Source organism: Anabrus simplex, chromosome 9, assembly GCF_040414725.1.
Source record: "Anabrus simplex isolate iqAnaSimp1 chromosome 9, ASM4041472v1, whole genome shotgun sequence".
In the NCBI taxonomy this organism is placed as follows: Eukaryota; Metazoa; Arthropoda; class Insecta; order Orthoptera; family Tettigoniidae; genus Anabrus; species Anabrus simplex.
In genome coordinates, this window is record NC_090273.1 from 105,118,823 (window position 1) to 105,190,911 (window position 72,089).

A 72,089-nucleotide genomic window follows, 5' to 3' on the forward strand; every position below is an offset into this window, starting at 1 on the left:
TCTGTGAGCTTTCATTCAGGAGACAGTGGGTTTGAATTTCACCGTCAGCAGTCCTGAAGACAGATTTTGTACCTTAATTATTAAGACCATGGCCGCTACCTTCCCAATCCTGGCCCTTTCCCATCCTCATGTCGCCGAAAATCTTCGATATGCTAGTGTGACGTTAAACCACAAGTTTAGCTAAATAATAATAATAAATCCACAGCCTGTTTCCTGTCATTCGATAGGATCAGGAATGGAACGAATGGAGCCCCATCTAGCGGCAAGGATAGGAATCGTGCCGGCTGCCAAAGCCTGTCGCACTCCCCTGGGGCAATGATTAATGAATGACAGATGAAATTAAATGATATTAGAGAGTGTTGCTGGAATAAAATATGACAGGGAAAACCGGAGTACCCGGAGAAAAACCTGTCCCGCCTCCGCTTTGTCCAGCACAAATCTCACATGGAGTGACCGGGATATGAACCACGGAACCCAGCGGTGAGAGACCGACGCGCTGCCGCCTGAGCCACGGATGCTCAAAAATAATAATAATAATAATAATAATAATAATAATAATAATAATAATAATAATAATAATAATAATAAAAATAATGGAGATAAAGAAGATGTTGAGGTAAATTGCCTAGCATTTGCAAATGATTTCGCTATACTTTCGGAAAACCTAGCAAATGCAGTAATGCAAATCAATCTTTTGGAAGAAATATCTAATAAAGGACGTTTGAGAATATCTGTAGAGAAAACCGAATTTGTTGCCAACATAAAAAAATATTCCAAGTTTTTTAATGGCACATATTTGCCGAATCGAGAAAGATGAGGAATTCAGATATCTGGGGGACATAATTCAAGAAAATGATTTAGAAAATTATTGTATAGAAAAAATGGTTACGCGAGAATGAAAGGGCATATGGTATTACTAAATTTTTTACATTTAAAAATGCTTGTCTGAAAGTCTTAAAATAAGGCATTATAAAACAGTAGTGAAACCGGAATGTCCTTAGGCGAGGCGACTGTCTGGAATAAATTATGCCAGTAAATCTACTGACACAAGACTGGCGTATTTAAGCACCTTCAAATACCACCAGACTGAGTCAGATTCGAACCTGCCAAGTTAGGGTCAGAAGGCCAACGCCTCAAACAATTTGAGCAACTCAGCCTGCCTGTCTTTGAAAATTCTCTTTCAGTACACTCCTGCATTTCCTTTGCAGTCAGTTGAAAATCATTTATCATACTATAAACTGTGTTGAAAAGCAAAATATGACAATTATTGAAGAATGGAATGAACACACTAATATAGATTAGATAAGCTTGAAATATTAGAAGGAAGAATCATTAGAAAGATCCTGCGTCTAATAATAACTATTAAAAATTTCATGTGGCTATTTCTAATTAGGGTGGGCGGCATTTGCCATGTGTAGGTAACTGCGTGTTATTGTGGTGGAGGATGGTGTTGTGTGTGGTGTGTGAGTTACAGTGATGTTGGGGACAGCTCAAACCCCCAGTCCCCGAGCCAAGGGAATTAACCATTTAAGGTTAAAATCTCCCACCCGGCCGGGAATCGAACCCGAGCCGCCGAGGACGGCAGCTAATAACACTAACCCTTACTCTACGGAGGCGGACCTGCGTCTAGTGAAAAGTACAGAATAGTGAAAATTGAGAAGAAATAACGAAAGCTATCACAACAAAGAAAACAACGGAATCAATCAGAAAAAGACTGATATTTTTGGCCAATCTTTAGTATGGATGAAAATAGAATTTTTAAAGCAGATATTCAAATGCCTTTGAGAGAAGAAGTCAACAACAACCTGGATTCAAGCGGTCAAGAAAGATTTGGAACGAAAAAATATAAGAGAAGACCAATTCAAAGAGGGATATCTTTTTAGGAATAAAGTGTTAAATATGGAAGGATTCCAAGGTACAAAAGAGGTACATAGTGGCCCGAGGATAGCAAGAACGAACACAGTGAAAGGGCGAAGGTGTATTGAAAAGAAAAGAAAGGAAGAGGAAACATCAAAGGCTGAGCAATTGAAATTTGTACGTGGTTCCTAGTAGACGGAAAGAGAGTAAACGGAAAGAGAAGAGAAGAGAAGAGAAGAGAAGAGAAGAGAAGAGAAGAGAAGAGAAGATACGTATATTTCTTTTTTCAGTTGGCTTTACATCGCTTTACATAGTCTTATGGCGGCGATGGGATAGAAAAGTGTTGGGTGTTGGAAGGAAGTGGACGTGGCCTTAATTAAATAACAGCCGGGCTGAATGGCTCAGACGGTTAAGGCGCTGGCCTTCTGACCCCAACTTGGCAGGTTCGATCCTGGCTCAGTCCGGTGGTATTTGAAGGTGCTCAAATACGTCAGCCTCGTGTCGGTAGATTTACTGGCACGTAAAAGAACTCCTGCGGGACTAAATTCCGGCACCTCGGCGTCTCCGAAAACCGTAAAAGAGTAGTTAGTGGGACGTAAAACAAATAACATTATTATTAATTAAATAAGAGCTCCAGCATTTGCCTGGTATGAAAATGAAAAATCCCGGAAAATCATCCTCAGGGCTGCCGACATTGGGGTTCGAACCCACTACCTCCCGAATGGAAGCTCACAGCTGCGCGCCTCTAACCGCATGACCAACTCGCTCGGTGGGAGAGAAGAGAATAATAACAATAATAATGTTATTGGCTTTATGTCCCACTAACTACGTTTACGATTTTTGGAGACGCCAAGGTGCCGGAATTTAGTCCCGCAGGAGTTCTTTCACGTGCCACTAAATCTACGGACATGAGACTGACGTATTTGAGCCCCTTCAAATAACACCGGACTGAGCCAAGATCGAACCTGCCAAGTTGGGGTCAGAAGGCCAGCGCCTCAACCGTCTGAGCCATTGAGCACAGCAAGACGAGAAGAGAATAATAATACTGATATGTCCTCGGTTATCGTGTGCAGACATTTTTGCCTGAAGCCATGTACGCTGCCTTCAATTCATTTTCTACGTTAGATTTCACTCTACCAGATAGCAGAAAAATGGATCTCTGTTGCTTGATGTATGGCTAAGTTGTAAGCAATTTTGTAGGGTAACCAGCGATCTTTGACATCCCTACATCGTACGACATGGAGTTATGAATGGACTTCTTCCGTCCTTTAAAAATATGACTACATCTCCCGGGTTTGAACCCGAAATTCTGGGAGCAGGAGACAAGCCCTCTACCAGTAATACACAGAGGAAACACTATACATCAAACGCGCAAATACGCTACACATAGATCCCTAGCAAGGTTGTCTGCTGTGCGTTGACAGCGTCATCCGACAGCTGACGACATTAATACACGTAAACAATCTCGACTTTGTAAATCAGTTACCTTCTAGAACAAGTCATTATACCCGATCTTGTATTATCAAACCTGTGTTCAAAGTTCGCCAGACATGCTCACTATAAAAAGGAGGAGAATGTTTCAAGTACTGAGGTACCTGTTTGGTAATACTAGCTGAATGCACGATGCTCTCCTCTACAAAGTTAGAAGAAACCCAGCCGATGAAAGGGAAATCCAGCCAGTTCCCGCAGTATCTGGCAACCATCATAGGTAACATAATAATTGTGACTGTGTAATCCTTCGTAAAACAACAGCTTGTGGTGATAATGATACGTCATTCTCTTAAAAGCAATTTCTTCAGTGTTGTGTACTGTTTTCCGCATCGAGGAAGTGTAAAATCTTAAATGTGTGATCTTTCAAGCTAATGGTTTAACGTCCCGCTAACATACTCACGGTTTTCGCAGACGTAAGGATGGGATAGGGTTAGGATTAGGAACGGAGGTGGTGGTGGTGGTGATTATTGTTTTAAAAGGAAGTACAACTAGGCAACCATCCTCTATATAACACTAACCGGAGAGAAAAAATGGAAGGGGTCCGGCACTTCGAAAAATGAAGGTATCGGCCAAAGGAAGACAAGGGCCACGAAGGGCGTGAAAATGAAAGACTCCCTAGTCCTCGCAAACCTAATAGCATCAGGGTCGGAAAAGAACAAGAGTTGACCAAGGAAGGTCGGATAGGATAGATGAAAGTGAGGAGCCAGACACAAGTAAATGGACGCAATGCCAGGACTCAGCTAAAGGCCCCGTGGTCGCCAGCCCACGCTCCAAAGTTTAGAGGCCCTGGGGCCCCATTTAGTCGCCCCTTACGACAGGCAGGGGATACCGTAGGTGTTATTCCACCGCCCCCACCCACAGGGGGTAGGAACGGAGGGCCGTGGCCTTAAATCACTCATCCTGGAGAAAACCCGGATAGGCCTAAGTCATTTTTTCCGTTTTAAAAATTTGTCCAGTAACCTACCAAGGTCAATACTCTCTACGTTTTGATACTAGCAAGATACGTCATTTCGTCATAATACTGAAGAAATAGTCGAATTTTGCTTCCAGATTATTCAAGAATACAAAACAGTCACCGGTAAGAACTAGATAAATTGAGTTATCTTGTTTATATTCAGAATATTGTTAATAAAAGTGGCTCCAAACAGTTAAGTCAGTTTGTCTTGGATGTAGTATATTTTGTGTTGGTGTAAGAACGTGGGCATTATTGTCTTGTAAATGAATTATTTAATGGCAGTGAATTCACACAGCTGACTTCGTTAAAGCAACTTTCATTCCAGATCTGTCCGACTCGCTGGCTGGATGGTCAGCGTACTGACCTTCGGTTCGGAGGGTCCTGGGTTCGATTCCCGGCCGGGTCGGGGATTTTAACCTTCATTGGTTAATTCCAATGGCCCGGGGGCTGGATGTTTGTGCTGTCCACAACATCCCTGCAACTCACACACCACACATAACACTATCCTCCGCCACAATAACACGCAGTTACCTAGACATGGCAGATGCCGCCCACCCTCATCGGAGGGTCTGCCTTACAAGGGCTGCACTCGGCTAGAAATAGCCACACGAAATTATTATTATTCAAGATCTAAAGCAGATACATCATTACTACTTTGAATTAAACAAATCAAACTAAAATTATGATTTAAAAATCTATTTCATATAACGCTGAATGGTTTGACAACATTTGGTGAATCAGTGATTTCGTATTGTTTAAAAACAAATAATGTTTCCCCTGAGAACTTTACCTTTCTTGACTTATCTTGTTATTCTCTAGGATGAGTGAATTACGGATTTACCTCGTGCGAAAATTTAAAACCTCGGAAAACTAAGTTATCTTCAGTGCTGCCGACGGTGAAATTCGAACCTACATTCTCTGAAAATAAGTTCATAGTTACACGACTCAAAACTGCGCATCCAATTCACTTAGTAAATGTGTGATGTGATTTACTTTTTGGTTGAAGTTACTATTCATGTAAGGGACTTCTGACATCTTGATCACAGCGTCTTGTAGTTAGTTAGGGTTTGAAATATTTTAATAATAATAATAATAATAATAATAATAATAATAATAATAATAATAATAATAATAATAATAATAATGTCCGCCTCTGTGGTTCAGTGGTTAGTGTGATTAGCTGCCACCCCCGGAGGGCCGAGTTCGATTCCCGGCTCTGCCACAACATTTGAAAAGTGGTACGAGGGCTGAAACGGGGTCCACTCAGCCCCGGGAGGTCAACTGAGTAGAGGTGCGTTAGATTCCCACCTCAGCCATCTTGGAAGTGGTTTTCCGTGGTTTCCCACTTCTCCTCCAGGCAAATGCCGGGATGGTACCTAACTTAAGGCCACGGTCGCTTCCTTCCCTCTTCCTTGTCTATCCCTTCCAATCTTCCCATCCCCCCCCCCACAAAGCCCCTGTTCAGCATAGAAGGTGAGACCGCCTGGGCTAGGTACTGGTCATCCTCCCCAGTTGTATCATCCGACCCTATGTCTCACGCTCCAGGACACTGCCCTTGTGGTGGTAAAGGTGGGATCACTCTTAGAGTCCGAGGGAAAAACCGACCCTGGAGGTTAAGCAGATTAAGAAAGAAAGAGAAAGAAGATAATAATAATAATAATAATAATAATAATAATAATAATAATAATAATAATAATAATAATAATGACGGGCTGAGTGGCTCAGACGGTTGAGGCGCTGGCCTTCTGACCCCAACTTGGCAGGTTCGATCCCGGCTCAGTCCGGTGGTATTTGAAGGTGCTCAAATACATCAGCCTCGTGTCGGTACATTTACTGGCACGTAAAAGAACTCGTGCGGGACTAAATTTCGGCACCTCGCCTTGTCCGAAAACCGTAAAAGCAGTTAGTGGGACGTAAAGCCAATAACATTATTAACAATTACGTATAATATAATCTTGAAGAGAGAAAACACGTTCGGTTTTAATATCTAGAGTAAAGATAACTTTGTTAAGACGGAATATTGGCATGGCGAGGATGGGGGTACGAAAACGTAATCATTAAAGTACACGTTGTTCAAAACATTATATTACAGATAATGTACCGGTAGTAGAAAGATATATTATACCCAAGTGGTCAATTATATGCTGAAGCAAATATATTTAAAGTAAATCAGCTGTTTACACTAGAAATATAGGTCTACAAATACGAGGGTCAAGTCATAATTCATGGCAACTATTTTTTTTCTCGCGAACAGGAGACAACACGAAAAATCTAAGATATGCATTAGAAATATAGGGCATGTACTTATGCATAGTGCCTGAAGACAAATTCTTACTACAGGAGATTCTCGTAGGAAAGTGACAGAACACAGGCCATTGATAAACATTGTTTTATTATGGTATAGACAGCAAATACACAAGACTACGTACAAAGGACAGGTCTCCACTGGTTACAGACCTTTGAAATAATCACCCAAGGTGTCCACTGTGCGTTGCCAGCGGTGGGGGAGGCGCTGAATACCATTCGCTGCATGTGTATAGCTAACGTGTGACACCTCTCTCCAAAATGCTGTTACGATGTCCTCTTTGTTAGCAAACAGTTGTCCACGTAATGGCATCTTGACTTTGGGGATTGGATCATAGTCACATGGGCTCAGATCAGGCGAATAAGGTGGGTGTGAAAGAACCTCCCATCCCCATCGTTGTGACGCTCTCATTCACACACTGAACTTGGGGGCATGCTCAGACCCACACTGTTGTTTACATACACCATCTAGTCGCATCATACGCAAGTACATACCGTACGTTTCCACATGCATACCTTAGATTTTCCGTTCGCGAGAAAAAAAATAGTTGCCATGACTTATGACTCGACCCACGTATATTAACGAACACAAAAATACAACTAGCTGAAGCCCGTCAAGACATGACAGAAAACCATTTTCCCAAAATTATGTTATCACACGTTGGCCCGACTTCTTTGCGAAGAACGAACGTGAGTCTGACTTTCCAACTTTTAAGGGTAAGGGTAAGCGTAATAGTCGGTAGATGCAGAGTGGGTTTCATCCCTTAAGAGGCCACGGCTGGTCCGTGGTCCAACAGCTCTGTACTTTGACCGGCCAACCGAGCAAAGGAGAGGTGGCCACGGCTCTACCGCGACTCTAGGCCGGAAGACGGGACAGTGCTGGACACTACGGCTGGCCCCAACCGTCAGCTGTCCTGAGAATGGTTTTCCGTGGTTTTCCATTCTCCTGCACTAAGGCGAATGCCGGGACAGTTCGTAGTGTAGGCCACGGCCGCCCACCCCCTCACCTTCTCCGCACATCTCCTTCTTCTTCTTTCGGTGCCTATCCGTTTCGGATGTTGGCGATCATGATGGCTATTTTCGTCTTGTTTGTGGCAGAGCGGAACAGTTCAACTGATGACATATTGCACCAGCCTCTAAGATTGTCAAGCCAAGATATTCTTCTTCTTCCAGGACCTGTTTTGCTGTTGATTTTCCCCTGGAGTATTTTTTGGAGTAGGTTGTATGTATCTGTGTTGCGCATTATATGTCCCAGATACTGCAGCTTTCGGCATTTCACTGTCTTGATCAACCGAGGTGTTGTGTTCATCCTTCTCATTACTTCCACGTTTGTAATTCTCTGGGTCCAAGATATTCTCAGGATCCGCCTATAAAGCCATGTTTCAAAGGCCTCCAGCTTCTTCTCTGTGTTTTTATTTAAGGTCCATGTCTCTACACCATATAAAAGAACAAATCTCCCGGCCTGAGAGACGGCATAACCGTCTAGGAGGCCCGCCTTCCCCTTCAGGGGAGGAATGAAAACGTTTAGTAGTATAGTAGTAGTAGTAAGCGTAAGGTCGAAGAAAGTGAATCATCATCTCCTTAGCCATGGAGCAAGGTCCGCTGTTTTGCAAGCCATGTTCCACTTGGTTCTATTAAGGGCTTCATTTGAAAGTGAATACACGGAGGAATTCACACAGTATATGAACGATGTTGCCGATGCTCTGAGTTCTAAACATCCCTCTTCTTCTCTTCCAGCATAAAATTCTGAAAGTGATGCTGCACTCGCTGGACACTTCATGAATTTCGCTTCCGAAAGAACCTTGAAATTTCGAAGGGTCACTCTTCATAATACTCTAGAGTAGAGACTGCAAAATATTTGTGGAGGAAAGGGTACAGTTATATTTTAAAAGTAAAATTTAATTGGGACCAACTGGAACGACACTTCGGAATAATGAAATCACTAACATGTGATGAGCACACGTTCACCATTGACTTTCTCCACTTGCAGTTTACGTTCCAATTAAAAACGCACTTTACTCGAGTGCTAATTGTGAACCTCAGGTTGAACTAGTCCTAATATCATTTTTTTTAATTTTTGCAATTGGTTTTACGTCGCACCGACACAGATAGGTCTTATGGCGACGATGGGATAGGAAAGTGCTAGGAGTGGGAAGGAAGCAGCTGTGGCCTTAATTAAGGTACAGTCCCAGCATTTGCCTGCTGTGAAAATGGGGAAACCACGGAAAAGCACCTTCAGGACTGCCGACAGTGGGGTTCGAACCCGCTATCTCCTGAATACTGGATACTGGCCGCACTTCAACGACTGCAGCTATCGAGCTCGATCTAATATCTTTTGACAGTCAGATGCGGTCGTTAGCCTGAGCCAGGGAGGAAATTAAATAATTGTTTTAAGAGGAAATACAACTGAACACACATCCTCTATTAACACTAATCAGAGGGGAAAACAGAAGGAGTCCGACACTTCTAAAAATAAAGGTGTCGGTCAAAAAAAAAAAGACAAGGGCCACGAACGTGAAAATAAAAAACTCCCTAGGCCTCGCCACCTAACACCGTCAGAGTCGTAAACGAACAAGAATTGATGAAGGGAAGTCGGATAAGATAGATGAAAGTGAGGAGCCTGGCATAAGTAAGTGACTCAGGACTCAGGTAACGACCCGTTGGTCGCCAACCCACGTTCCAAAGTTACCCTGGGGCCCCTTTCAGTCGCCCCTTACGACAGGCAGGGGGTACCGTAGATGCTATTTTACCGCCCCCACCCACAGGGTGAGGAAATTAATGGGGAACGCTCTTAAACCGTACTACAGAAGATACGAGGAAAATTGATATTCAGATATATTCTAACGCCACTGTTCATGACCTGGGAAATGAAACGCCTCCTGCAAACCGTGTGTCTTGCGTATCATTGAGCTGGTTATAGCATGCACAAAGCAAGAAAAGGTACAAATTTCGACTCCTATTTTAGCATACTTGGCAGTGGATCAGTGAATGGTGGTGGTGATTATTGTTTTAAGATGAAGTACAACTAGGCAACCATCCTCTATATAACACTAATCAGAGAGAAAAAATGGAAGGGATACGAAAAATGAAGGTATTGGCCAAAGGAATACAAGGGCCACGAAGGGCGTGAAAATGAAAGCCTCCCTAGGCTTCCATCCCCCTGTGGATGGGGGCGGTAGAATAACACCCACGGTATCCCCTGCCTGTCGTAAGAGGCGACTAAAAGGGGCCCCAGGGGCTCTGAACTTTGGAGCGTAGGTTGGCGACCACGAGGCCCTCAGCTGAGTCCTGGCATTGCTTCCACTTACTTGTGCCAGGCTGCTCACTTTCATCTATCCTATCTGACCTCCCTTGGTCAACTCTTGTTCTTTTCCGACCCTGACGCTATTAGGTTTGCGAGGGCTAGGGAGTCTTTCATTTTCACGCCCTTCGTGGCCCTTGTCTTCCTTTGGCCGATATCTTCATTTTTCGAAGTGTCGGATCCCTTCCATTTTTTCCCTCTGATTAGTGTTATATAGAGGATGGTTGCCTAGTTGTACTTCCTCTTAAAACAATAATCACCACCACCACCCTAGGCTTCCATACGTAACACCGTCGGGGTCGGAAAAGAACAAGAGTTGACTAAGGGAGGTCGGATAGGATAGGTGAAAGTGAGGAGCCTGGCACAAGTAAGTGGAAGTAATGCCAGGACTCAGTTAAGGGTCCCATGGTCACCAACCCACGCTCCAAAGTTCAGAGCTCCTGGGGCCCCTTTTAGTCACCTCTTACGACAGGCAGGGGATACCGTGGGTGTTATTCTACCGCCTCCACCCACAGGGAGTTGGATCCGTGAAGCAGAAATCTGTGGATTATGATGGGCTATAGACAGTCGTACTTCTGAAAGAGTACTGAAAAGTGTCTTCAGGCCGAAATTATTATTTTACATAAATTATCTTCACATAACAGACTGTGTGGGAACATTTTATATGACCGCTGGGAAAGCATCAGTGAAGTGATCATTGAGGTCATGGGTTCAGGGTGCAGTGCTGAACATCCAATCGAAGCCATTCATTACCTTATTTTTCATCATATGAAATATCATTCTTTCGGTTTGAATAAATGAGGAAGAACCTGACATCATCCGAAGCAGCAAAAAGTCTTCGGAAATTGTCCGAGGTAACGAACTGTAATTTCCTATGATGGTCCTGGATCAGAAGGATGGGGAATAGGATAAAATATGATGAAGATCAGTCAATTTTAAAGGCTATCTTCTGGTGAGGATGAGTACCAAGAAAGAACCCACTGTAATTCATTGTGTATACAATCATGTTTTCTGCGCAGTGAGAGTAGAAGTTTGTGTAGTGAAGTGAACAACTCGGAATTTTCCTCAAAACTTTCTCAAGTTTGATTGTAAAAGGTAATTTAGACTTTCAGGAAACGTTTAATCCCATTAAAATTACATGTAATCGCTGTAGAAAAAGGTTTCCTGTTGTGTGAAAACCGGCTTGGGCTTGTTGCCTCGTCCATGAAGACTGTACTTAGCATGTTTTCTCTGTGCCTCGAGCTGAATTTAAAAACTTGGAATATGTTCGTGTGTATATATATTGCACTGGTGAGGAAATTATCTAGCGTTATACATAATAAAGGCCGCTTGTTTGTAAAAAAATTGCTCGCAAACAGTATCGTTTTCGTAGGGTCTTGAATTTCAGAACGCAACATTATGATCTGCTGACATAGGTAGTGCCACTCCGTGAAAGAACCACTTTCTCTTTTATACTCTATGGCAGGGCATCTCAGGGTGTATGCGCGTGGTGCATGCACTGTGCACGGTGCAAAAGACGGCTTGGCTTGGTTGACCAGAGTACAGACCCCCCACTCCTCGATTTGGAGCAATAGCGCTTACTCTCTCTTTCCTCACGTCTGTCTAGCTCGCTCCCCCTGTCTCCCTCTGCCAAAACTTGCGCTGTAGCGCTCCAAATCCGGGCTGAGTTGAGCCGAGTATAGCCGAGTAGAGCCGAGCTTAGCCGAGTAGCCCAGAGACGAAGCGTTGATCCGAGCCATGCCGAGCGGCACCGATGCACAGTGCACGGAGCTCTTGCGCCTCGATCTGCACGCGTGAGAGTTTGGGCGTTTGAGAGGCCCTGCTTTATGGTTTTATTTTAAAGTAGTCTGGGTGACAAACGGGCATATATTGAAAATGTCATATGTTCGAAACAAACATCAAAGTATTTCGATTTGGAAACTCACACAGACGAACCCTGACTACAAATCAAATTCCGAACTCTAGACTGTCATACTTGTATACCAATGTTACCAAGGTAAAAAATGAAATGTACTCTTCAAGTTATTGTCATCACAGCCATCTTTGTTAGGTGGTGTTCCTACTACGAAAGATTCAATATAATAATGTCAAAAATGGGGTAATTACAATATATTATATAAAATTCAGAATGCGCCTGCTAAGTGCGGAAACCCAAAATACTACAGAGTATGTACCTGAAACACCCGGTAATCGCCATGATGTGGATAACTCATTTCTTAAAAACGTAAATTCAAAGGTTATTAAATGTGAAATAATAATCACAACATCTTGAATACTAATCCTGCCACATCCTTGTTTCAGTGAACCTAGGGACCTTCGCCTACGGGACAGTGCTGGGCTGGTCTGCGAATGCTGTTCCCTATTTGCAGTCTGAAGATTCTCCTCTTGAGGGTGGACCCATCTCGGACGACGAAGCTTCCTGGCTAGCTTCGCTGCTATGTCTTGCAGCAATTCCATCAACTCCGTTCTTTTCCTTTATTTGTCAACGATACGGCTGTAAGATCGGAGGTTACCTGGTGGGAGTGCCGCTCGTTGTCAGCTGGATCATCGTAATCTTCGCTAATTCACTCACACTACTGTACGTCTCAAAGGTGATCGCCGGTTTCAGTGCAGCAGGCTCTTTCGTTGTCAGTAACATGTATGTGAGAGACATAGCAGAGGATAATATTCGAGGATCACTTTCCTCACAAATAGTATTGTTCGGCAACTTGGGGCTTCTTGTCGCCTACACTCTTGGTACCGTTTTCTCTTATGAGCTTGTTTCCATTATCAGTGTTCCAATCCCTTGTATATTTCTAGCTGTATTTTATTTTCTACCAGAAACACCCATATATTTACTGAGGAAAGAGAAACAAGCAGAAGTGGAAAAATCATTACGGTGGTTACGAGGTAAAGACGCTGATATGGATCAGGAATTGGAAAAAGTTAAAGGGGTGCTTAAGTCAATGAGTGCTGAGGATTCAAGTTCGGTATCCTTCAAAGAATTATTTGAATCAAGGCGCAATCGTCGTGGTTTTGCGATTGGAATGATTCTGTGCTTGAATCAACAACTGTGTGGGTACTTTGCTATTTTAAATTATACTGTCACAATATTTGAAGAAGCAGGAAGTGATTTATCACCCAATGTATCAACTATCATAGTCGGAGTCATGCTGGTCTGTGGAACTTACATGTCCACTTTGCTTGTGGAGAGGGCAGGTCGTAAGATACTCTTACTAATGTCTGATTTCGTTATGGCAATTTCTATCGGAATTCTGGGACTGTACTTCTATTTTAAAGAGCAAGGGAAAGATCTTAGCAGTTTTAGTTGGTTACCTCTAACATGCTTGTCTTTCTTTGTAGTGTTTTTCTCTATTGGGATATTTCCAATGTCATTTGTAATACTGGCTGAAATATTTTCTCCGAGAATTCGTGAAATGGCAGCATCAATGGGTATAGCTGAAACATGGATCGTTGCTTTTGTGGTTGCCAAGTGTTTCCCATTCCTTGGAGACACTTTAGGTCTGTATGGTTGTTATTGGCTTTTCGCTGGAGTTTGTATTCTGGGAGCTCTTTATATAATATTTCAAGTTCCAGAAACAAAAGACCGTTCATTGGAATCCATTCAAGAGGAATTAGATGGAAAGAAACCCTCTTTGCCTGCAACCGATAAAATAGTGTAGTATTGCATAAAGAGTTTTGAAAAGTTACGCTATTTGACCATTCACTGCTGCAAGCCAGTACGATGGATTACGCAGTTTGTGTAGTCGATGCTATGAACCGCTCTTTACTGCAACAAGAGAGTATAGTGACTCGACTAGAACATGCCTCCAATGCTAAGAGATATTGCGATGGCTTTCGGTCCTTCTTTGCTTTGTCTGTTGTAAACCACAACAATGAATCTCAGTCGTGGCATTTATTGGTGTAAATAATCTGCTGCTTGTACGATATGCCAGGTGATGTCATAGGACTGTCACTTCTTAAATATTCCTTCCTCTTTGTGCTCTTAGTTCTGAGTACATGCCGAGTATACAGAGTGTCCTTAAAAATGTCCCAATATTTACAGAGAAGGCAGCACGCAATAAACGAAGGAGAAACGGTCCTATAAACAAACTGAAAATATTCCGCGTTATGGTTCACTACGACTACCATCAATGATCACCATGTCTTCGATCTATTCTTCACAACATGTGCTCGATTTGACCGCCACCCATTGTAATGCAGCCTTCCACATTACGTCGCATGAAATCATACATTTGTTGGAACACTCCCAGCTGATTCCGGATTGTATCACAGGTATTGAACACGCGTTCTCGTAGTGTATCCACATCATTTAAGGGAAGCGCATATACCATGTCCCCAAAGCCAAATATCCAAAAGGTTAAGATCAGGCGAACGGACAGGCCAAGGTATTCGCCCACCCCGATCAATCCATCGCTCATGGAAGATCCGTGTTAGGTGTATCCTATAATACGACCATAATACAACACGTTAGTAGGTTTACGACCGATGTTTAGGTAGGAACGTACTTCCGTCTTTTGTTGCATCCGACCCTCCGCAAATTGTTGGAACATCGTGATCATTTGTAGTAGTGGTTGTTGTTGTTGTTGTTGTTGAGACTGGTTTGATACAGCTCTCCATGCCACCCTATCCTGTGCTCACCTTTTCATTTCTACATAACAACTACATCGTACATCTGCTCTAATCTACTAGTCATATTCGTATCTTGGTCAACCCCTACCGTTCTTACCGCCTACACTTCCCTGAAAAACCAACTATACAAGTCCTGGGTGTCTTAAGATGTGTCCTATCATTCTATCTCTTCTTCTGGTCAAATTTAGCCAAATCAATCTCCTCTCACCAATTCGATTCAGATCTCTTCCTTCGTGATTCTATCAACCCAGCTCACCTTCAGCATTCTTCTGTAACACCACATTTCAAAAGCTTCTATTCTTATATTCTATTTCCTTCTGACCTACCTATCGTCCATGTTTCACTTCCATACAATGCCAAGACGAAAGTCTTCAAAAACATCTTTCTAATTCCAATATCAATGTTCGAGTTGAACAAATTTATTTTCTTAAGAAAGGCCTTCCTTGCTTGTGCTAGTCTGCATTTTATGTCCTCCTTACTTCTACCATCATTAGTTATTTTACTACCCAAGTAACAATATTCATATACTTCCATTAAGACTTCATTTCCTAATCTAATATTTCCTGACTTTGTTCGACGGCACTCCATTACTTTTTTTTTTTTTTTTTTTACTTTTTTTTTTCATCTTGTATTCCTTCTCCAAGACTCTGTCCATACCATCCAGCAATTTCGCCAGACATTTTGCAGAGCCAGATAACGATATAATCGGCAATTGATTTCCTCTCCTTTCCAAATTCCTTTTTTTTTTTTAAATTTCCTTTATCGCCTGTTTTATGTAAACATTGAAAAGGAGAGGGGGCAAACTGTAGCCTTGCCTCACTCCTTTCTGGATTGCTGCCTCTTTTTCAGAGCCCTCGATTTTTGTCACAACAGACTGAATTTTGTATAGATTGTAGATAATTCTGCTTTCTTGGTACCGTATCTAATCCCGATCGCCTTCAGAATCTCAAACAGCTTGGTCGAATCAATATTATCGAATGTCTTTTTCTAGATCTACGACAGCGGACAATAACTCCAAAGATATTGGGTTTACGACCAATGTTTCTAGGACCTTTTTTCCTTTGTTCATTGCGTGCTGCCTCCTCTATAAATACCGGAACGTTTTTCAAAGGACACCCTGTGCACTGTACATTACTGAACTTGTGAATTTTGATATATGTTGTGTTGCATTGTTTACGAAAGAGTCGACGCGTTTACACTTTGGACATGGTGAAAAATATAATTAACGCCTATTTTGAATATGAAGTAACTTCTGATGGAAACAGTGATGTAGACCACGACATGGATGCCACTTCAACATATAACTCAATAAGTTTCGGAGGGAAGCAATTGAGAGAGGGAGTATTGTAGAGGAATCAGTAAAGACAACAATTGATTTACCTTGACGAACGGATAATTTGATTACCAACGCATTTCCATTTAAGGAAACAAAAGTTCCAATTGTACTGAGTGGCTTTCTCGGTTCCTTCCACTTATTTCATAGACCATTCTTGCTCGCATCTACAAATGCAAGGCTGCATAGAGAAGTATTCATAACATCAGCCATTTTAATCGTTCCTACCTTTGCGCAGGTTAGTTTCCGAGAAAAATAACCAGGCAAAAATGTGATCAATGAAAAGGTTAAGATTTGCCACACGACTTTCATTAGAATTCATGATGATTTGTCATAAATATTCTATTTGCTCGTCTCATTATCCATTTGGATCTCATGAAATAATTGAATGATACTGAATAACAGTTCCGTGAATTGCCAACGTTTTTGGATTTTGTTAAAACACAAAATTCGAAACACACAAACAACAATGTTAAAAATGAAATATTTTACTGTTCAAGTATTAATGAATAACGACCGAATGTATTGTTAAGTAATTGAAAATACGAAGGTAATTCCAAAAATAAGCCCTCCTATATTTGTATAAATACAGAACTCTGTTCGTGTGGCTGTTGGTCAAAATATTGTGAGGAGTGTTTCCCGCGCTCGCTTATAAACATGCACACGCCGCGCTGAGGCACTCAGTCTTAGCTTGGCAGCAATTGAGAATGGAGTTGCGTTGGTTGGTCGGTCGGTCGGTTGGTTGGTTGGCTGGTTTTATCCGAGTCTTAGAGGAAAATAAATTTTGTTCATGCTCCTCTTCCTTCAAAATGTTTCTTGAGTCAATGTTTTAGTACTGTGAGCAGGGTGCGAAATCGGAAAAAAATGGTGGGGGGGGGGAGAAGGATAGTGGGGCTTAACTACTAGTGTTTATTTCAAACAGTATATAGGGGTATATAACTCCCTTCTAAGTAAATTACCCCCTCCCCTTAAAAATGTAAATTTAAAATGTCTTTGTTTGAATTCCGTTATAACAAGAATGATGTTCAATGGGAAATTATTCCCGGTTTTCAGATGGATTTGCCAGAATAAAACATAAAAAATAGGCTGCATGTCCGGAGTTGCCGCCGCTGCATTGTTTTATTGCTCAAGGTCTGGCAGTCGTCCTATTATTTATAACTTATGTGTATTATTGTTGATGTTTTTATGAAAATATGCACAGTAAAAGACATTGATTTCAGTAATATATGTGTTACATTTTCCTCTACTGGGCAATTTTAGTGGGGGGGGGGCCTTTGAGATAAAATCATCGGTGGGGGGGGGGAATCCTCCCTTTGCCCCCCTCCCCCCCCCCCCCGTGATTTCGCACCCTGACTGTGAGACTGAAATTTGGTACAGATATCCAACAATATGCAAATAAGAGACATTGCTATGTAACTAGGTATCAATTTCATATAAGGACAAGTTTTGTTTGGAAGTAGATTTTTATATGTGAAAGGGAAGGGGTAGATATTAACAGTTTATGGCAACATGGCAATAAGGGTGGGATATAATAAATATTGTTGCACAGGAACTTGTAGAAACAAAGTAATTAATTTTATAAAATATTCAAAAACTCAGGAAGTATAAAATACTTTTAATAACATTCTGAGTGTATTCTTATAGAATTGCTAGCAATTAGTGGTAAAACTTCGTAGTGTTAAAATGATTGGTTCCTAACATTAAAATGTTAAGCATAAATGAATTACATTCGCTAGAAACTGCCTTAATCCCTGTTTCACTTTCCTAACAAAATTGACTTCGCATGTTTATCGATAAACTGTTTGCTGGACAAATGTGTATTAATGAGTAAGGAAACAAATATTTATTACGAAAGAATATAAAACTAGACGAGATGCACAATGTTTGAAGCTGGTTCTTTCGTAAAGGAGTCCAGTCAGATTTTTGTATCACAGAATATACAGTCACCTTATGATAACTACTGACAAGTAGGAAGGCAATATTCCAACGTCACTATTACTTGGGTGTGTTATTAATGTGCTAACCTCAGGGTTCATACGGGTGAATTAGACGATCGTCCAGGACTTCAGAATATGAGGATTGCCACTGCATCAAGAGAAATCTTATTATTATTACATTTATTATTGTTCATCATTTATAATGTATTATGTCAATAATATATTCATTTCCACAAATAATTGTTTTCAACAGTGAGTGCCCTGTTTGTAAATATAAACCCAAATTTGATTATTTGTTTTACGTGAACATATATTCCATGACCAGGACTGTACGTTTGTTAGTCCAATTTAAATGTTTTTTCGCTACTTTGCATGTAAAACGTGAAATTTGATTTTAAAATATATTAATAAATATAAAATACAAAAAAAATTGCTGAATGAGTGTTTTCCATTCTCGCCAACAAAGGCATCTTAATTTCTTACCTTACATTAATTCAATCACCTATATACAGAGCCCTTCACGGATGCGGATATCCCCGGATTTATCCGCGGATATCCGCGAAGTTAATATCTTAGCGGATACAAACTGTATGGCAGTGCGGGTAATTTTGCTGATAATTTCTAAATAATGACGTTTATTGATTTTCACTCAGGTATACTCTTATTTTTGCTTGTGATTAGGCGACCTATGACAGTGGTATGGGAGAATAGTAATATATATAAAGAGCCTTGAGACCATAAAGTCGTAAATATGACCTGAGTCTACCTGGCTTCTGTCCGCAATTAATTGGAGAAGGAACAAAGTTGTCGCAAGATAAAATCCCTCATAAACCTGTGACTGTAGCGGTTCTAGTGCCAGGTGTCAGTCCTATTGTATTATGTTAACAGATGTATAATTTTCAATACGTTGAGTGTAAAATACTGTAGTTAAATATTTACAATATCCGCGGATAGCAATTTGCGGATGCGGATAACCATTCGCAGATGAAGGAAGTGCGGATGCGGACCGGATATTATTCTGCATATCCGCGCAGGGCTCTACCTATATAAACACAAGGTATACTATTTCTCCTACGTTCCCACCCACAAGTTCGATTCTTGGAGAGAAAAGCTGTATTGTGTTTGAATCTGAGACACTACAGTATAATCAGGAGGTCACTGAAATGTTATACATTTCCAATAGGATATTTTTTATTTATTTATTTTTTATTCTTTTCGTTTTGTCCATCTCAATACCACGTTAATTCGTATCAGATTATTTTCTTCTGGTCTTTCTCCTTGTTCATTATTCTTTCATTCTACTGCCTTGCAACCTTCTTCGCTCTTCTGTCCATGATGACTTTGTTCTGCATCTAGTTCTGTCCTGAAAACGTGTACAAGCCTGAATTTTTCAATTAAAAATCACTACATATGTTGTATATCTCTGGTTCCTGTATTCCCATTTCTTCCAGATCTCTTTATACCTCTTGAATCCAGCGTACTTTGGTTCTCTTGTTCACAATAAACTGTATTATTTGAGGTATTAACCTCCCTTTGTCCATTCTCAAGTTGTGACCGAAGAACACGTTCCTTCTTTTGTATATGACGTCAGAGATTTTCTCTACCTAGGTATGCAGTTATTAGTTCGCTCGTTTTCTAAACTGACCGTCCTCTGTTCTTCGCGGTCCCAATATCTTCCTGAGAATCTTTCGTACCATCATTTCTAAATCACTTAAATACTCCTCTTCTTACTAGGTTAAGAGTTTCTGCTGCTTATAAGGCTTCAGGACGGATCACTGTCTGGTAATGTCTTAATTTTGAAAATTAATCGAAATATTTTATTTATTTATTTATTTATTTATTTATTTATTTATTTATTTATTTATTTATTTATTTATTTATTTATTTATTTATTTATTTATTTGCTACTGCGTAAATCTGTCTGTCTACTATCTAGAAAGTAATTCGAAATTCTAAATTGACTTTTAATACATCTTATGAATAAAAGTTTCACATTTCAGGTTCGAATCCAGATATTATAACATTTCCTCACAAACCTCGTTGAGTGTATTTGTAGCTTAGAGATGTACTTTGGCATCAATGGATCTACGTACTCGTGAGAAATCTACATGATGCTGTCGAAAACACTGGAGAGGAGAGATGTATCCCAACCTTAAAGTTTGTCCTGGTGACTTATTCATTGTGCCAGAGAATGATAAATTTGGAGAAAATTGTATAAATTTAAGAACGAATGGTATACCTAAATCTATTCTCGGAATAAAACATTTTTTCTAAAACTGAGCCCCTCAGCATTTCTGCATGAACTATATTTTGTCTACTACAACCAATCACGTCCCGTTGCACAAACCAGCCTTTTTTAACTTCATTAGTATATCAAAAACTCGACGGAGTCAATGTTTTTTAAATACAAGGCGCGCAGCTGTGAGCTTGCATCCGGGAGATAATGGGTTCGAACCCCACTGTCGGCAGCCCTGAAGATGGTTTTCCGTGGTGTACCATTTTCACACCAGGCAAATGCTGGGGCTGCACCTTAAATGAGGCTACGCCGCTTCCGTCTCACTCCTAGCCTCTTCCTATCTTATCGTCGTCATAAGACCCATCTGTGTTGGTGTGACGTAAAACAAATTGTAAAATATACGAGTATATACACCTGTCATTTTCAAATTGTCCAGGACAAGGATAGGACTGGTAGAGATCAATGGAAGTAACAAATTAATTCCAGTCCATACCGGAAGACACAGTATACTGTAAACTCTATCAGGGCCTCTCAGAGTGCATGCACCTGGTGCATGCACTGTGCACGGTGCAAAATACGACTTCGCTTGGTTGACCAGTGTGCAGACCCCCACTCCTCGATTTGGAGCAATAGCGCTGTCTCTCTCTTTCCCCCTGTCTCCCTCTTCCTCACTTGCTCCGCAGCGCTCCAAATCCGAACCGAGTTGAGCCGAGTTGAGCCAAGCTTAGCCGAGTAGCCCAGAGACGAAGCGTTGGTCCGAGCCGAGCCGAGCGAGACCGATGCACTGTGCACAGGAATTCTGCGCACCAGTTTGCACGCGTGAGATTTTGGACGTGTGAGAGGCCCTGCTCTAGGTGTTACTAGCAAAGGCAGTGATGGAGTTATTGTAGATTGGACATAGTGTGCTTACAAAACATTCATAACTTTCTGCACTCTCTTATTTCTAACGCCCACGTGACGTGTTCTAATTCTAAAAGACCTGGAGTAGTGGCTTCGATACAACCCCTATACACTTCTAGTGCTGTGTTTAATTTTGTTTTCTTCCTACCCATTGAACACAAGGAGAGCTATAGGAGCGAAAGGAAAAGCGAGCGTGTTACCTGAGACAAAAGAACGAAGAACCAATTGTCTTCCATTTATATTTCTGGTTATCAATCGCACGTTCACATGAGAATTCAAATACAATTGTGAACAACGTATTCTTTGGAGCTAGACAGGTGACACGAGAACTGAAGAAGATGCAAAGGAAATCAGCAGGAATTGATCCAGGTGATTTCCGATAAGGGAGCAGTGTTACGAAAATATTGCAAACTTTGGGTTGAGGAGAGGGGCTGCCTGACCGAGGCGGTAAAGGCGTGTTCGGTTCTCCGGGAAGGATTGGGTTCGAATCACCGTCAGGAAGTCGTAAAATTTAAGAAATGAGACTTCCACTTCAGGAGGTGCATATGGCCCTGAGATTCACACAGCCTACACCAAAAATGAGTACCAGGTTAATTCCTGGGGGCAAAGGCAGCCGGACGTAGAGCTAACCACTCTACCCCATCAGATGCCGAGGTTACGGATAGTGGAAGCCTTACCTTCCGCCGCTCCAAGGGTCTTCATGGCCTGTACGGAGATGACTTTGCTTTTTTGGGTTGAGGAGACTTGGGAATTATGAGACGAGATGCTCGACTAAGTGGTATCTTCGGAGCTTTTTGTTAAGAAGGAAGCCATACTTTTCAACTGTCGACTAAGTTAAATGTAGCCTAACTTAAAAGGTTTTCAGCGTGTTGAATACACATATTCAACATAGGCCTAAATTTTACACTATAACATGTCTGTAAAAAAGCACACTATTACACACGAAATAAAAATAGTGTGCTTTTATGTTAAGTTACAAGTCTCGAACTGTAAGTGGAGAGATGGCATGGAATGACATTTAGATGAATAAGTTTGAGTGGAGCTTTTAAAGTGAGGAAATATCATAACATGAAGACAAAGTTGAAATTCAAGAGGACAAATTTCGTGGAAAATTCATTTATAAGACGAGAAGTAAAGGACTGGAATAATTTATCAAGGGAAATATTCGATAAAACTTTTAAACAAAGGCTGGGCAAATAACTGATAGGGAATCTGCTAGCTGGGCGACATCCCTAAATGCAGATCATTGATGACTGGATGAGCAGCACTCTCCGTCTGATGAAGAACAGTCAGGTTCACAACAAGGTCGTATGATGTACGCAAATTGCGTCGTTTTTCGTCTGACATCGACAGTAAACGAAAGGAATCTGAAACTGGAGCAGTATTACCTTCTAAAAGGATTATCTTATTTGCCTCGGTATACAGTAGTGTCGTGAAACAAGTGTTCAAAGTTCATCAGACTAACTCGCTATAAAAGAGGATGAATGTTTTGTATGTTGAGTACTTATTCAACAAACGGCTATGGATACTCCTTCCATGACACCGGCGAACCAGTCTACGAAGTTAAAATCCAGCTTTCGACAGTACCTGGCAACAATCATAGGTAAAACTATGTTTGCGGGTGGTGGTGGTTTTTTTTTTCTTTTCGCATAGCTATTGAAGTTGAGGCAGGTCCTGGAAGGAAAGTGGGTCGCGTCTGCCGTGTGTGAGAAAGTGCGTATTATTGTACTAGATGATAACGTTCAATACAGTGTGAGTTGCAGGAATACCGAGAAAAGCACAACATCCAATCCCTAGACGAAGCAAAATAACCGCTTGCAATTAAAATCCTATGGCCCAGACGGGAAACGAACCCAGTGCGCCGAGGCCGGAAGGTCAAGACATTGACCACACAGCCATGGAACCAGAAAATGAGTGAGTTTAAAAATTATAGTGTTTTCTTAAGAACATGCACACTTTGTGATTCTAGAGTCTTCTTCACTTGAAGGCAAATTTCTTCAGAGTTATTTTCTGTTCCCATTTCAAAGAAGACGGCTGAGATAGTCGTGGAAGTGTGACGTAAATTACTGTCATTCTTTATCGTTGTTGTTGTTGTTGTAATTGGTTTTGCATATTTTGACAAGAAACCCACGTACTCAGTGTTTGTGACGTCTGATTTATGAATCGGGACAGTGTGGCTATAATGAGTTCATCCTTCTGTGCACTTCTTCAGAAAAACTTGTAGAAGCTCCAATAATTCTGATGTGCCGGACTGAGTGGCTCAGACGACAAAGGCATTGGTCTTCTGACCCCAACTTGGCAGGTTCGATCATGGCTCAATCCGGTGATATCTGACGTCAGCCTCGTGTTGTTAGATTTACTGGCACATAAAAGAACCCCTAAAGGACGAAATTCCGGCTCCTCGGCGACTCCAAAACCGTAAAACATTAGTGGGACGTAAAAAAAAGCAATAATATTAAAATTATTATTAATACAGAAGAGTTTGGAATAAGTTTCTCTTTTGAATGACAGTCTTATAATAATAATAATAATAATAATAATAATAATAATAATAATAATAATAATATCACCGCGTGAGCTGGCCGTGTGTTTAGGGCTGCCCAGGTATTGCATTCAGGAGATACTGGGTTCGAATCCCACTGTCGGCAGTACTGAAAACAGGTATTGCATTCAGGTATTGCATTCAGGAGATACTGGGTTCGAATCCCACTGTCGGCAGTACTGAAAACATGGTTTTCCGTGGTTCCCCATTTCCACACTAAAGAAATGCTGGGACTGTACCTTAATCATTGCAATAAGACCTGTGTTGGTGCGACGTAAAGAAAATTGTAAATAATAATAATAATAATAATAATAATAATAATAATAATAATAATAATAATAATAATAATAATAATAATAATGTTTCTTCTTCTTTTCTTCCCAATATCTCTTCATTTTTTCACTGTGTTCCTTTCTGCGTGTTTCTGTCCAGCGTGTATTTTTTCTTGTTGGTTTCTCTGCAAATTTATGTTTGTTTACTAAGCTTCTAAATTTCATTCTAACTTGAATGGTTTCGTCCTTAATACCCATTACTTGTAGATCTTCATGAATTTCTGCTAACCAGTTGTTGCGGATTTTCAGGGTTAGAGCTAGATTTAGAATTTTCTTTGTCAGCTTGTGCAAAATAAGTTCAAACGCGCTCCACAGTTGGGCACAACGAATCAAAAAAATTAATAATAATAATAATAATAATAATAATAATAATAATAATAATAATATGTATATGGTATTCAGCCCGAAGGCTGGTTTCATCCTTCACAGCTCCACCAACAGCTGTCATACATAGCCTAGGCGTCACTGAAGAGGCACACTAAGGAAAGGAGGAGTGAGGTAGTTTCCCATTGCTTTCTTCACCGAACCAGAAGTTGCTGTTACATATCAGTCTGCCAAGCCCACTGAAATGCACGTACCAACCGACCCTATGAACGATAATTTCACACCATTCATAACAGGGTCTGGCTGCATAAGGAATGTTATTACTAGTATCGCTCATACCTCGGTCACTTTCGTATTGTTAAAGCCAAGGATGAGACTGAGACAGGTCAATGAAAGTAGTAAATTGCTCTATCCCATACTAGAAGACATAGATAATTGTAAACACTACATCTTGCCAGCAAGGTCAAATAATAATAATAATAATAATAATAATAATAATAATAATAATAATAATAATAATAATAATAATAATAATAATACCAAGTGAGTTGGCTACGCGGTTTGGCTCATCTGTATGTGGCCTTGCTTTCGGGATATGTGGGCTCTTACCCCACTATTGGAAGCCCTCAAGATGGTTTTCCTTGGTTTCCTATTTTTTACACTACATGTATGTATGTTGGGTATTCAGCCCGAAGGCTGGTTTGATCTTCCACAGTTCTGCCAACAGCTGTCATAGATAACCTAGCCGTCACTGAAGAAGCTTAATAAGGCCACCTTCCAAATCCTAGCACTTTCCCTTTCTTGCATCGCCGAAAACATGTTATGTGTTGGTTTTAAAATGTGTTTTTAAAACAACAAGAAAATTAAGAAGAAGAAGAAGAAGTCCGCCTCTGTGGTGTAGTGGTGAGTGTGATTAGCTGCCACCCCCGAAAGCCCAGGATTCGATTCCCGGCTCTGCCACGAAATTTGAAAAGCGGTACGAGGGCTGGAACGGGGTCCACTCAGCCTCGGGAGGTCAACTGAGTAGAGGTGGGTTCGATTCCCACCTCAGCCATCCTCGAAGTGGTTTCCCGTGGTTTCCCACTTCTCCAGGCAAATGCCGGGATGGTACCTAACTTAAGGCCACGGCCGCTTCCTTCCCTCTTCCTTGTCTATCCCTTCCAATCTTCCCATCCTCCCGCAAGGCCCCTGTTCAGCATAGCAGGTGAGGCCGCCTGGGCGAGGTACTAGTCATCCTCTCCAGTTGTATCCCCGACCCAGAGTCTGAAACTCCAGGACACTGCCCTTGAGGCGGTAGAGGTGGGATCCCTCGCTGAGTCCGAGGGCAAAACCAACCCTGGAGGGTAAACAGATAAAGAAAGAAAGAAAGAAAGAAAGATAATAATAATAATAATAATAATAATAATAATAATAATAATAATAATAATAATAATAATAATAATAATAATAATAATAATAATAATAATAATAATAATTCAAAGTAATAATCGTATGCCCTAAACTACCGAGTTGCAGATCTTTTGAATTGGCGACATACAGGCCACCTGCCTGTCAGTTTTGACACTCAAATCGTGCTGCTATCTATCGATGAAGGTGGAGTTCTACTTGATGGTTCCTATGACAGAGTTGACTTAATTGTGTGGGGTGACGTTTAATGTCCCATCACCAACGACATAAATGAGGAAATTTATGACCGTCCCTCAAAAATCGAATACCTCAGCCAGGTTAAATACTCGACTATGTCTCTGATACTCTGCCAATAATAATAATAATAATAATAATAATAATAATAATAATAATAATAATAACTATCCTGAGCTACCATGTGCAGGCAGTTTGATTTTACGCCATCATCATCATCTAAAAGTCATTCCCCTCCCTGAAGGGGATTTCAACCACTGGGCTAAGTCCTTTTTCTTTTCTTTTTCTGTTCTTTTTTTTTATATTTTATTTTAACATTAAGGGTTATATACCTGGTACCTATATTAATATACGTTATTATATATTACGTTTTTGAATAACAAGTAATGTTAATTGTTTTTACCTCCCATTAACTATTTTTGACGGTTTTTCGAGTTACATTTTTGATACTTGGCATTGCATACATTATACGTTACAATTCTGTTGATTGGGGTTCGATTCTCCGTCAGGAAGTTGAAAAATGTAAGAAACGAGATTTCTACTTCCGGGTGGTGCACATGGTCCTAAGTTTCACTCATCCTACACCAAAAATGAGTACCAAGTTAATTTCTGGGGGCAAAGGCAGCCGGGCTTACAGCTAACCACGCTACCCCATTAAGTGCCGAGGTTACGGTTAGTGGAAGCCTTCCACCACTCAAGGGGCCTTCATGGCCTGTACGGAGATGACTTCGCTTTTTTGTATGGTATGTGAAATGTTACGAAGAGTAGATGTAAGAAATACACAGATGTTCTATGCCTTTACCAAACAGTTGACCATTACAATACTTTGCAATTACAATATTGTATAATGCTATGTACAATATACAGTGTTTTCTTTTCCTTTTTCTCCCACCGAGCTCGATAGCTGCAGTCGCTTAAGTGTGGCCAGTATCCAGTATTCGAGAGATAGTAGGTTCGAATCCCACTGTCGGCAGCCCTGAAAATGGTTTTCCGTGGTTTCCCATTATATGTAGAGGAGTCTGGATAACGTATAGGGAAGGGGGATGTGGATCACGCAAGTGTTTGTTAAGAAAGGGGTGTTCTCGGCTGAGGGTTCGAAGGAATTTAGGCGTCTGCGATTGTTAATGGTCAACCGCTGCCAGGAGAAGCGAGAAACGGCCATTCCCGCAGTGTTGTGGCCGGAGTGTGTTACAACCGTAGTCCCTCACGTCAGCCACGGCATTCCTTGCTCCACACCCACTACCTCACCTAAATAGTCATTCGACAGGGTCAGAAATTGAATGAAGGAAGCCCGCATGGTCGTCTGAGGAGGGGCGCTGTCTCGTAAAATTACCTAATAATATTAGAACTCATAAAAATAATTATTAGTTAACCAAATTCTGTTTTATAAAGATTTTCACATGACTATTAAAATATCTTCACTCATAATATTAGTTCATTAGTTAGCTGATACAAATGGAGGTTAGAATCGGTCCGTTGCATATGTTCTTGATTTGTGTTTGTTCCTTGCAGCAGGCTAGTGCTTGACTAGAACAGGCTATTGATCCATATGTTCGATATGCTCACTTGATATTTTCGTTGTTGTGACTTTGCTTCGTATGAAAATGGATAAAAGAAATGAAAATAATGTGAGAGAAGAAAGTTTCTTTGGGGAAAATGATTGAGTTAAAGCGTCAACTATTCGCAGCCTTTTGCACACTATAACTCTCCTTGTTCTTTTTACTTTTTTTATTTTATGTAGGCCTACTATTAAATATCTCTGCTGAGATGGACTAGCAAAATCTGTGAGTGGGGGCAGTAGAATGACACCTACGGTATCCGCTCTCTGTCGTAAGAGGCAACTAAATGGGGCCCCATGGGCTCCCAACTTGGCAGCATGGGTTGGTGACCACAGGGCTCTGAGCTGAGTCCTTGCATTGCTTCCACTTACTTATGTCTGGTTCCTCGTTTTCATCTATCCTATCTGACCTCCCTTGTTCAACTCTTGTTTTCTTTTTTTTTTTTTTTTTTTTTTTTGTCTTCTCGACGGTATTAGATTGCGAGGCCTAGGGAGTCTCATTTTCACGCCCTTCGTGGCCCTTATTGTTCTTTGGCCAATACCTCCATTTTCGAAGTGTCGGATCCCTTCCATTTTTCTATATGATTAGTGTTATATAGAGGATGGTAGCCTAGTTGTTCTTCCTCTTAAAACAATGATCATCACCACCATCATATTAGTTTACTGGTGGTATAAGCCAAGATTTTAAAGGATAGCTGGAGTCTCTGAACAGAACTGCACTAGGGAAACACAATGATACTGTATCACCACCAACCCGTGAAGTAAAATGTGAAGCTGCTGTTTTGAGCTTATGCTTCATTCCTTGCAGTGGAACATTCTATTACCAATTCTATCAAGCAAATACTCAAAAGTTCTGTAACCTAACCTAAACTTCTCATTGTATTTATATGTTTGTTACATACCAGTACAGGCTGTTTTTGGCCTACCATTTATTGAACGGTGAATACCTACACTCGTTCCTCATCCCGATTTAAATCACAGTCGACCATTTCACTGATTTTCACGATTTTATGCCAAAATATTAAAATACCACTCATTTTGCTTTCACTGATAATATGGATTATGAGTCAAAATACACTCATGGAAATAATCTCAATAATATGAGTAACTTTTATTAGTTATGTTGTCCGACTCGTTGGCTGAATAGTCAGCGTACTGGCCTTCGGTTCAGAGGGTCCCGGGTTCGATTCCAAAGGCCCGGGTCTGGGTGTTTGTGCTGTCCCCAACATCCCTGCAACTCACACACCACACATAACACTATCCTCCACCACAATAACACGCAGTTACCTACACATGGCAGATGCCGCCCACCCTCATCGGAGGGTCTGCCTTACAAGGGCTGCACTCGGCTAGAAATAGCCACACGAAATTATAATTATTATTATTAATTATGTCTATGGAACAATATACTAATATTATAAGGAATATCTACTAATAATTTTGACTCATAAACTAATTACTAATTTTTTCTATTTGCGTTTCGTCGCACCGACACAGATAGGTCATATGGCGACGATGGGACAGGAAAGGGCTAGAAGTGAGAAGGAAGCGGCAGTGGCCTTAATGAAGGTACAACCCCGGCATTTGTCTGGTGTGAAATTGGAAAACCACGGAAAACCAGCTTCAGGGCTGACGACAATGGGGTTCGAACCCACTATCTCCCGAATGCTGGATACTGGACGCACTTAAGCGACTGCAGCTTTCGAGCTCGGTAAATTAATTACTAATATTATTGGTTTCTTACTAATAAAAATAGTGAAAGATGTTTTATGAAACAGGGGCCAGGGGTGCGGAGGGTAAGCATGGCTGCTGCTTATGCACCAGTCTCAACTCTCAAGGCCTGACAATAATAATTCATCTATTTCAAACAGCGTGCACTGTTTATCACGACTAACGCTTGTTACTCGTGCCGTACCTACAAGCAGCCGCGACTGCTTGTAGCGGTGAGGATAGAATTGTGCCAGGTGCCGAAGCCTGTCACACTCCTCTAAGGCAATGGTTAATGACTGACAGATGAAATAAAATTATACTGGAAAGTGAAGCTGGAATCAAAGATGACAGGGAAACCGGAGTACCCGGAGAAAAAACTGCCCCGCCTTCTCTTTGACCAGCACAAATCTCACATGAGGCGACCAGAATTTCAACAACGGAACATAAAAACCGTGGAACCTCGATATCTGGAATCACCTCGGGAGCTACATTTTATTTCGAGTTATCGAAATTTCGATATATAGAGAATACCGTTTTTGAGCTTGAATAGTACATAATTGAATCATATTATTTTCTCTACGAGCTTATATTGAATCCATTATTTTTAAAGGTATTTAAGGGGGAAGACCCAGCTTAACAAAGGAAAAAATAGGTTAATATTCATTCGATTGTTAAATATGCTACAATTGTTGTTGACAATTGCTGCACATGTCCCAGTATTGGCATGCTTCCTGGCAACCAGAAGCAACTTCAATAATGTCAAAATTTTAATAATTGTAATATTTTAAAATAAAATATTCAAAATTTCCTGCCTTGTTAACAGTATATCACTGTTTTTCTTATAAGTTCCAAGTTTATAAGAATTTTCGTACTTTTCCTTTTTTAAAGCGTGTATCAAAACTCCAGCTACAAAATGAACCTCAATCATTAACATAGACTGTGATTTGGATTTTTGTCGCGTTTTTATTCCGAACACCAGAAAATATTAATAGCTTTTTAAATAAAAATGTTATATAAAATCGAATTTAAATCCTATTGATCTGATTGAGGTATAGATTGTAGTACAACATTATGGGAGGAAACTCTGAAAAAATCATAATTATCCGTGAATCAGTAAGAGAGTTATGAAGGAAACAGTGATATATTGTCAAAAAGGCGGGAAATTTTGAACATTTTATTTTAAAATGTTATAATTAGAATTTTGACATTATTGAAGTTGCTTCTGATTGCTCTTAAGCATGCCAATCCTGGGGTATGTGCAGCATTTGTTAACTATGTTTGTAGCATATATAACAATCGAATGAATATTGGCCTATTTTCCCCGTGTTGAGCTAGGTCTCTCCCCTTAAAAATATATAAACAAACTCTATTCTACATCATCACTTTACTTTTTAGAAGACAGCATACAGTACATACAGTAGTGAAACATGAAACATACCTCGGTTAACACCTTTGAAAAAATCTATTAGTCTCCTTTGTTACTGTTAATCCTTTCTCTCTTTACGTTGAAACTTCCCGTCAATACCACGCAGCCGAGATTCGTAAATGGAGCTTGTCTTCGGGGATTGCTTTTGTTCGTGACCGGTAATTAATTCACACCCGAGAAACAGCGAGGGGTCACTAATTCTCAGGTTAGTAGAAAATTTAGTTTTACGGTTCCCGTCATATTAACTCCCATCTTCATTGTAAACCTTTCATTACTTGTTAAATGTTCCTCACAAACTACAAATGCTGTGTTGCACAAAATTCGAGTTACAGAGTATTGTTCGCTTCAAACGAGGAAATGTTTGCTTCGAGAAATCGAGAAATTACGTGTAACCGAATTTCGAGTAACAGAGAAATAAATACACGTGAAGAATAGGACAAATAACCGGGAAATTTCAGTTACTTCGAGATATTGAAAATTCGAGTAATGGAGGTTCGAGATATCAAGGTTCGACTGTACTTATGAATAATATAACACAATCATAATCTGCACGAAAAGCATCGCAAAGTAGTCGTGACGACGCGCGTTCTCAGTGGTGGTGATTATTGTTTTAAGAGGAAGTACAACTAGGCAACCATCCTCTATATAACACTAATCAGAGGGAAAAAATGGAAGGGGTCCGACACTTCGAAAAATAAAGATATCGGCCAAAGGAACACAAGGGCCACGAAGGGCGTGAAAATGAAAGACTCCCTAGCCCTCGCAAAACCTAATAGCGTCGGGGTCGGAAAAGAACAAGAGTTGACCAAGGGAGGTCAGATAGGATAGATGAAAGTGAGGAGCCTGACACAAGTGGAAGCAATGCCAGGACTCAGCTGAGGGTCCCGTGATCGCCAACCCACGCGCCAAAGTTCAGAGCCGCGCGTTCTCAATGTTGGATGTACGCAACACGGTGTTGTTATCGTTTATGCCGGCACTGTGAGCAAAGTTTCCGTATCAGAGTCCATTTCGCTCATGAGATGCGGTTGTAGAAAATGTGTGTTGTTTAGCCACAGGTGGCCGCCACCAGTCGCGGTGGCTAGTGGTACTATGTGCGCCTGGCCTTATGGTTTTTGAAGACTTCAAACTGACGGAATTTTTCTACTGGTCAAATACCATTGACTGGGATCGAACCCAACTCATCGAGCTCAGAAGGCCAGCGTTCTACCGTCTGATGTTTCAGTGCGTCTTAGATAAATCGATAGGAAAGAAATAATTGAGAAACACGTCTTACTGAATGTGTTTGAAAAACGCGATGACCTGATTCACACGATTATTACTAGCATTGTTGTTATTATTATTACTTTCACATCGTTATGCGCAACTGAGGAGCACGCTTGAACTTACTTAGCTGATGATTTTGCCTTCTTCTCCTCTCAAAATCTCTGCATCCTCTTACTGAAATTCTTCTGTCCAGGTTTTATTAGTTCTAGCTTTTGGCTCCGCGAAACAATGATTATTATCAGTTTTCTGAAAGCAGATCGGTTCTTTACAGTTTCCTGGTTGATGTTGGTTTCCTGAAGATCCAATTCTATTTCCTTTAGCCAGTTGTTGTTGACTTTCAGTGTGAGGGCAAGATTTAGAATTATTTTGGTCAGTCTACCATTGTTCATTCTGAAAATGTGACCACCTCCTTTACCTGATAGTATCTGAGATTGTTTCAGTATGACAATAAATTTTATGAAATTTCCTTTTCATCCATACTCCCTCTGTGCAGACTGGGCCGAACATTTTCCATTTTTCTTTCTTGCTTTTCTATATCTTTTATGAGTGACCTATCACCAATGATTAAGGTTTCCTATGCGTATAATGCTTCAGGTTTTATTACTGTATTACTGTTTTGTTTTCCGAAATAATAATTATTTGTTTATTTATTTAGCGTATGCCCCATACAATGAAGTTGAGTACAGAAATCTATATATATAAAAGCAAGTCGGGCTGGAGCGATGTATATATAAATATTTAAAAATGAAAAAAGGCGTGAATTAATGAGGCACTTCCAGAAATGTCAGAAATTTGAAACTTGGTACGAGGGAAACTGATGACCCCAGGATCCCTAGAAAAATCGGAAATTCTCAAAATTCCCTGAAGGGGGCACGCTGGGGGGGGGCTCAAATTTTTGGCTCAGCATAAGAACACAGTCGTATAGTATATCCAAAACGATAACCTATAGGTTTCGTGGGCTTAATAATTTTCGGGAATTTCCTCATTTTTATCCCCTATCCCCCCAAATCAAGATGGCGGCACAACTTGCCAGACGAGGTAGACAATTGAAATTTGGTGAAATTATAGCTTTTGGTCCCTAACCGACGGGAAAATTCCAAGATGTTAAAATTTTTCACTTTCTACCCCCAAAGATATCGAAATATGGAGGCAATTTTAATGACTGTGCAGACATTCCTTTTGAGCTATTTTTTGGCTAAACGGTAAGTCGTATCACAAAACGGATGGAACAATGTCCCTTCAATTCGGAGTGATCTACAACTTTGGTCCTGTGACATTTTGTCGTATCTCTCTCCCTTATACGTTAAATTTGGCCGTATTTCTGGATTGTTCGTAAATTTGGTGATTTTTACAAGTATATTTCATTGTTTGACACACTTATAAGAATGAGAGGATCATCACGTTGGGTTCGCACATTGGCACGATTAAGGGACATATGTGTACCAAATTTCATAATTCTACCTTATACATAAGTAGGCAAAACTTATAATGTAAAAAATGCACCCAAATTTCACCCTATTCAAAATGTGAACTCAATTTACCCCCTTAATATGGGAGATACGAGGATATGGTTTAGAAATAAACATGTAGAGCGATAAATGAGGCGTCTGATGGCGCAAACCGTTTCTTAATATCATAAACCGTTTAGGAGATATGAATCTCGAAGTGGAAGTCTGCACTTTTCAACGTGCTCATGCTTATCCGTCATCTATATAAATAAAATCGTGACGACCGTGTGTCTGTACATTGATTATTTTGTCGAAATTTCCGTACAGTTTTCCGTTTCAGGTGTAATAATGACCATCTGCATCATTTTTAGCTTTAGTGTCTGTTTGTTTGTTTGTCTGTTTGTCTGTTTGTCTGTCCTTCTATAACTTGAAAACTACTGGATATATTTCCACCAAACTTCATATTTAGAATCCACCTCTCCTTGGGTAGGTTTTAGCGCAAATATCGTTTCTAAATCCCTGAACTAATGGGGGTTTATACGAAACCGAAACCGTGATTTTGCACTCCCTCAAAATACACACAACCAAACTTAATGGAAATCTACCTGCCTTAATGGAAATTAATTTCTAAACCTTTTCTTCTCATGTGCATCATTTCAATCACTTACAGGAAAGATAGTATGATCAAACTCTACACGATCATTGGCCCACCCAGTACCCATATGTGAGCCAAATGCTATGTCACATAATTATCCGAAAAGTAATTCAATGTAAGATATTCTTACACAAATTTCAACCTATTCAACGTTTCTGATTCAATCTGACCCATGAATAGATTAGATGCGAGAAAATATCATAGGACCAGCCATTTATATCGCTAAATACTGCGCCTTACGGTACAATCCTTTGTCGATATGACGTACCGTTTAGCAGCAGTTAATCTGTAAATGAAGGTCTGCAATATTGTAAACATTCATATACTTTCGTATGTCCATCTGTATATATTCATTGATGTCGATTTGTAGCGATCGAGAAAGGATGTGTCTGCTATTGTAATCAGTACTCCCTACACCGACTTTGACTGCTGGCAGTAGGAATGGGGTCCTTCTCCAACTCCTGTGTAACTGGCATTAGTAAGGAGGGCCTACCATTTTAATGAATAATTCACTTTTCGATTTGTCTTGCAGAAGGCAAGGGATCATGCAGTTTTGTTCGAAAGTCCCCTACTCTATTGTGTTTGGCTCTAGGCCAGGGTGCCCGCCATTATAAACAAATGTTCCAATCTAAAATTTGACTAGCATTAGGCATAGTGGCCTGCTATTTTCATGGAAACTCGCTAATTCTGTGTGACTGGCAGTAAGCTGGCTAGCAGCAGTAAAAGGGACTGTCATTATAATGATAACTGCACAACTCAATTTTGACTGGTGGTAGGGAAGTTGCCTGGTATTATAATAAAAACTCCTCAACTGTAACCTGTCTGAAAGTAGGAAATGGGTCTGTCATTGTAACAAAAACTCCCCAAATCGATTGTGACCGCGCAGTAGGCATTGGGGCCTGCAATTATAATGTAAACTTGCCAACTCGATTCTGAATGGCAGTAGGCAAGTGAGCCTGGCGTTATCATCACAACTCCGCAACCCTCACTTTACATTGGAAACAACGTATGTGTATCTCCCCATGCTATTTCTCGGATAAGGCTAAGAGATATGCAATTTTAAAACAATCTCATTTGCTGCACGCACAGTATTTACGTCGATATCCGTATACAATGTAGAATACCGTAGCGAAGCACGGGTACATTTGCTAGTAAAGTATATACATATTTACATACAAGAAAACAATGAACAAGAAAAGACTCCTTACAACTGAATGTCAAGATCATTGATCCACTGCATTGCTTCTGGAGTTGCCATCAGAAAATCCACTTTGCTGCCTCTGTATACCCGCGTTTCACACTCTTTGACAATATGGTGTATGGTCACACGCGGGTGTCGGCAACTTGTTCCATTTAAACAACATGTCTCTGCAACTGCTATGGCCTGTTCTTATTCTGTTCAGAGCAGACCATGTTTTACGTGGTAGCTGGAATCCATTTGGAAGTTTGCCATTCGAGAACAAACTGTGCAGGTGCATCTCCGTTGCTGCTTCCCACCGTCTTTTCCACTCTGTAGTTGGGTTGTGGCCTCTAGCAACCATGTCTAAGGCGTTACGTAAAGTTGCATGGCGTGAACGTAATCTGTTTATATATATATATATAGTTTGTAGATCTTCATGTACAGGCAGACTGGGTTTCCTTAAGATTATATTAAATTCGTTGATGAGAGCGGTGGATCTGCATAAATCAGATGGCATTATTCCAGTTTTAAGCGGGAGCCAATGAGTTGGCGTAGATCGAATTGTGCCAGATATTATGCTCATAGCGGAATTCAATTCAGTATGAATAAGTCTTGTGTGATGACTGTTCATCCATACTGGATAATGAATTTTTGTTATGTGTTCCAAGTGATTAGATATGCTGTCTGTAATTTAGTAATTCTTTCCTTATTTCCTTCACGATTTAATCCAGAAGGTTGAATGATTTCTCCAAGGTATTTGAATTTATTTACTTGAGAAATGTGTCCAAATTTAGTCATCATAGCTTGCTCATCGAGATGCTCCTCCCATGTACTGAATTTTTTCATATGATATTTAAAGTCCTGTTTTGACTGCAATTTCATGTAGGTTTTCGAAGGAGTGGATTGCTTTTTCTTCGCATCATTATTATTATTATTATTATTATTATTATTATTATTATTATTATTATACGAATAAAGATATTAGGACTACGCAAGTACTTAGAGGCGTACATTTGACTTCATTTGTGCCCATATTTCTTTCATTCTTTTACTATGGGCTTCCTTTCTACCTTCAAACCAGTTGTTTCAGTCTTCATCTTTGGTCTTTCCTCTTGCTCAACTTGCCATTTGTGAATTTTGGATCTGAAAATTACCCTGTTTTGGACATCTGCTGGGGTAATTCCTGCCTGTTTCAGATCGGTTTTCATTTCCCCAATCCATTTCATTGTGTCTGTTTTAACACTACACTTGTTTTCATAGAATTCGTCTGTTTATTTTGAAAGTCTGCCTTGTGCATTCTTTTAATCGTGTCCGTAGAATCCTAACCTGCGTTCTCTAATGTCACTGTGAATATTTGTGTATTGCTTGATTTCCTGCCTAGCTCTGAGTCGGTATTTTTCGTCGGCGAGTTTTGGGCCTAGAACTTTTATGGCTTTGCGTTCCTTTTCCTCAATGTTTTCAATATCTTTTTTTGCTAATTGCTTTACGTCGCACCGACATGATAGGTCTTATGGTGACGATAGGAGAGGAAAGGGCTAGGAGTGGGAAGGAAGCGGCCGTGGCGTTAATTAAGGTACATCCCCGGCATTTGCCTGGTGTGAAAATGGGAAACCACGGAAAACCATTTTCAGGGCTGCCGACAGTGGGGTTCGAACCTACTATCTTCCGAATACTGGATACTGGCCGCACTTAAGCGACTGCAGCTATCGAGCTCGGTGTTTTCAATATCTGCTTTCCCGTTCAAAATAAGCGTTTTTATATTTTTCAAAAAGACGTTCTAGTTTATTGACTGTATTGTAACGTCTTTGTTTTGTGTATGGTTGGAGATACATTTTTTTTTTTTGGTAGATATTTTGGGTTACTCAATATGCAGTTTCCTTCTTTTGGCATATAACTGTATCGGCTTTTGTTTCGAGTCCATTTTTCTGAATTGTTTCACCAAGGTATTAAATTGTGATAGGCGTTTAATTTTGCCATATTTTCTCTCCATGTGTTTTGGCGCTTGTCTGTTGCAGGTCGTGTATCTGAAGGCCAACTTCTTCCGCTATTTCTTTCAGAAGTAAATCTGATTTTGTGCTGTTGAAATGACTCGGGTTAAAATTGCTAGGTCGTCTCCAAATGCTAGACAGTATATCGCTAATTTTCCTCTGATTTAACTTATTGGTTGGTAAAATTTTGTGGACTAATTTCTCTTTTCGCCATTCTTGTATCATTTTTTTCAAGGACGCAGTTGAAGAGTTCGGTTCAGAGGGTCCCGCGTTCGATTCCCGGCCGGGTCGGGGATTTTAACCTTCATTGGTTAATTCCAATGGCCCGAAGGCTGGGTGTTTGTGCTGTCCTCACCATCCCTGCAACTCACACACCACACGCAACACAATTCTCTACCACAATAACACGCAATTACCTACACGTTGCAGATGCCGCCCACCCTCATCGGAGGATCTGCCTTACAAGGGCTGCACTCGGCTAGAAATAACCACACGAAATTAAAGTGACTGCTTTATGATTGCAAGTGCTTTCTTGTCCGCCTCTGTGGTGTAGTGGTTAGTGTGATTAGCTGCCACCTCCGGAGGCCCGGGTTCGATTCCCGGCTCTTCCACGAAATTTGAAAAGTTGTACGAGGGCTGGAACGGGGTCCACTCAGCCTCGGGAGGTCACTGAGTAGTGGTGGGTTCGAATCCCACCTCAGCCATCCTGGAAGTGGTTTTCCGTGGTTTCCCACTTCTCTTCCAGGCAAATGCCGAGATGGTACCTAACTTAAGGCCACGGCCGCTTCCTTCCCTCTTCCTTGTCTATCTCTTTCTACCTCCCCATCCCCCTAAAGGCCCCTGATCAGCATAGCAGGTGAGGCCGCCTGGGCGAGGTACTGGTCATCCTCCCCCAGTTGTATCCCCCGACCCAGAGTCTGAATCTCCAGGACACTGCCCTTGAGGCGGTAGAGGTGGGATCCCTCGCAGAGTCCGAGAGAAAAACCAACCCTGGAGGGTAAACAGATTACGATACGATACGAAGTGTTTTCTTGTCTAAACCTTGTTTTTTTTCAATATTTGGAAGAGTGATTCACAACCAACTGAATAATAGGCTTTCTTGAAATCAACAAATGTACCGACTAAGTTTTTGCTACAAATTCGTTAATGCTTTAGAATTAGCTTTAGGTTCAAGATTTGCTCTGGACACGATTAACCTGGTCTGAATCGTGCCTGATATTCTCCGATTATTATTATTATTATTATTATTATTATTATTATTATTATTATTATTATTATTATTATTATTATTATTATTATTATTATTAAAACCGTACTGAGTGCCTCAGACGGTTGAGATGTTGGCCTTCTGACCTCAATTTGACAAGTTAGGTCCTGTCTGAGTCCAGTGCTATTTCAAAATGCTCTAATACGTCAGCCTCGTGTAGGTAGATTTTATGGAACATAAAGAGATCTCCTGTGGAACAAAATTCTGGCACCTCGACGTCTCCGAAAACCGTCAAGAAAGTAGATAGTGGGGGGTAAAAACAATATTATTATTATTATTGTCCGCCTTCTAGGCTGAATTGCAAGCATGCTGGCTTTCGGTTCAGAGGGACTTGCGTTCGATTCCCGGCCGGGCCGATGATTTTAACTGCGTACGGTTAATTCCCCTTGCTCGGGGGAAGTGGGTGTTTGTATTTACCTTTATATACACACAACACACCAAGTTATCAACCGCCAGAGAAACACGCAATAGTGAATAAATCCCTGCGCAAAGAGGAAGAACATTCGACTGTAAAACTAGGCCAAACCCGCACCAAGTCTCCGAGACGTTTATATTTCACTTCCAATTCTAAGTTTTAAAAATGTAATGAATATTGATGAAACATCGATGGCAGCATTAAATGTGGCCTCATCAAATACCTTAAATCCTATTTACGCTAGCTTCAAAATGAAGGCCATGAAAATGAAAAACTCCCTAGGCCTCGAGAATCTAGTACAGTAGGGGTTTTAAAAGAACAAGAGTTGACTCAAGGAGGCTAAATAGGAAAGATGAAGCCGAGGATCTTGAGAAAAATAACAGAAATTAATGCCAGACTCAGCTGGGGGGCCGTTGTCAGCGATCAATGCTCCCAAGATTAAATCCCCTGGGCCCTCTTTTGGTCACCACTTACTACAGGCAGGGTTTACCGTGTGTGTAATCTATCACTCCCACTAGCAGGGAATGTATAATTCTGAAATTAGAACAAATAATATTAAGGTTTGAAGTGGCTACCTTTAATGTTTGCCATCGCTGGAAGCCAGTGTTTCATCATATTGTGAAAACTCAGAATTGTAAGTATTGCTGAGTATTGCTATCTCGAAACGATCAGAGTACTGTATACTATATATTTGAATATGTATTGATTTTAAATATGGTAGTATAGTAAATATGGTAGCATAGTAGTGGGTGGAGAACCAACAAAGACCATAAAATACGCAGATGATGTGGCGGTATTAGCGGAATCAGAAAAAGATCTGCAAGTCACGTTGAAAAATATTAAGAGAGCGGGCAAGGAGTTCGGAATGAAGATCAACATTGGGAAGACTTAAGATGACGAGAATATCAAAGGAGGAGATTTCTGTTCATATAACACTAGAGAGAAATAAATTGGAGCAAGAAAAGTCATTCAGATATTTGGGAAGTTTGTTAACATGGAAGAAATATCTATGGGAAAAGAAGCTTTCGGAAAGGTGAGAGGGCTTTTGACATCTAAAGCAGTCCCTATTGATTTAAGAAAGAGGTTCGCAAAGTGTTTTGTGTGGAATGTAGTGTCATACGGAGCTGAAACATGGACATTAAGAAAGAAAGAGACAATGTATTTGGAAAGTTTTGAAATATGGTTGACCGAGCTCGATAGCTACAGTCGCTTAAGTGCGGCCAGTGTCCAGTATTCGGGAGATATTAGGTTCGAACCCCACTGTCGGCAGCCCTGAAAATGGTTTTCCGTGGTTTCCCACTTTCACACCAGGCAAATGCTGGGGCTGTACCTTAATTAAGGCCACGGCCGCTTCCTTCCCACTCCTAGCCCTTCCCTGTCCCATCGTCGCCATAAGACCTATCTGTGTCGGTGCGACGTAAAGCAATTAGCAAAGTATGGTTGTGGAGAAGAATGGAAAAAATAAAATAGTCAGATGAAGTGAGAAATGACGAAGTGCTAAAAGTGCTAAGAAAAGTAGGAGAGAAGAGACACCTGATGAAAACAATAAAGAAGAGGAAAATATCCTGGTTGGGTCACATACAACATAGAAATTGTCTTCAACAGAGGGTGATGGAGGGAAAACTAGGTGGAAGAAAAGGAAGAGGAAGAAGAAGATTTGGAATGTTAACAGATGTCAAACAAGGGAGAACCTATGAACAACTGAAGCAAGATGCTCAGGACAGAGAATCATGGAGGATGTCCATTTGATACCTGTCTGAAGAGAGATTCACAGAAGAAGTATAGTAAGTGAGAGTGAATTAAGGTGCAAAAAAGTTATACAATGACTCGCACTTGCGGTCAACAGTATTCTATAAGAAAGATTCAGCTCCTCGGCGGAAGTGACTACTATATAAAACCATTTTTTTTAATATTTCAGACGGGAGTGATAGCTGGGTGGACACAGGGTACCCTATTCATAAGTTAGGGCATGAAAGTAGCGAGAATGATCGCCTGTACAAACAGATGAGAACAATTGCAGGAGGGTACTCGCAATGAGGAGATGAAAGCTAAGTTAGGAACGAACTCGATGGATTAAACTGTACGTATAGAACGTCTTCGGTACTGGGTCATGTGAGGCGAATGGAGGAGGATAGGTTACATGGGAGAATAACAGACTCGGTCATGGAGGATAAGAGAAGTAGAGGGAGACCAAGACTCCGATGGTTAGACTTTAAAGAATTGAAAGATAAGCGGTGTGGAATTAAACCGCGCCTCTGAGCTAGTTATAAAAATGCAGTAAATTATCTAGTAGAGACAACGTAGGACGTCATTAACATAAGTTCCAGATTTCAAGGTGCTAAAGTCTTCTTCTTCTTCTTCTTCTTCTTCTTCATCTTCTCAGCCTTTCCCAACATCACGTAGGGTCAGCGTTGCTTTGATGGATTCCATAAATGTCTATCCAATGTTGTTCCCTCTTCCATCCTTTTTCTCTTAGATCCCCTTCTACCTTGTGTTTCCACTCATTTTTCGTCTTCCTCTCTTCCTTGACCTTTCAATTTCCAGGTTTCCAATTATTTTCCCCACGTAGTCCTCCCCTCTTCTCTGCACATGCCCATACCATCTTAGCCAACTTTCTTGAACCTTCTTTCCTATGAGTGCCACTTTCACTGATCCTCTGATGTAATCATTCCTTACTCCATAGTTTCTTGTAACTCCACTCATCCATTTTAACATTCTCATTTCTGCCACTTGCATCTTCCTCTCTCGGGCTTTTGTCATCGGCCAAGTTTCTGCACTATAAAGCATCGCAGATCTCACCACAGATTTATAGAGCTTTCCTTTCATCCTGCAACTGACCTTCTTATCACACACTACTCCACTCAATTTCTTCCAATTCGTCCATCCATTATTTACCCTGTATTGTATTTCAGCCTCCAGACCTCCATCACTTTGTTGCTAGGTATTTAACCCTTAAACGCACAATTTATTTCTTCTTTCAAATATTATGGGCTTTCATTCCAAAAGTAATACGTTATTATAATTAATGTATTTAAAAAAATATTTATGTCAAAAATGTTTTTATTTATTTATTTATTTGGATCAGTCAAAATGTTAAGAGGTTTGAATGTTTTACGCATCGGTATTTATAAAGCTGTATGATTACTGCAGGTACTGCCACACTTCAATCTTAGGGATGTCCTTGCTCACAAATTCTCTTAGGTAAGCAACATTTTAACTGTTTTAACTTAAATATTTAAAGTTTTCACCACTCCCGTTGATCAGCAAGAAAAATCATGAAATAAAATGTTATTTTCTTTTGCAACACTAGCGACACTTAGCGAGTTCATCTGCAAGGTAGAAGTAAATGAACACTTGAAAACTTATAAAGAAGACATAACAAGGAAGTAAATTCTCCTTTGCACATATACAATGCTGTGCATTTAAGGGCTAAACAGAAATATATATTTCTAAATATCTGAGTGGGATTTAACCCGCGAGTGGTCGCTATATGAGATTTTCTCTCACATTATCTTGTATTGTGAGTTTACTTCTCAGTGATGCAAGGGAGGTGACTGTACCCTCCTCTAGCTGAGTTGGTAATTTTTGTAAGGCGATTCACATTTGAAAGGTAATCATCTCCTGCTCTAACCAGAATAAAAGATTCGCATGAGTTCGTGCGCCCTGTGTGAGAGGTTTTCTCATTGCGCTACCAGTGGCGTTGGTGTTACGTTAAAGTCGAGAGGAAAAATGCTGGGTAATAAGCACTGTTACGAACTCCAGCTAACTCAAATGTTAGAGAGAAAACCTATTGCGCTTTATTCTTGCATTTGTATTGGTACTGTTAGGATGTTCTATATTATTATTATTATTATTATTATTATTATTATTATTATTATTATTATTATTATTATTATTATTATTATTATTATTATTATTATTATTATTATTATTATTATTATTGAATATCCAATGCAGTTTGGAACTCTATTTTACATAGTATACTAGGGTTATAGTAAAATACATATTCAATTTTACAATGAAAATGAATTCATGTATCTAATCGGCGGAAAATGAAGTGGATGATGTTAATACAATGTTTGTAACAGCACGGCTTCTTAAACAAACGATACAGAGGTTTTGATAATGCAATGTTGCAATAATTTAAATGTGAGTACAAGTGATGCCTTCTTCTTTCAAATGCAGCACATTCAAACAGTAGGTGATCCACTGTTTGTAAGGATCCACAGACACACATGGAGCCATCAGGACGATTGATTCCAAATCGATGAACATAATAACCAAATTTGCCATGACCAGTCAAAAATTGAGTAATTTCAAAGCTTGACACCAACACGTTACTTTGCAGGCGGTTGAAAATCTCAGGGAAGAATATTTCTCTGGTGACTTGGCCTCTAGTGGAAGAAGTCCAAATGTTGTTCCAGATGTTCTACATTAAAAACAATGTTAGTGGTTTTACGTCCCAATAACTACTATTTACGATTTTCGCTGATGCCGAGGTGCCGGAATTTTGTCTCCCAGGAGTTCTTTAACATGCCAGTAAATCTACGCCTGACGTATCTGAGCACCTTCAAATACCACCGGACTGGGCCAGGATCGAACCTGCCAAATGGTCTCAGAGAGCCAGCGCCTTCACCGTCGGAGCCATTCAGCCCGGCACTCTTGTGAATATTACGTACTAGCATGTGACTGAACTAATGAATCATCCCCATTGAGTAGTAATTTGTTTCTCTAATATACGGATAATTATTTCATTTAAAAAAAATCTAAAATGTATAACGCAGACTTTGCGTCTCATTTCAGTCTTACGCCCCGCACAGTTGTGGAAGATACATTTATTTTAAATGAAGGTTAATGTGAGAGAAAGTCTCACGTGCGTCACTCGTGCTGCAATACGGCTAGCGGCCACTCGTGCTGCAATACGGCTACCGACCACTCGTGCTGCAATACGGCTAGCGACCACTCGTGCTGCAATACGGCTAGCGGCCACTCGCGGTTAATAGAATCTGATGATGCCCTTTCAGGAACGAAACTTGTCATTCAATTTTAATTTTTTTTGATGAGTCTATAACCAATTTTTTTAAAAGTATAATACTGTTACCATATGTTTTCTCTTCCAGGTAGTTTATAATTGTGTTCATTCAAAGTTAATTTCGGCAGAATGAATAATCGAACAGTTATAAATTAATATACTATGACATAGCCAATGAGACTTTTCTGCTTGTTTCAGTGAACCTTGGTACCTTCACCTATGGTTCAGTGGTGGGATGGTCTGCAAATGCTGTTCCATACTTGCAGTCTCAACATTCTCCTCTTCAGAACGGGCCCATCACCAACGAAGAAGCTTCCTGGCTAACATCACTGCTCGGTCTTACAGCAATACCAGCAGTTCCACTCTACTCGTATATCTGTCAACGATACGGCTGTAAGGTCGGCGGTTACCTGGTGGCAATACCGTTCATTGTTGGCTGGATCATCGTCATCTTTGCAGATTCACTTACCACACTCTACATTTCAAAACTCATTGTTGGTTTCAGTTCATCAGGCTGTTTCGTTGTCAGTAGCATTTACGTACGGGATATAGCTGAGGAAAGAATTCGTGGTTCTCTCTGCTCACAAATAGTACTATTCGTCAACACTGGGCTCCTTTTTGCATACATCATCGGTGGCTTTTTCCCCTACCAGATTGTTTCCTTCATTAACATTCCTGTCCCCTGTGTATTCCTTGCTATATTTTACTTTCTTCCAGAAACACCCATATATTTAATGAGAAAAGGAAAACAAACAGAAGCTGCAAAATCATTACAGTGGTTCCGAGGTAAGGATGCTGATATAACTCAAGAAATGGAAAAATTAAAAGAAATTAACAATTCAATCAATTCTGAAGATTCAAATTCGGCATCCTTCAAAGAATTATTTGCATCAAAACGCAATTTCCGTGCTTTTTCAATGGGAATGATACTGTTCTGTAATCAACAGTTATGTGGATATTTCGGAATTTTAAATTACACTGTCACAATATTTCAAGAATCTGGAAGCGACTTATCACCAAATGTGTCATCTATTATCGTTGGAGTCATGCTGGTCTTCGGAACTTTTATATCCACTTTGCTTGTGGAGCGAGCAGGTCGCAAAATATTGTTACTGATGTCTGATATCGTTATGGCAGTTTCTCTCGGAGGTTTGGGACTGTATTTCTATTTGAAAGAGCAAGGACAAGATCTAAGCAGTGTTGGTTGGATACCTGTAACATGTTTGTCTTTCTTCGTTGTGTTTTTCGCCATCGGGATGTGTTCTATACCGTATGTATTACTTACAGAAATATTCTCTCCCAAAATTCGCGAATTGGCATCATCAATAGCTATAACGGAAGTGTGGGTCCTTGCTTTTTTGGTTGCCAAATTTTTTACATTTCTCGGCGAGTCTCTTGGTTTGTATGGATGTTACTGGCTTTTTGCGGTCGTTTGTACTCTGGGAACTGTATACATCATATTTGAAGTTCCAGAAACGAAGGATCGTTCATTAGATTCCATTCAAGAAGAATTAGATGGGAAACGACCTTCTTCACCTGTAGACGAATTCACTTACACCTCCACAACTAAGATTGTATAGTTTAGGTTGACCTTCCTAAACCCAACAAGATAAGACTGATGTGTCCCAATTTGGGCCATATGAAACCAAAGGTATTGAGAAAATTGCATGGCTCTGTGAAGGAAGGAGAGAATGAAAAATAAGACATTACGAAGAGCACAACCAACTGTGCAAATCACCTGACGTTGTGACACCAATTAAAACAACTAGACTAACAGTAATATGTGCAGTGTATGTGTATAGAATGAGCGATGAGGAAATACTTGAATAAAGAAGAAGGGGAAAGAAGAAGGGAAGGCGAGTTGTAGAGGATCTGAACTCCGAATGATTGATGGAGTCTTGGAAGACGTGAAGAGACTTGGAAAGAGGAACTGATGGACAATTGCCAAGGATAGGGAAGCCTGGAGAGAGGTCCAGCGAGATGCCGAGATGGCGATGATGATGGTGATGTTCATTATTATTATTATTACGGTTATTATTACGGTTATTATTACTGTTGTTGTTGTTTTTTGAGTCATCAGTCCATAGACTGAATTTGATACAGCCTCCATGCAATCCCATCCTGTGCTAAACTTTTAATATCTACATAACTGTTGCATCCTACATCTCTTCTAATCTGCCTGCTTGTCATATTCATACCTTGGTCTACCTCTACCGTTATTACCCCCTATACTTCCCTCAAAATACAACTGAACAAGTCTTGGGTGTTTTACGATGTGTCCTATCATTCTATCTCTTCTTCTCGTCAAGTTTAGCCACAACGATCTCCTTCACCAATTCGATTCAGTATCTCTTCATTCGTGATTCGATCTATCCAACTCACCTTCAGCATTCTTCTGTAACACCGCATTTCAAAAGATTATCTTATCTTTCTTTCTGTGCGAGTTATCGTTCATGTTTCACTTCCATACAATGCCACGCTCCATACGAAAGTCTTCAAAAAACATTTTTTTTCTAATTCCTACATCAATATTTGAACTGAGCAAATTTATTTTCCTAAGTAATACCTTCTTTGCTTGTGCTAGCCTGCATTTTATGCCCTCATTACTTCTGCCATCGTTATTTATTTTTCTACCCAGGTAATAATATTCATCCACTTCCCTTAAGACTTCATTTCCTAATCTAATATTTCCTGCATCACCTGACATCGTACGACTGCACTTCGTTACCTTTGTTTGCACTTATTTATTTCAATCTTGTACTCCTCACCCAAGACTACGTCACTACCATTCAGTAACTTCTCCAGATCTACTGCAGTATCAGAAAAAATAACAATATCATCGGAAAATCTCAAGGTTTTGATTTCCTCTCCTTGGATTGTGATTCTCTTTCCAAATTCTTCTTTGATTGCCTTTACTGCCTGTTCTAGATAGACATTGAAAAGAAATGGGGGAAACTTCAACCTTGCCTCACCCCCTTCTGGATTTCTGCTTCTTTTTCAAAGCCCTCGATTCTTATCACCACAGACTGATTTTTATATAGATTGTAGATAATTCTTGGTATCTGATCTCGATCACCTTCAGAATCTCAGATAGCTTGGTCTAATCAACATTATCAAATGCCTTTTCTAGATCTTCGAACGCCATGTATGTGGACTTGCCCTTCTTAATTCGATCCCCTAAGATCGGGCGTAAAGTGAGGATTGCCTCACGTGTTCCCACATTTCTTCTGTAGCCAAATCGATCTTCTCCCAACTCAGTTTTAACTGCTCTTTCCATTCTTGTGCAAGAGAACATGCTAAAATTTTGCAGGCTTTAGATACTAAACTAATGGTGCGGTAGTTTTCACACCTGTCAACACCGGCTTTCTTGGGAATAGGTATAACAATATTCTGCCGAAAATCAGATGGCACTTATCCTGTCTCATACATCTTGCACACTAAATGGAATAACCTCACAGTGCTGGCTTCTCCTAAATCATTCAGTAATTTAGAGAGAATGCTATCAATTCCAGGTGCTTTGCTGCTATTTAGGTATCCTAAAGCTCTGTCGAATTCTGACCTCAAAATTGGTTCTCACAGTTCATCTGCATCAACAGCCTCTTCTTGTTCCAGAATCATATCATCTATGTCCTTACCTGGATACAACTGTTGGATACGTTCCTACCATCTTTCTGCCTTGTCTTCTTTCCATCTGAGCTCTTAATATTCATACACCTAGTTTTCCTTTCTCCAATGATTTCCTTGAATTTCCTGTATGCAGCATCTACTATCAACATCCTTGCACTTCTCCTTCATCCGTTCTTCCTTAACTGTCCTGCACTTCCTATGCACTTCATTCTTTAATCGCCTGAATTCTTTTCTGACCTATTCATTTTTTGCATTCTTATATTTTTGTCGTACATCGATCAGGTCTAATATCTCTAGAGTTATCCATTGATTCTTAGTTGATCTTTCCTTTCTTCCTAATATCTCTTCAGCAGCCCTACTGACCTCATTCTTCATGATTTTTCATTCTTCTTTTACTTCGTTCCTTCAGCCTTTCCATTTAGTACTTGTGCAACATGTTCTTTGAAACAATCCTTTGCACTCTTTTCTATCAACTTATCTAGATCCCATCTCACTTGATTCCTTCCCTTCTTCAATTTCTTCAACTTAAGATGGCATTTCATGACCAACAAGTTGTGATCAGAGTCTACGTCTGCTCCTGGGAAAGTTTTGGAAACCAGCACCTGGTTTCTAAATCTCTGCCTAATCATAATGAAGTCTATTTGATACCTTCTAGATCACGTCCATGTGTACAGCCGTTGTTTTTGGTGTTCGTAACAAGTATTAGCAAGGATTAAATTGTGATTTTTGAAGAATTCAACCAGCCGAGTTCCTCTTTCGTTCCTTTGTCCCAATCCGAATTATCCTACGTCATTTCCTTCTCTTTCTTGACCTACCACTACGTTCCAGTCTACCATCACATTTAGATTCTCGCCACCTTTTACATACTGTATTAAATCTTCTATCTCTTCACATATTCTTTCGATTTCGTCATCATCCGCTGAACTAGTAGGCATATAGACCTGCGTTATTGTAGTGGGCATTGGTTTGGTGTCTGTCTTAACAGAAATAATCCTTTCACTATGCTGGTCGTAGTAGCTTACCGACTGCTCTGTTTTCTTGTTCATTATCAAACCAACTCCTGCAGTTCCCCTGTTTGATTTTGTGTTGATAATTCTGTAGTCGCCCGGCCAAAAATTTTGCTCTTCCCTCCAACGTACTTCACTTATACCAACTACATCTAAGTTTAGTCTATCTATCTCCCTTTTCAGATTCTCTAACCTACCACTACGATCCAAACATCTAACATTTCACGCTCCGAATTATATTATTATTATTATTATTATTATTATTATTATTATTATTATTATTATTATTATTATTATTATTATTATTATTATTATTATTATTATTGTTCACTATTTGTAATACATCTCAGAGTAACATATGTAGCATCCACAAAGTAAACTGAATAAAATAAATATTGAAAGTCCGATCGTTCTAATATTGACTCACGAAGAGTATTACAGTATTACTGTTGAATTTGGTAGTCAAGAAGTCGCATATTGTGACTCTAAATATAAAGTTTATGATATTATACTAGAATGCGCGAGTTTGCTGTTAATTCGTGTTAGAGTCTTGGAATAGTTTTACCGTCAGCACCAACTACATTTAAATATCACATGCAGCAAAATAAACGACATGAATGTTTTTTAATTGCGTTGGTACAGTTTGCGTTCAAAATGAGTACTCTTCACGTGTCACACATTGCTCATAATTAGGCCCGGATTTGTATGCAATATCAAAGCAAATTACGCTACGAAATATGTACATAAAATGTATTAAATATCAGTGAAATGTGTAATATTCATAAAATATGTAATAGTATTAATGAACTACAGTAACGGGAAATAGTTTAGGACCGCATAAAGAAATTACGAAATGTCATCAAGAACCTAAAATTGTGCCACTCGACCTCCGTTTTTTTTTTCTTGGCTCTGACATCTAATAGGTAGGGACCTGTCCTTAACGTTTTATGTTTTGGTGGAAATCGGGGTTATTTTTTAAGAATTTCGCGTTATATTTTAGAATTTTGCGTTATTTTTAATAATTTTATTATCATATTTTGGTATTTTAAAGACATAATACTAGGCGTAACAGAACACGGAGAAGAAATAAGACTTACTGAAAAGCTTCTTAAGCAGAATGAGGTACGCGCATGAGTAGAGTTGAGTTAGTGAGAGAACAAGTTGAGCATATAAGATATTTTTCTTTTTACTCTTGATAAGTCTACAAAAGAATCTTGGAAGTGATACTTGCAACCAATTAGCGTATTTAGTACATAATATTTCCAAACAATTTGAATTGCTTCACGTCGCACCGACACCGATAGGTCTTATAGCGTCGATGGGATAGGAAAGGCCTAGGAATGGAAAGGAAACGGCCGCGGCCTTAATTAAGGTACACCCCAGCATTTTCCTGGTGTGAAACTGGGAAAAACATATTCAGGAATGCCGAAAGTGGGGTTCGGACACACTATCTCCCGGATGCAAGCTCTCAGCTGCGCGCCCCTAACTGCACGGCCAACTTACCCGGTTTGTAAGACTGTGATGGACATGATTCTTCATTCTGGCGGTGGAGAAATCTTTATAAGAAGGCAAACACCGTGCATTCGCATTATTATGCATATAAAATTGATAAAGTTGACATATTCACATTATTGTCTCATTTCGTTTTATTTCGCGAAATAAACCTGTCTAATTTTCGAATTGTTAACAATGTTAAGTATTATATATTATGTGACCTTTAAATAGTTAAAAAATGTATAATTTGTACAATATTTGGCGTGAAAATCAAAATCCACAGCCTGTTTCCAGTCATTCGACCGGGTCAGGAATTGAATGGAATGAAGACACCATCTAGCGGCGAGGATAGGAACTGTGTCGGCTGCCGAAACCTGTCGCACTCTCCTGGGGCAATGATTAATGAATGATAGATGAAATGATATTGTAGAGTGTTGCTGGAATGAAATATGGCAGAGAAAACCGGAGTATGCGGAGAAAATCCTTTCCCGCCTCCGCTTTGTCCAGCACGACAACTCTCACATGGAGTAACCGGGATTTAAACCACAAAACCCAGTGATGAGAGGCCGGCGCGCTGCCGCCTGAGCCACGGAGGCTTCACAATACTTGGAGTAACTCAATGAAATCAGGCGACGTATATCCTATTGGATGCGAGAGCTCAGGAAAACCAATACAGAGGTTTAATAGCACAATTTTAGGTTCTAGATGGCATTTCATGATTTTTTATATGGTCCTAAACTTTTGACCGGTACTGTAAATTTACAAGAATTGTCGTATATTCCTTCTGTTATGACTTATGGTTATGATGTGAAACAACAAAATTGTTTAAATACGTCCACATTTGATGACATAGTCACCGTTGTTGCTTTTATATATTTTACTGTTTTCTAATTTTGACAGTATTAAATAAAGGAATAATCAAAGAGCTTCAAAAGTTTTAAGATAATAATATGCTGTGTAAATCGGGGAGTACAGTATATTGCGCAATACAGGGTGAAGCGAAATTCACGCACTCGGGCGTCGCAGCGCGACTCCTCACATGCCAGCAATAAAAAAATGTCTCTCACAAAAGTTCGTCCTGCGAGTATATCCGGCAGAAAAGGAACGTTGAAGAGTGGCAATCTGGCAACACTGTAACCAGATGTAGGGTAACTATCTCTGTCAGCACACACCAGTCGTGCTGTACAGTTGGTGCAGTGGATGGAGTTTTGAGTTGGCATGCAGGAGTTCCAGGGTTCGATCCTGGGTTGAGGCGCACTTTTGATTAGCTAATTTCCATCGGACATTACATACTGTAATACAGTAAGACACCGTTTCTTAGGTCACATGTGTCCTACATTTACAAAATTGAGTAACGCTGAACACGTTGTGACGCATCTAGCAAATGAAATGGTGCGAACAAATTCACGCCCACGACTTGGAAAGGGCGTCTTTCAAAGCTGACCAATGAAAACGAATGTTCGTGCCTTTCTAGGATCGTAGTATGTAAGTGCAAATGGTTTCTAGAGGACCCTCTGCAATCGCTGTTGACGATTAAGATGCCAGATTCCATACCACCTGGACTACATTTACGAAATAAAAAAACATACGCCACAAACCAGGATCGACCCCTCGACCTCCTGGATGCTAACCCAAAACGCCATCCACTGCACCAACTGTACAGCACGACTAAAAAGTGCTGACAGAGGTAGTTGCCCTACATGTAGTTACAGTGTTGCCAGATTGCCACTCTTCAACTTCCTTTTTCTCCCGGATATACTCGCAGGACGAACTTTTGTGAGAGACATTTTTTTATTGCTGGCATGTGAGGAGTCGCGCTGCGACGCCCGAGTGCGCGAATTTCGCTTCATCCTGTATATTGTTGTAGTTAATTTCCTGTTGCCCTCAGGCCCTGAATAGGAAACACATAAATGTTACTAAGTGAAATTAATATAGAACCTGTCTTTAACTACCTATGAAGTAAAACAAATAGTACGGTAACATTTCTTATCAAGATGCATGCATTGTTGCTGGAGAGATAAGTTCCTAGCGCGATAAAAACGGCGCGAATCCCGCATAAATGAGGTAATAATAAAGTCTCTATAGACTACCTTGTCCACGATTTTCGGGTTCTGTGCAGCATCCTCGACGAATTTAAACATAGCTGTTCATACATTTCTAAATACAGCGTGTTTCACTCATCGGTTGGCCGGCAGGCGCGTCCTGCTTATCTGCCTCCCGTTGACTCATCACTCCCCGCTCCGCGGCATAGCGACAAGGACAGAACTTCGCTCTCTTTATCCATACATGACACGAGATAACAATTAAAATTAAGAAAATAAGAATTAAAGAAATTAGTAATTAAGAATTAAGAAAATAAACTCGTAACTTATGGCAGGAGATGTTTGAAAATGTTCTCCCCCTGCATGTGCACATTTTTGGCATCGTCTTAAGAAACTTATATTTAACATTTTCGTAGCTCGCCATGCTGAGTTCTTCGAAACCCCAGCTTCTTGTACAAGTCCTCTTGGGGTTTTTTGTAGGCGTATGTTCTAATATTTCTGCAATTTCGTTCACTTTTTCCTCTTTAAGTACGCTATTTTTAACACTTCACTTCTTACCGAGAAAAGAACCAGCTCCTCTAAATTTGTTTACGAATTTTCCACACGGTCTGCCTATGTGGAAGGCGTACACCTGAAATTTGTTTTACAAATCGCCTAACGACTTCCCTCCAAGACTCTGTTTTCACATAATTATCGTACACAAATACTTTTTCCTCTCCCGTGTACATATGTGGAGACATTGTGAGAATTATACCCCGAAGGAGCACTTCACAACTCTAGAAAACTTGGAGCGAAAGCTCAACACTTAATACACGTTCTATGCACGGACCTGAACTGCGAAGTGCGAGCATTCCCGTGCTGTCGCTGCGCTGTGTAACGGCAAGTGATGAGTCGACGGAAGGTAGATAAACTTAGCGCGCCTGCCGGCCAACCGATGAGAGAAACCCACTGTATTTTTTTAGTGTGATTTGATAGAATATGATTATGTTCTTTCAAGAACGATATATATCACTTTATTTTAAAGAAATTATTTCTTTTTTGGGAATAATTCTGTTGTCATACCTTTTTTCAGATTTTTTTTTTTTTGCTTTACGTCGCACCGACACAGATATGTCTTATGACGACGATGGAATAGGAAATGCCTAGGAAGTAGAAGGAAGCGGCCGTGGCCTTAATTAAGGTACAGTCCCGGCATTTGCCTGGTGTGAAAATGGGAAACCACGGAAAACCATCTTCAGGGCTGCCGACAGTGGGGCTCGAACCCACTATCTCCCGATTACTGGATACTGGCCGCACTTAAGCGACTAATTTATTTATTCAAAATTAGGTTCGGCATACTGGAGAACCTAACAATTACAAATTAACCAAGTCGAATCTGAAGAGAGATGGCTTCAGATATCACAAACTATCATAAACAATAAATAAAACAATAAAGAAAACGTGGACAGCTGATGAATAATAATTTATGTGTCTTTTCTATTCCAGTAATGAGCGGGTTGTGTGTGGGAAGGGCTGTAGCATAGAGATTTGAACCTCACACAACGATATGGCTTCATAGCATTTTCTGGCCCAATGAGGAAAGCATCGGCAAATATTCATTCCTAATACTGCCCAGCATGCTTCATTATCTCGCCACCGCCGTCTGGGTTTGCAGTTTCCCTATAATTGCACAATCTTTCTGATGCTTTTTTGAGGATCCAACCAGCCTGCACGTTTAAAATTTAGCATGTAACTATGGAGAGAAGAATGGGTGACCATATTTTTTCCCCCAAATTATTAGGACATATTCTGTGATTTCTACTGTAATTTCCGTACCTATGCACCTTAATTCTATTGCACTTTGTAAGTCTTTAACTATCATCTTGTACATAGAAACTTTTATTTAATTATTTTTATCTCTTTTTCTGTGATGTTTAAAGAGTTGATGATAAAGTATAGGCACTTACTTATTAATTAGTTGGTGTTATGCAATAGTACTTGGCCAAGCGATAAAAATTAATATTTCTAGATTATTGCCCCATCTGGTAGTTAAGGCTGTAAACTTTATATGATTCATTGTTCGTACTTTCGCTTTCAACATCATTTCGCGGGAAATTAATTTTGACCAAACGCCAACCCCTCATTCATAAAATTAAAATTTTGCATAAATTGATCAACTACTGTCCGAATTTCATGTTGTATGCCGTTATTGTGTAGAATATTGTTTTGGAACATTTTGTATAAGGAATTTATGATGTAATTCAAATGTTTTAAACCTTTTGTTCTATTTAGTCGTAAAATTGCAGGCATTTGTGAAAAAATGTATGTAGATGAATAAGTGATCAATATAAAACACGTTGTATTTGACAGAATATAATCCTGTACTTAAATGAGCAATAACATTTGTTTTAAAAGAATACCATATTCTATCATCATCATCATCATCTGTTTACCCTTCAGGTTCGGTTTTTCCCTCGGACTTAGCGAGGGATCCCACCTCTACCGCCTCAAGGACAGTGTCCTGGAGCTTCAGACTCTTGGTCGGGGGATACAACTGGGGAGTATGACCAGTACCTCGCCCAGGCGGCCTCACCTGCTATGCTGAACAGGGGCCTTGTGGAGGGATGGGAAGATTGGAAGGGATAGGCAAGGAAGAGGGAAGGAAGCGGCCGTGGCCTTAACTTAGGTCCATCCCGGCATTCGCCTGGAGGAGAAGTGGGAAACCACGGAAAACCACGGAAAACCACTTCCAGGATGGCTGAGGTGGGAATCGAACCCACCTCTACTCAGTTGACCTCCCGAGGCTGAGTGGACCCCGTTCCAGCCCTCGTACCACTTTTCAAATTTCGTGGCAGAGCCGGGAATCGAACCAGGGCCTCCGGGGGTGGCAGCTAATCACGCTAACCACTACACCACAGAGGCGGACACCATATTCTATACTGCACTGAATTTTTAAAAGTCGAATCGAATCATTAAATGAAAATTCTTTTGGTTAGTAAAGTGATGCAAAAATAAAAATATGGGAACCGCAATAAATCATCAAATGACCAAATGACATTATCTTAGATTACGACAATATATTTATAAATGTAGCTCATTTTGAAATATTAACAAGAAAATTCATGTTTTTACCTTGATTTTGGTACACAGTACTTTACAGGAAAGATGAATTTATACAAAGGATTTATCTTTCGTGTAAATATCTCGAAATCTGTTTTTTTTTTTTTTTTTTTTTTTTTTTTTTTTTTTTTTTTTTTTTTTTTTTTGCGTTTGGTCAAGTAAGGCAAAACACCACCCAGTTGTGAGTGATTTTGTAACTATTCAGAGGAGACTCGACCTGGCTGGCGACGTTTAAATATCAGTTTACAATGTTACACTATAAATTGAGTAAATAAATAAATACACAAATAAAATGGAAGTTACCTTATTTACTCGGAACCGAAGGAGGTATATCTTACTGATATCAGAACTTACAAGATTCTGAACAAACCTACCTTAGGGAGATTGATTCGTAAGTCATGGTGAACGTGTTGTATGTTCCGATCAGGTGGCAGCACTCCCAATCCAGTATACAGGGTGGTCAGAGACATCATGAACCGGGTCAGAGAGTGGACCATACTGTTAAAGAATTAGAAAAAATGTAATTCGGTATATCAAACCGTTGTCAGCTACTCAAGTTTGCCGATCAGATCACTTCGTGGGCGAATTCAAATGGGTTTTGCGAGGTGGTAACCAGTCTGGTCTGTGCTGACAACTTGGTCTTAATGGAAGATTGTGTCGAAAGCTTGCAGTCTAATATCTTGGAACTTGAAAATAGGTGCAATGAGTATGTTACGAAAATTAGCCTTTCGAAGACTAAATTGATGTCTGTAGGTAAGAAATCAAGAGAACAGAATATCAGATTCATGATACAAAGCTGGCAGGTAGATAATTGCAAGTATTTAGGGCGTGTTTTCTCCCAGGATGGCAATATAGTACGTGAGATTATATCAAGTTGCAGTAAAGCTAATGCAGTGAGCTCGCAGTCAACTCCCTGACGAAACTATCTTTACATCCGTCTGTTTTCAGATCAACGTTGCTTTACGGGAGCGAAAGCTGGGTGGACTCAGGATATCTTATTCATAATTTAGAAGTAACAGACATGAATGCAGCGAGAATGATTGCGGGTACAAACAGGTGGGAACAATGGCAGAAGATTACTCTTAATAAGGACATTAAGGCTAAGTTAGAATTGAACTCGATGGATGAAGTTGTACACATAAACCGGCTTCGGTGGTGGGGTCATGTGAGGCGAATATAGGAGGATAGGTTACCTAGGAGAATAATGGACTCTGTTATGGAGCGTAAGAGAAGTAGAGGGAGACCAAGACGACGATGGTTGGACTCAGTTTCTAACGATTTTAAGATAAGAGATATAGAACTAAAGCCGCCTCTGTGGTGTAGTGGTTAGCGTGATTAGCTGTCACCCCCGGAGGTCCGGGTTCGATTCCCGGCTCTGCCACGAAATTTGAAAAGTGGTACGAGGGCTGGAACGGGGTCCACTCAGCCTCGGGAGGTCAACTGAGTAGAGGTGGGTTCGATTCCCACCTCAGCCATCCTCGAAGTGGTTTTCCGTGGTTTCCCACTTCTCCTCCAGGCGAATGCCGGGATGGTACCTAACTTAAGGCCACGGCCGCTTCCTTCCCTCTCCCTTGCCTATCCCTTCCAATCTTCCCATCCCTCCACAAGGCCCCTGTTCAGCATAGCAGGTGAGGCCGCCTGGGCGAGGTACTGGTCATACTCCCCAGTTGTATCCCCCGACCAAGAGTCTGAAGCTCCAGGACACTGCCCTTGAGGCGGTAGAGTTGGGATCCCTCGCTAAGTCCGAGGGAAAAACCGAACCTGGAGGGTAAACAGATGATGATGATGATGATATAGAACTAAATGAGGCCACAGCACTAGTTGCAAATAGAGGATTGTGGCGACGTTTAGTAAATTCAAAGAGGCTTGAACACTGAACGTTGAAAGGCATAAAGGTCTATAATGATGTATGTATGTATGTATGTATGTATGGATGGATGGATCCCGTGAGATCTCCGAAGTTAAGCAACATTGGGCGTGGTCAGGAGTTGGATGGGTTGCCACGCGCTGTTGGTGGGGGGTAAGGGAATGGAGGAGCGGAAAGGAACTGGCCACCCTACCGCACGTAAACTCCGGCTCAGGAACACCTCTGCGGAGGTTCGGACCTGCCTTCGGGCAGTATAACCCTTACCTTACCTTATGTATGTATGTTATTTTTGCTACGCATTTAACGTTGAGCGTTAGCCTGGTATGCTGACATATGGGGAATTTGTAATAGTAAATTAACCATTACAACCAAAATAAAAAATGGATATTTTAAATCACTGATTATCCGCTTATGAGTCAAAATACGGCAGATGTTTTAACTTTGAATTTGTAATGGTAAATTAACCATTACAACCAAAATAAAAAATGGATATTTTAAATCACTGATTATCCGCTTATGAGTCAAAATACAGCAGATGTTTTAACTTTAACGCTCCTTAGCTTTTCCATCAAATAATTATGTCATATAGGCCTACGAATATTTCGTTACATGTAATTGTCGTAACTTGTCATAAATAATCTCTTTTGTAGAGGCAAAAAAATATAGAGAAGCAAATCAAAACTGAGCCACACAGAGAGAGAGAATAAAATAGCTTTGATGATTACAAATACAGAAGTCCAGTTTCAGTCAAACAAATTTAGAGTTCTGGTCTCTATGTTTTTCTGAAGGGATACGCTGGGAGAGATGGCAGCTGTGTGTCCTAATTCAAAGCTATGCGTCACATTAAAATCATTTATGTTTAAATCCTCCCTCCTAACTTTCTGCCAAATCAGTGGTCAGACAACTTTTATTTTTCCACGCTCTGGTTTGTTTTATACGTTAGAGAGCTAATGCTTGGTCAGTTCTAAAATAATCATTAGCATTAGAGTCTTCTGTGAACGAGAAAACATTGTTAAAAGCGGATTAGTTCCGAGTTTTGACGTTTGGGGGATTTTCTTCTCTCCCTGTCCGGACGTTTGGTTTGAAGCCACATCACAGAGCATCCAGTGTGCAGAAAAATTACTTGTACTGACGTAATAGGGTCACAGTTTGGATGGCATTGATTCCATATGACAAACCAGTGTTGCCAACTCATGAACATAAAATGTAGCTAAACTGTATTAAAAATATAGTTAAAATGGCTCAAATTACCGTCTAAACTAGCTAGATGAACTCACCGAGCTCCGACAAGTAGTCATCAGCGAGTAAAGCGCAATGTTCTGACCCTGTAATAATTAAGAGGGGAATTCCTCAAGACAGTATTATTGGACCTTTATGTTTTCTTAAATATATATAAATGATATGAGTAAAAGAGTAGAATCAGAGGTAAGGCTTTTTGCGGATGATGTTATTCTCTATAGAGTAATAAATAAGTTACAAGATTCTGAGCAACTGCAACGTGACCTCGATAATGTTGTGAGATGGACAGCAGACAATGGTATGTTGATAAACGGGGTTAAAAGTCAGGTTGTGAGTTTCACAAATAGGAAAAGTCCTCTGAGTTTTAATTACTGCGTTGATGGGGTGAAAGTTCCTTTTAGGATCATTGTAAGTATCTAGGTGTTAATATAAGGAAAGATCTTCATTGGAGTAATCACATAAATGGGATTGTAAATAAAGGGTACAGATCTCTGCACATGGTTATGAGGGTGTTTAGGGGTTGTAGTAAGGAAGTAAAGGAGAGGGCATATAAGTCTCTGGTAAGACCACAACTAGAGTATGGTTCCAGTGGATGGGACCCTCACCAGGATTACCTGATTCAAGAACTGGAAAAAATCCAAAGAAAAGCAGCTCGATTTGTTCTGGGTAATTTCCGACAAAAGAGTAGCGTTACAAAAATGTTGGAAAGTCTGGGGTGGGAAGAATTGGGAGAAAGAAGACGAGCTGCTTGACTAAGTGGTATGTTCCGAGCTATCAGCGGAGAGCTGGCGTGGAATGACATTATTAGACGAATACGTTTGAGTGTCGTTTATAAAAGTAGGAAAGATCACAATATGAAGATAAAGTTGGAATTCAAGAGGACAAACTGGGGCAAATATTCATTTATAGGAAGGGGAGTTAGGGATTGGAATAACTTACCAAGGAAGATGTTCAATAAATTTCCAATTTCTTTGAAATCATTTGTGAAAAGGCTAGGAAAACAACAGATAGGGATTCTGCCACCTGGGCAACTGCCCTAAATGCAGATCTGTATTGATTGATTGATTTGATTTTACCCTCTGCCTCACGTACGCCTATTGAGCTTGTAGTATGGAACTCTATTGTTCGCTGATGCTGACAGGTGAAACGATCGGCCGCTCTTGTATGTTTATAGCATTGAGCATGTGATCTTAAATCAAATATTAATATAATTACAATATTTGCAATATGCTTTAGTTTTATCATTATAAACAGGTTAAAGCCACCCTTTAAATTCTGACCTAGATTCCCAATCTTTCCTGTTCTGTTACGTATACTCAGGAGACATTTTCACTATTTATTAAAACTACACGACTATCACTTTCATTCGCATACTTCACTAATTTAGCAACTGCATTAGTTTAAACGTTGTCTCAATCTGAATATGAGATTGTCAGCCAACCAGAAAGCTAACCGATGGAAGTCACGAATGTACCGAATGCTGGACTGGTTTATAGCCTGTATTGAAGCAATGTAGTCCTAACACCAGAGTGTATTGAGTGATGTAATTAATAACCCTTGCACCATTTCGTCAAAGGTCACCTATAATAAGCTGAACATGCAGTACGATTCATGTGCCATTTGCTGTGAATGTCTACAAAAATCCATCAATTACAAAAGAAAACCTGTTTATCTATTAGCTAAAAATGTAGGTAAGACTCAAACTCAAAATTTAGTAGCAGGAGTGGTAGTTGTGGTGGTGGTGATTATTGTTTTAAGAGGAAGTATAACTATGCAACCATTTACTATATAACACATTACACCTGGCGAAGCAACTAGCCCTGAAAATGGATGGCGCTGAAGCTTGCCGTCAGCTTGGCAATGAGGGGTGCGCAGTTTCACTTTGGCGGCCCGCCCCGTGAAGCCCTGATGAGTAGGAGGGTCGCGCGGTGAGTGCAGAAGGGTCTAGGCGTGAGCCTGCCTGGAGCCGCCGTCGGTGCAGATCTTGGAGGTAGTAGCAAATACTCCAGCGAGGCCCTGGAGGACTGACGTGAGTAGTATAATAAGCGGGTTCGGGCGCCTCCTCCCGCGGGAAATTTGAATTCTGGCGGGAAATTTGAATTTTTGGTGGGAAATTTGAATTTTTGCGCGAGATTTGAATTTGTAAACAAAGCCACGTGCGACAACAACGCATCGCTAACATCACTGCCGCCATCTTGACGGGCCTAAACCTCAGTAGTGCCAACTTAACCTAACTAGCGTGAGGTAAACAAAGCCACGTGTTTTTTGACAGCCACGTGCTTTTTGACAGACAACAACGCAACGCTAACCTCAGTACTGCCATCTTGACGGGCCTAAACCTCAGTGGTACTAACTTAACCTAACTAGCGCGAGGTAAACAAAGCCACGTGTTTTTGACAGCCACGTGCTTTTTGACAGACAACAACGCATCGCTAACCTCAGTACTACCATCTTGACGGGCCTAAACCTCAGTAGTGCCAACGTAACCTAACTAGCGCGTGGTAAACAAAGCCACGTGCTTTCTGGCAGCCACGTGCTTTTTTGACAGCTGTCATCCACCATCGTTAAACCACAGAGCACTGTGCTGCCCTCTTTATCGCAGTAGCTGCAAATTCGTCACCTGTCATCCGCAGTGCTGCCATCTTGACGGGTCTAAACCTTAGTGCTACCAACTTAACCTAACTAGCGCGAGGTAAACAAAGCCACGTGTTTTTTGACAGCTGTCATCCGCCATCTTTAATCTATAGAGCACAGTGCTGCCCTCTTTAGCTACTTACCTTTGAAATGTGGTGGCGGATAATTTGAAAAATGCTTTTTGACAGCAGCCTTCTTTGTGCACCGTGCTGCCCTCTTTAGCTAGATAACTGTGGTGGCAGGCAATTCCACATGACAGCAGCCATCTTTAATCAAGAGAGCACCGTGCTGCCCTCTATGTGGTGGCGGCAAATTCTACATGCTCTTGTTTGGAAACAAACTCACGCGCTTTTTTGACAGCCGTCATCCGCCATCTTTAATCAACAGAGCACAGTGCTGCCATCTTTAGCTAGATACCTTTGAAATGTGGTGGCGGCAAATTCCACGTGCTCTTGTTTGGAAACAAAGCTATGTGCTTTTTTGACAGCTGACATCCGCCATCTTTAATCTATAGAGCACAGTGCTGCCCTCTTTAGCTACTTACCTTTGAAATGTGGTACGTCACAGCTGTCATCCGCAGAGCTGCCATCTTAACGGGCCTAAACCTTAGTGCTACCAACTTAACCTTACTAGCGCGAGATTTGAATCGGTAAACAAATCTACGTGCTTTTTTGACAGCTGTCATCCACCATCTTTAATCCACAGAGCAGAGTGGTGCCCTCTTTAGCTACTTACCTTTGAAATGTGGTGGCGGATAATTTGAAAAATGCTTTTTGATAGCAGCCATCTTTAATCCAGAGAGCACCGTGCTGCCCCCTTTAGCTAGATACCTGTGGTGGCAAGCAATTCCACGTGACAGCAGCCATCTTTAATCAAGAGGGCACCGTGCCGCCCTCTTTGTGGCGGTGGCAAATTCCACGTGCTTTACAAACTCACGTGCTTTTTTCTGACAGCTGTCATCCGCCATCTTGCATCACAAACCTCAGTGCTGCGCTCTTTAGCTAGTTACCTTTGAAATGTGATGACGGCAATTTGAAAAATTCTATGTTCTCTTGTTTGGAAACAAAGCCACGTGCTTTTTGACAGCTGTCATCCACCATCTTTAATCAATAGAGCACTGTGCTGCTATCATGCGGGCAATTTCGTCAGCTGTCATCCGCCATCTTTAATCTACAGAGCACCGTGCTGTCCTCTATGTAGTAGCGGGCAATTTGAAAAGTTCTGTTAGCTGTCATCCGCCATCTTTAATCCAGAGAGCACCGTGCTGCCATCTTTAGCTAGATACCTTTGAAATGTGGTGGCGGCAATTTGAAAAATTCTATGTGCTCTTGTTTAGTAAACAAAGCCACGTGCTTTTTTTGACAGCTGTCATCCACCATCTTTAATCAATAGAGCACTGTGCTGCTATCATGCGGGCAATTTCGTCAGCTGTCATCCGCCATCTTTAATCCACAAGGCACCGTGCTGCTCTCTTGTAGTAGCGGGCAATTTGAAAAGTTCTGTTACTTGTCATCCGTCATCTTTAATCAAGAGAGCATCGTGCTGCCATCTTTAGCTAGATACCTTTGAAATGTGGTGGCGGCAAATTGAAAAATTCCACGTGCTCTTGTTTAGTAAACAAACTCACGCGCTTTTTGTCAGCTGTCATCCGCCATCTTTAATCTATAGAGCTCAGTGCTACACTCTTTAGGTACATACCTTTGAAATATGGTGGCGGATAATTTAAAAAGAAAAATTCTACATCAGCCATCTCTCGACGCTAATTGCACAAGATGGTGGCTATACATGACTCCTTAAAGGTGCTTATACAAGATGGCCGCTATACATAGGTTCTTATGAGATGCCCTTGGGATGCTTGCGCAAGATGGCGGTTATACAAGGCTCCTTATGAGACACCCTAGAGATGCTTGCGCAAGATGGCGGTTGCTCTTATCAGGCGGCTTAAGGGTCCTTGCACAAGATGGCTAGAGATGCCCTAAGGATGCTTGCGCAAGATGGCGGACGCAAGATGGCGGCTATACACGACTCCTTATGAGACGCCTTAAGGGTGCTTGCGCAAGATGGCTGCTGCTCTTATGAAGAAAGCTAGCTTAGAGGCTAACGTATCGTGCTAGTTCGATTCATTAAATTTGGGGCTTAAATGCATAATGTTAAGTACCTCGAAAACGGCGCATCGTAGAGCAAAACGGACAAAATTTTTCTACCCAATACCTCGGTTCGCAGAATGAGGAACAAGAAAAACATAGTCTAATGATAAGATCAACGGTTCGGTTCCTACTTAGGCCCTTTGGCATTCGCTCTGTTTTAGCTTGTATTGAAGCAAGTCTTCGTAACATGATCAGGTCTAGCTATGGTAGAGAGTATAACGTACCGTGCAGGTTCGATTCATTACATTTGGGGGCTTAAATGCAAAATGTTAAATATCTCGAAAACGGACAAAAAATTTCTACCGAATACCTAGGTTTGCAGTATCAGGAACATGATAGCATAAAAAAACACAGTCTAATGACGAGATCGACGGTTCGATTCCTACTTAGGCCCTTTGGCATTGGCAGCTATCTATTTCTACAAGATGGCGGCTATACATAGCTTCTTAAGAGCGCTTGCACAAGATGACTGCTGCTCTTATGAGACGCCCTAGGGGTGCTTGCGGGAGGTAGCAGCGACAAGACGATGACTATACACAGCTGCTTATGATACGGCCTAGAGGTGCTTACACAAGATGGTGGCTGCTCTGATGAAGAAAGCTAGCTTTGCATCGTGCAGGTATTTTTACAGCACTAAACCTCATACCTTTGAAATGTGGTGGCGGGTAATTTGAAAAATTCGACGTGCTTTTTCATAAGCTGTTAAGGCCTCCTCTTATGTCAAGGCATAGCTCTATCGAACAAGTTTAAACCTGCATCGGAATAGCTAGAGTAAGCACGTGCTGCAGTGATGACGTCATTAAGCATGTTTAGACTTGCAAATCACAGAAGAAACGTAACAAGGCTGGAATCGAAAACTGCACTCTATGCCGTTAACTTTATCATGTGATCGGAACATTGATTGAAGTGTTTAGAACACTAAATAAGTAGAACCGAACACTGTACTCGATACAACAAGTGATTAGAACATGTCAGGGGATACCTTTGTTCTAAGAAGATTAGTTTACCGCACATTCCTTGTAGGGCTAATAGGCTAAGGGGCTAATGGGCAAAAGGGCTAATGGGCAAAAGGGCTAAAGGGCTAAAGGGCTAATGGGCTAAAGGGCTAAAGGGCTAAAGGAGCAACAACCTCATCGATCGCTATCAGCAAGAACGCTTGTACTTTGTTAAGTGTAGAAAATTAATCTTTATTTGTAAATGGTTTCATGTTCAGAACAAGGAATGGAACCTAGGGGTTACGTCTTACCTAATAAAATCCCCGAGGTGCGATGAGTTACGTTTTTCGAACTAGTGTTTGGAACACTGAACTTTTCAAGATGATAGCAGAGAGTTTAGCAATGTTCTGTTGTTGGATTATAAATTCCGCGCTACAACATGCATAAGGTGGCAGCCTTGAGGTTTACTGCCGTAAAGATGACAAGAGTGAGGTTAACAATGTTCCGTTGTTGGATTTTAAATTCCGCGCTATAACATGCATAAGGTGGCAGCCTTGAGGTTTACCGCCGTAAAGATGGCAGCAGTGAGGTTAGCGACGCTCTATTGTCCTTCAAAGTGAGGTTAGGGTTCGTCAAGAAGACAGCTGTCAAAAAAGCACGTGGCTATGTTTACCAAACAAGAGCACGTGGTCGTGACGTCACGGTCACGTAATCAATCCTTAGCTCGACGTCGTTAAGAGCAGCATTAGGATTAGCTATGTTTAAAAGTCTTGGGAACAGAGCAGCAGTTTGAAATGCCATGTTTCAAAGCGTGTACACATCACCTATCGATTTTACATGCATCGACCATCGTACTAAACTTCATCCGCTAGATAGTGCTGCTATCTTAGCATAACCTATACCCATAAAATTAAAGTACAATGAATAGCCATGTTTCAAAGCGTGTACACATCACCTATCGATTTTACATGCATCGACCATCGAACTAAACTTCATCCGCTAGATAGTGCTGCTATCTTAGCATAACCTATACCCATAAAGTTAAAGTACAATGAATAGCCATGTTTCAAAGCGTGTACACATTACCTATCGTTTTTGCATGCATCACTCTCGTACTAAACTTCTTCCGCTAGATTGTGCTGCTATCTTAGCATAACCTATACGCGTGACCTTAAAGTACAATGAATAGCCATGTTTCAAAGCGTGTACACTTTACCTATCGACTTTGCATGCAACAAATATCGTACTAAACTTCTTCCGCTAGGTTGTGCTGCTATCTTAGCATAACTTATACACATGAACTTAAAGTACAAAGAATAGCCATGTTTCAAAGCGTGTACACATTACTTATTGATTTTGCATTCATCGAATCTCGTACTAAATTTATTCCGCTAGATTGTGCTGCTATCTTAGCATAACCTATACCAATGAACTTAAAGTACAATGAATAGTCATGTTTCAAAGCGTGTACACATCAACTATCGAATTTGCATGTATCGACTCTCGTACTAAACTTCTGCAGGTAGATTGTGCTGCTATCTTAGCATAACTAAGACGCATGAACTTAAAGTACAAAGAATAGCTATGTCTCAAAGCATGTACACATTACCTATCGATTTTGCAAGCATCGACTCTCGTACTAAACTTCTTCCGCTAGATTGTTCTGCTATCTTAGCATAACCTATACACATGACCTTAAGGTACAAAGAATAGCCATGTTTCAAAGCGTGTACACATTACCTATCGACTTTGCATGCAACAAATATCGTACTAAACTTCTTCCGCTAGATTTTGCTGGCATCTTAGCATAACTTATACACATGAACTTAAAAGTACAAAGAATAGCCATGTTTCAAAGCATGTACACATTACCTATCGATTTTGCATGCATTGACTCTCGTACTAAACTCCTCCCGCTAGATTGTGCTGCTATCCTAGCATAACCTATACGCATGACCTTAAAGTAAAAAGAATAGCCATGTTTCAAAGTGTGTACACATCACCTATCGATTTTGCATGCAACAAATATCGTACTAAACTTCTTCCGCTAGATTGTGCTGCTATCTTAGCATAACCTATACACATGACCTTAAGGTACAAAGAATAGCCATGTTTCAAAGCGTGTACACATTACCTATCGACTTTGCATGCAACAAATATCGTACTAAACTTCTTCCGCTAGATTGTGCTGGCATCTTAGCATAACGTATACACATGAACTTAAAAGTACAAAGAATAGCCATGTTTCAAAGTGTGTACACATTACTTATTGATTTTGCATGCATCAAATATCGTACTAAATTTCTTCCGCTAGATTCTGCTGCTATCTTAGCATAACCTATACCCATGAACTTAAAGTACAATGAATAGTCATGTTTCAAAGAGTGTACGCATCTACTATCGATTTTACATGTATCGACTCTCGTACAAAACTTCTTCAGGTAGAATGTGCTGCTATCTTAGCATAACTCATACACATGAACTTAAAGTACAAAGAATAGCCTTGTTTCAAAGCGTGTACACATTACCTAAAGATTTTGCATGAAACGACTATCATACTAAACTTTTTCCACTAGATTGTGCTAAAATCGTGTAAGTGTGCTGCTATCTTAGCATAACCTATCGATTTTACATGCATCGACTATCGTACTAGACTTCTTCCGCTAGAGCATGTAGCAATCGCTTTTGTGTATCCCTACCCCATGTGCACGAACTTAAAGCACAAAGAAGAGCTATGTTCTAAAGCGTGTACTTCACCTATCGATAATGTATGTATCGAATATCGTACTAAACTTCTCCTGCCAGAGCGTACGACTATCGCTTGTGTGTGCACGAACTTAAAGCATAAAGAATAGCAATGTATAAAAATCTTGTAAACAAAGCAGCAGCATTAGGTATAGTCAAGTTTAAATGCGTTCACACATCATGTATCCATGATGCACACAGTACTAAACTTATTCCATTAGAATGTACAAAGTTCGCATGTGTTTGTGCTGCTATCTTAGCATAGCCTATGTGAATGAACTTAAAGCATAAAGAATAGTTATATGTAAAAAATCTTGTGAACATAGCAGAATGTTAACTACGTAGGTGTAGACATTGAACTTTGCATGCTGAGGCAGCATACTACGTGACCGTGACGTCACGACCACGTGCTCTTGTTTGGTAAACATAGCCACGTGCTTTTTTGACAGCTGTCTTCTTGACGAACCCTAACCTCACTTTGAAGGACAATAGAGCGTCGCTAACCTCACTGCTGCCATCTTTACGGCGGTAAACCTCAAGGCTGCCACCTTATGCATGTTATAGCGCGGAATTTAAAATCCAACAACGGAACATTGTTAACCTCACTCTTGTCATCTTTACGGCAGTAAACCTCAAGGCTGCCACTTTATGCATGTTGTAGCGCGGAATTTATAATCCAACAACAGAACATTGCTAAACTCTCTGCTATCATCTTGAAAAGTTCAGTGTTCCAAACACTAGTTCGAAAAACGTAACTCATCGCACCTCGGGGATTTTATTAGGTAAGACGTAACCCCTAGGTTCCATTCCTTGTTCTGAACATGAAACCATTTACAAATAAAGATTAATTTTCTACACTTAACAAAGTACAAGCGTTCTTGCTGATAGCGATCGATGAGGTTGTTGCTCCTTTAGCCCTTTAGCCCTTTAGCCCATTAGCCCTTTAGCCCTTTAGCCCTTTTGCCCATTAGCCCTTTTGCCCATTAGCCCCTTAGCCTATTAGCCCTACAAGGAATGTGCGGTAAACTAATCTTCTTAGAACAAAGGTATCCCCTGACATGTTCTAATCACATGTTGTATCGAGTACAGTGTTCGGTTCTACTTATTTAGTGTTCTAAACACTTCAATCAATGTTCCGATCACATGATAAAGTTAACGACATAGAGTGCAGTTTTCGATTCCAGCCTTGTTACGTTTCTTCTGTGATTTGCAAGTCTAAACATGCTTAATGACGTCATCACTGCAGCACGTGCTTACTCTAGCTATTCCGATGCAGATTTAAACTTGTTCGATAGAGCTATGCCTTGACATAAGAGGAGGCCTTAACAGCTTATGAAAAAGCACGTCGAATTTTTCAAATTACCCGCCACCACATTTCAAAGGTATGAGGTTTAGTGCTGTAAAAATACCTGCACGATGCAAAGCTAGCTTTCTTCATCAGAGCAGCCACCATCTTGTGTAAGCACCTCTAGGCCGTATCATAAGCAGCTGTGTATAGTCATCGTCTTGTCGCTGCTACCTCCCGCAAGCACCCCTAGGGCGTCTCATAAGAGCAGCAGTCATCTTGTGCAAGCGCTCTTAAGAAGCTATGTATAGCCGCCATCTTGTAGAAATAGATAGCTGCCAATGCCAAAGGGCCTAAGTAGGAATCGAACCGCCGATCTCATCATTAGACTGTGTTTATCTTATGCTATCATGTTCCTGATACTGCAAACCTAGGTATTCGGTAGAAATTTTTTTGTCCGTTTTCGAGATATTTAACATTTTGCATTTAAGCCCCCAAATGTAATGAATCGAACCTGCACGGTACGTTATACTCTCTACCATAGCTAGACCTGATCATGTTACGAAGACTTGCTTCAATACAAGCTAAAACAGAGCGAATGCCAAAGGGCCTAAGTAGGAACCGAACCGTTGATCTTATCATTAGACTATGTTTTTCTTGTTCCTCATTCTGCGAACCGAGGTATTGGGTAGAAAAATTTTGTCCGTTTTGCTCTACGATGCGCCGTTTTCGAGATACTTAACATTATGCATTTAAGCCCCAAATTTAATGAATCGAACTAGCACGACACGTTAGCCTCTAAGCTAGCTTTCTTCATAAGAGCAGCAGCCATCTTGCGCAAGCACCCTTAAGGCGTCTCATAAGGAGTCGTGTATAGCCGCCATCTTGCGTCCGCCATCTTGCGCAAGCATCCTTAGGGCATCTCTAGCCATCTTGTGCAAGGACCCTTAAGCCGCCTGATAAGAGCAACCGCCATCTTGCGCAAGCATCTCTAGGGTGTCTCATAAGGAGCCTTGTATAACCGCCATCTTGCGCAAGCATCCCAAGGGCATCTCGTAAGAACCTATGTATAGCGGCCATCTTGCATAAGCACCTTTAAGGAGTCATGTATAGCCACCATCTTGTGCAATTAGCGTCGAGAGATGGCTGATGTAGAATTTTTCTTTTTAAATTATCCGCCACCATATTTCAAAGGTATGTACCTAAAGAGTGTAGCACTGAGCTCTATAGATTGAAGATGGCGGATGACAGCTGACAAAAAGCGCGTGAGTTTGTTTACTAAACAAGAGCACGTGGAATTTTTCAATTTGCCGCCACCACATTTCAAAGGTATCTAGCTAAAGATGGCAGCACGGTGCTCTCTTGATTAAAGATGACGGATGACAAGTAACAGAACTTTTCAAATTGCCCGCTACTACAGAGAGCAGCACGGTGCTCTGTAGATTAAAGATGGCGAATGACAGCTGACGAAATTGCCCGCATGATAGCAGCACAGTGCTCTATTGATTAAAGATGGTGGATGACAGCTGTCAAAAAAGCACGTGGCTTTGTTTACTAAAGGAGAGCACATAGAATTTTTCAAATTGCCGCCACCACATTTCAAAGGTATCTAGCTAAAGATGGCAGCACGGTGCTCTCTTGATTAAAGATGGCGGATGACAGCTAACAGAACTTTTCAAATTGCCCGCTACTACATAGAGGACAGCACGGTGCTCTGTAGATTAAAGATGGCGGATGACAGCTGACGAAATTGCCCGCATGATAGCAACACAGTGCTCTATTGATTAAAGATGGTGGATGACAGCTGTCAAAAAGCACGTGGCTTTGTTTCCAAACAAGAGCACATAGAATTATTCAAATTGCCGTCACCACATTTCAAAGGTAACTAGCTAAAGAGCGCAGCACTGAGGTTTGTGATGCAAGATGGCGGATGACAGCTGTCAGAAAAAAGCACGTGAGTTTGTAAAGCACGTGGAATTTGCCACCGCCACAAAGAGGGCGGCACGGTGCCCTCTTGATTAAAGATGGCTGCTGTCACGTGGAATTGCCTGCCACCACAGGTATCTAGCTAAAGAGGGCAGCACGGTGCTCTCTGGATTAAAGATGGCTGCTATCAAAAAGCATTTTTCAAATATCCGCCACCACATTTCAAAGGTAAGTAGCTAAAGAGGGCACCACTGTGCTCTATGGATTAAAGATGGTGGATGACAGCTGTCAAAAAAGCACGTAGATTTGTTTACCGATTCAAATTTCGCGCTAGTAAGGTTAAGTTGGTAGCACTAAGGTTTAGGCCCGTTAAGATGGCAGCACTGCGGATGACAGCTGTGACGTACCACATTTCAAAGGTAAGTAGCTAAAGAGGGCAGCACTGTGCTCTATAGATTAAAGATGGCGGATGTCAGCTGTCAAAAAAGCACATAGCTTTGTTTCCAAACAAGAGCAAGTGGAATTTGCCGCCACCACATTTCAAAGGTATCTAGCTAAAGATGGCAGCACTGTGCTCTGTTGATTAAAGATGGCGGATGACGGCTGTCAAAAAAGCGCGTGAGTTTGTTTCCAAACAAGAGCATGTAGAATTTGCCGCCACCAAATAGAGGGCAGCACGGTGCTCTCTTGATTAAAGATGGCTGCTGTCATGTGGAATTGCCTGCCACCACAATTATCTAGCTAAAGAGGGCAGCACGGTGCACAAAGATGGCTGCTGTCAAAAAGCATTTTCAAATTATCCGCCACCACATTTCAAAGGTAAGTAGCTAAAGAGGGCAGCACTGTGCTCTATAGATTAAAGATGGCGGATGACAGCTGTCAAAAAACACGTGGCTTTGTTTACCTCGCGCTAGTTAGGTTAAGTTGGTAGCACTAGGGTTTAGACCCGTCAAGATGGCAGCACTGCGGATGACAGGTGACGAATTTGCAGCTACTGCGATAAAGAGGGCAGCACAGTGCTCTGTGGTTTAAAGATGGCGGATGACAGCTGTCAAAAAAGCATGTGGCTGCCAAAAAGCACGTGGCTTTGTTTACCACGCGCTAGTTAGGTTAAGTTGGCACTACTGAGGTTTAGGCCCGTCAAGATGGCAGTACTGAGGTTAGCGATGCGTTGTTGTCTGTCAAAAAGCACGTGGCTGTCAAAAAACACGTGGCTTTGTTTACCTCGCGCTAGTTAGGTTAAGTTGGTACCACTGAGATTTAGGCCCGTCAAGATGGCAGTACTGAGGTTAGCGATGCGTTGTTGTCTGTCAAAAAGCACGTGGCTGTCAAAAAACACGTGGCTTTGTTTACCTCACGCTAGTTAGGTTAAGTTGGCACTACTGAGGTTTAGGCCCGTCAAGATGGCGGCAGTGAGGTTAGCGATGCGTTGTTGTCGATGACAGCTGTCAAAAAGCACGTGGCTTTGTTTACAAATTCAAATCTCGCGCCAAAATTCAAATTTCCCGCTAAAAATTCAAATTTCCCGCCAGAATTCAAATTTCCCGCGGGAGGAGGCGCCCGAACCCGCTTATTATACTACTGACGTGGAGAAGGGTTTCGTGTGAACAGCCGTTGCACACGAGTCAGTCGATTCTAAGCCCTAGGAGAAATCCGATGTCGATGGGGTCCGAGACTACAGTGTTAGGACCCCATGGGGCGAGAGGGAATCCGGTTCCTTTTCCTGAACCCGGCAGCGGAACCGTAACAAGTCGGCCCCCTCGAATGTGTAGCTCGTCGGGGTAACCCAAAAGGACCCGGAGACGCCGTCGGGAGATCGGGGAAGCGTTTTCTTTTCTGCATGAGCGTTGGAGTTCCCTGGAATCCTCTAGCAGGGAGCTAGAGTTCGGAACGCGAAAAGCACTGCAGTTGCGGTGGTGTCCCGATCTTCCCCTCGGACCTTGAAAATTCGGGAGAAGGCTACGTGGAGATGTCGCGCGGGCTGGTACCCATATCCGCAGCAGGTCTCCAAGGTGAAGAGCCTCTAGTCGATAAACTAATGTAGGTAAGGGAAGTCGGCAAATTGGATCCGTAACTTCGGGATAAGGACTGGCTCTGAGGATCGGGGCGTGTCGGGCTTGCTAGGGAAGGGGGTCTGCGCTAACGTTCCGGGCGAGGCGAGAGCGCGAGTGTCGGCATCCGTCGTCACTTCAACGCTGGATCCGAGCTCGGTCCCGTGCCTTGGCCTTCCACGGATCTTCCTTGCTGCGAGGCCGCTGTCTGCTTTGTGGTGTCGCAGTCTCCTCTCGGAAGTTGCAGCCGCGAGCGCGCGGATC

General features: G+C 40.9%; 2 protein-coding genes across 2 annotated transcripts; both read left to right on the forward strand.

The window, feature by feature from the left end:
* The first annotated feature begins 3,460 nt into the window (after positions 1-3,460).
* On the forward strand, positions 3,461-16,582 carry LOC136881042 (facilitated trehalose transporter Tret1). The gene is made up of 2 exons (XM_067153641.2): positions 3,461-3,565; positions 12,210-16,582. Exons 1-2 carry the CDS (start codon positions 3,481-3,483, stop codon positions 13,568-13,570), a joined length of 1,446 nt encoding a protein of 481 aa, XP_067009742.1. The 5' UTR covers positions 3,461-3,480; the 3' UTR covers positions 13,571-16,582.
* A 5,886-nt stretch (positions 16,583-22,468) lies between these two features.
* LOC136881064 (facilitated trehalose transporter Tret1-like) lies at positions 22,469-49,055 on the forward strand. The gene is made up of 2 exons (XM_067153673.2): positions 22,469-22,549; positions 43,926-49,055. Exons 1-2 carry the CDS (start codon positions 22,483-22,485, stop codon positions 45,305-45,307), a joined length of 1,449 nt encoding a protein of 482 aa, XP_067009774.2. The 5' UTR covers positions 22,469-22,482; the 3' UTR covers positions 45,308-49,055.
* Positions 49,056-72,089: the final 23,034 nt, after the last annotated feature.

What these genes read in the sequence shown, in the direction of transcription:
- LOC136881042 (XM_067153641.2), top strand. Translation starts at nt 3,481, where the DNA reads ATGCTCTCCTCTACAAAGTTAGAAGAAACCCAGCCGATGAAAGGGAAA. An exon ending in GTATCTGGCAACCATCATAG is followed by an intron (nt 3,566 to 12,209) that starts GTAACATAATAA and finishes TCCTTGTTTCAG; the next exon opens with TGAACCTAGGGACCTTCGCC.
- LOC136881064 (XM_067153673.2), top strand. Translation starts at nt 22,483, where the DNA reads ATGACACCGGCGAACCAGTCTACGAAGTTAAAATCCAGCTTTCGACAG. An exon ending in GTACCTGGCAACAATCATAG is followed by an intron (nt 22,550 to 43,925) that starts GTAAAACTATGT and finishes TGCTTGTTTCAG; the next exon opens with TGAACCTTGGTACCTTCACC.